This window comes from Porites lutea, chromosome 5, assembly GCF_958299795.1.
Source record: "Porites lutea chromosome 5, jaPorLute2.1, whole genome shotgun sequence".
NCBI lineage: Eukaryota > Metazoa > Cnidaria > Anthozoa > Scleractinia > Poritidae > Porites > Porites lutea.
The window spans coordinates 2,790,075-2,861,590 of NC_133205.1; the positions used below are offsets into that span (position 1 = coordinate 2,790,075).

The 71,516-nt window shown below is 38.5% G+C and overlaps 5 protein-coding genes across 5 annotated transcripts in view; 4 read left to right on the plus strand and 1 right to left on the minus strand.

Moving 5' to 3' along the window:
* The window catches only part of LOC140936828 (uncharacterized), a 9,125-nt gene extending 4,947 nt beyond the window's left edge, over positions 1-4,178 (plus strand). Inside the window, exons 7-13 of the mRNA XM_073386327.1 lie at positions 1-416; positions 868-960; positions 1,487-1,579; positions 1,788-1,961; positions 2,302-2,399; positions 2,765-2,892; positions 3,852-4,178. The exon at positions 1-416 is cut by the window's left edge and continues 188 nt beyond it. Of these exons, the coding sequence (XP_073242428.1) occupies positions 1-416; positions 868-960; positions 1,487-1,579; positions 1,788-1,961; positions 2,302-2,399; positions 2,765-2,892; positions 3,852-3,946 (1,097 nt within the window). The 3' untranslated portion in view covers positions 3,947-4,178. The remainder of the gene's footprint in view (positions 417-867; positions 961-1,486; positions 1,580-1,787; positions 1,962-2,301; positions 2,400-2,764; positions 2,893-3,851) is intronic.
* An 11,660-nt stretch (positions 4,179-15,838) lies between these two features.
* LOC140936829 (uncharacterized) lies at positions 15,839-29,525 on the plus strand. Its single transcript, XM_073386328.1, has 14 exons — positions 15,839-15,934; positions 19,863-20,358; positions 20,664-20,772; positions 21,672-21,779; positions 22,177-22,240; positions 22,438-22,695; positions 23,227-23,419; positions 24,293-24,869; positions 25,346-25,438; positions 26,017-26,109; positions 26,428-26,601; positions 27,257-27,354; positions 28,101-28,225; positions 29,446-29,525. Exons 2-14 carry the CDS (start codon positions 19,865-19,867, stop codon positions 29,523-29,525), a joined length of 2,466 nt encoding a protein of 821 aa, XP_073242429.1. The 5' UTR covers positions 15,839-15,934; positions 19,863-19,864.
* A 7,496-nt stretch (positions 29,526-37,021) lies between these two features.
* LOC140937575 (rab5 GDP/GTP exchange factor-like) lies at positions 37,022-49,709 on the plus strand. The gene is made up of 15 exons (XM_073387131.1): positions 37,022-37,205; positions 40,266-40,411; positions 40,986-41,070; positions 42,096-42,184; positions 42,517-42,607; positions 43,975-44,050; positions 44,467-44,579; positions 45,564-45,718; positions 46,002-46,079; positions 46,794-46,908; positions 47,059-47,128; positions 47,658-47,728; positions 47,853-47,943; positions 48,265-48,375; positions 48,771-49,709. Exons 1-15 carry the CDS (start codon positions 37,132-37,134, stop codon positions 48,870-48,872), a joined length of 1,467 nt encoding a protein of 488 aa, XP_073243232.1. The 5' UTR covers positions 37,022-37,131; the 3' UTR covers positions 48,873-49,709.
* Positions 49,710-64,474: 14,765 nt separating this feature from the next.
* On the minus strand, positions 64,475-65,772 carry LOC140936830 (uncharacterized). The gene is made up of 3 exons (XM_073386329.1): positions 65,474-65,772; positions 65,204-65,348; positions 64,475-64,795 (listed from the first exon to the last, which is right to left on the minus strand). Exons 1-3 carry the CDS (start codon positions 65,770-65,772, stop codon positions 64,475-64,477), a joined length of 765 nt encoding a protein of 254 aa, XP_073242430.1.
* A 3,082-nt stretch (positions 65,773-68,854) lies between these two features.
* LOC140936832 (microfibril-associated glycoprotein 4-like) overlaps positions 68,855-71,516 on the plus strand; it is an 11,453-nt gene continuing 8,791 nt past the window's right edge. Inside the window, exon 1 of the mRNA XM_073386330.1 lies at positions 68,855-69,152. Coding sequence (XP_073242431.1) covers positions 68,855-69,152 — 298 coding nt within the window. The remainder of the gene's footprint in view (positions 69,153-71,516) is intronic.

Sequence of the window (71,516 nt, forward strand, 5' to 3'; positions counted from 1 at the left end):
GAATACACAACCTTGGTTACCAAAAGGAAACCTGTTGGCTGGAGATGAGAACAATAAACGAAGCAGAGGCCATAGAGCCTGTCGGTGAAGGCGATGCAATTATCCATGGTTTCGAAAAACAAATGTCAGCTTTTACGGAAACAACAACACGCAAAAAAGTGAGTTTCTCTGTTCCGGAAAGGAAAGAAGTTCTTAATTTAGGAGTTTATCAAATTGATTCCGAGATGACAGCATTTTCAGACAAGGAGACGAAAAGAAAACTGAGCATATCTGAGCTGGAAGAGAACGGATCTGAGAAAAAAGAGACGGGAGATGAATCCAATGATAAATCGTGTAAATCTGCGATTACTGGAGGATCTTATAAAAGGAAACCAAAGACGATGAGGGATTGGTTGAAGACTCCTGGTGTTTACAAGGTTGGCATCTCTTAATGTGACCTACGGCATTTTTGTTTTTTAATTTTCACTTTAAGTCTTACCGGTATATCCCCTTATCTAATGACTTGCCTTTAAAGCAGCTGCAAGATTGACGTTTGGGGATCACATCATTTGTAAATTTACCGAGTCAATTATACCGAAAGGCTAACCTTTGTTAACACCTTAAGGTACCGATAGTGTGCAGTTTAACAATATTGGGTAAGTCTCTCGTCAGTTTAGAACCTGATGCACTTCACGCAAACAGGTAAACAACAAATAACATTTTTCTGTCAAAAATGCAACCACATTACATTAATTAAAGCGCAGGGCTCGAATTTCCTAACTCTGGACCCCAAAAAGACTGCAAGGTACTAGCCCTGTTTAAAACAAAATCGTGCTAAAAAATAAAGTCATTGACAAATTAATTTACCGAGTTCATTTCATTAATTAGGTTGCCGTTATCTTCACGTGTTCTCGCCTTGTGCAGGATGCGGTTTATGCGTATTTGCCGTTGTACTTGACAGAAAGACTGGGCTTTGGGAAGGTAAGACAAATAATTTTGCACCCTTGGTGCCAATGTGTTAAGGAGTATCTTCCATAAATGGCTCTACGATCATCACACCGTTCGCTATTATGCACCCCAGCCTTAAAATCTAAACTAATATACGGAGGATGGCGTTCTCCACCACAGTTATGGAAAACTGTCCCAGAATTGTATGACAAAATTGATGTAGAAAACGTTGCTGCATTTAAAGCAAAACTTAAAACATTTTTATTTAGCAAATATTTTCATCAGCCTTTATTCTTAACATTATTTTTCAAAGTATTTTAACTGTGTTATATACAAAACTGCCTGTTATATCACTGTCAGCAAGGACTAGAGATCTTTTTACCATTCAATTTCTATTCATGTAATGCCTATTGAACTCAGAAATGTGCTTAAAGACAACGGTACCTCTAATCATACAAACATTTCAATGTGATAGCATCCACAACGCTTATATATAAAGGGGTTATTAATTTTCTTCTCATTTCATTTTACTTTGAGCTTTCTGTCGATTCTTTTGCAGCAATCCATTGCCTACTTTCCCCTTGTTCTTCTTGTTAGCGGAGCAATGGGCAGCACTATTTCAAATAAACTTAACTCGAAACTGGGAAACATGGTAAGCGGCTTCTCCCTCATTTCAATTCCTCTATACATGTAACAAGTTGAATAATTTAACTAGTAATAAATTTAAAATAAGTGATAAAAAAAATGCAACTTGCACTGCTAAGGGAGACGATCTCCTTCCCGGTTTTTATCGGGGCTCCCGCTGAGCGAACCCAGCCGCTCGCTCCTGACTTTGATCTGTATTTGACATCTTTCCTCAGGCAACTTACCTCATTGGTTCACTCCTCGTGACTGGTGCATCTGTATACTATTATTTCCAAACCACTGAGTTGAAACTGTCCACATATGCACCCGTAATCCTAACAGGCAGCGGCATGTCCATCATGTACGTCATGGCTCTGACGTTCGCCGCAGAACTCGTCAAAGCAGACAAGGTGCGCCTACTCAAACATTGTATGGAAACAGAGTAATGACCGCAATTTTATTTTAGTCCTTCTAGCTATAGTCACCCTGTTAAATAGATTTCCGGTTAACCGGAATACACATGAAACACCGTGAAAATGGACACGTCTCCACTTCAACTTAGACTTTATATTAGAGTGCCACAATTAACTGATAAAGAGTCCACTATGATTGAACTATCAGATCAAGAGATCAGGCGCGGCTATTTATAAACACAGCCAACTCCTAAACTTTCAACATATAAAGCTACCAGCAGGTTAAACGTATCCACGTTTTTTAAAGTATCTGACACAGCTGTGCTGTCTTTTACAGGAAACTAGTGGTTCGGCATTCGCCATCATTATTTTTGTAGCAAGAATATCCAGTGGTGGTTTGGTGATGGCCATACAAGAGTTTTACCCAGAAAACGGGTGAGATTATAAGTGGATCTCCTACCTTAATTTGGAAAATCCATATTTTTGTGATTGGGTGAAAAATTTAATCTAATAAAGTGCCAATTTCTAGGAACGTTTGTTAGCGGCAAGATCTTTACTGTCTTCTCTGTTTTGATGCAAGGAAAGGCTGCAGATTACCATGGTTGGCTAGAATGCATGATTCGGGTGATTAAAATGTCCCGCTACCTCGATGCGTTTTGTCAATCTGAGGCATACACTAAAAGGCCCAAAAGCTGCCCCTTTTTATTCTTAGTTCGTCAAGCGAAACGCGCGCAAGAAAAAACGCCTGGAAGGGCGATTTTTAGTTATTTATTTTTATTTTATTTTATTTTTTTATATAGCTCTACGTCCAGTTTGAGTGAAAGCGACTACGTGCATCATGTATTTTCTATAGTTCCCGCTCTATTGGCGCTTGCTGGCTCGCTGATGGTTTTATTCTTCCGTCCACCGTCATGTCGTACAAAAAGTGGTTGGTACCGTTTCAAGCTTTCCATGCAATTATGTCTTATCATAAGCTAAGTTGTTTAAGATATAGCTTCTGTACAATAATTTTAATAAACACAATCAATATGGCAAAACTCATCTCTGGACACTAATTATGTCATGCAGTTTGTAAATGAAACTATGATCGAATTTCATCTCCTTTGCTAGACCGCCTTGAATGGATTGTTTTACATCAGCCATTCGTAAACTAATGCTGTCGTTTGCTTGTGCTATAGATAGTGTTAAGAGGCCGTTTCTTTCACACTGAATTAACTAGCCTGCCAAAACAGCCGTTTCTCCTCGCTCCACCCCGCTTTGAACGTTTCGCTAGAAGAGACTCTCCTGGAGAAACGGCCCAAGCGGCGAGGATTGGTTGTTTTCGCAGGCTAAAATAAATTAACAGGCATCAATTTCAGTTACTCTTGCATTTCTTTTGCCCAAATATTCATTATGGTTGTATCTAGAGGGGGCCGAAGGGGAGACACGCCCTTCACCCTTTTTTTTCTAAAATTCCTTGTTCTATAGAATTTTCAGTTGAATTATTTTAAAAATCTTCATTCATCAGTATGCACTCAGCGTTTTCTTTAACGTTTCTGGATCCTACATCCCTGGCATTGATCGTGTACGGAAACGGAACAAGAGGAGCAGTGAGCAGTTCATCGGGGCTTTCTAATTATGTCTCCATGAAACCACCTCTTTAATATCAGGCTTAATTGATCTATAATGCCTCCTAGCTAGACTAGATTTTTAGCTATTTTCCAGGTGGCTTGTACCTAGTAGTGTCTGTTTTTTAAATGTCTTCTTTTTCGGTGTGTAGTGTAAATAAAATTCTTGTATTGTCTTGTCTAACAAACGCGTTGTTCATTTTAGGAACATCTAATTATCTATTCATTGTAAACGGCACACTGCTTGTTTTATTTGTTTGTTTGTTTGTTTTTCTTGTAGAATATTCACTTGATGAAAACGCTCAAGTTCGTGATCAATCAGAAGCAAGTCACGTTCAATCATTCAACGTTGTCGTAGAACCTGAGAGAGATTAGAAGGACGCCGAGTTCCCTTTGGAATATCTGGACAAAACTGAAGAGAATCCTATCCAGCTACCATTGGCACACTGAAAATAACAGCCATTCAATTTTGGTTTCTTCGCTGGACGACAAGTTCGTTTTTATACCTCACCAAGGTTCAGTAGAGGACGCGGCTGACTCGATCGTCTTACTAATTTTTCTTAAAACAATGAACTGACTCGGAACCAATCGCAAGGAAGCTCGATCGAAAATAGTCTGGGAGCAAATGTGGTCCCGTGTGAAGTTCGTGCTGAAAGCAAGCACCTAGTGTAAAAGTGTTCATTAGGACCTACTAAACATGAAAAGTTTTGGTGCCAGCTTTGCAACTTGCTCAGACGGCTTTTAAGGGGGGTTAAATTCTGACCCATGGAATCCAGCATGGAAACGAGGCTAAAACACATAATTCCTCATTACTTTGTTAATAACAGACGAAAATACACCAAACTTGCTCACATGATTGGACATGATCCTCCCTGTTGATTTTTGCTAATTTACATAGGTCACGTGACCTTACGCATGAAAGCGAGGCTGAACACATAATTTTCCATAAATTTGTCAAAAAAAATCCTTATCATGCCAAACTTGCTCACCTTAGTCAGTTAGACATCTTGCATCGATTGGTACCACTTAGTAGTGTCACGTGACCCCATACATGGAAACGAGGCTGGATATATCTGGTAGCATCGTGTAGGATGGCATTTGTCTTGCCAAATGTATTAACAACTACTAGGCAGATACAAATCTGGTTATCCGAGTTCAGATATAAAAACTTCAACATATCATTGTCCTATGGCCCATAGCACAGGGACAAGACGGATAAAGCCAATACTGCGGAGGCTCCATTTGAGAATCTATCTTGTACACATAATCAATAATTTTGCCAACTTATGATACTGGTTCCATGTACTCATTTTCGCATGTATATTGGAACAAGGGCAGAAAATGAAAATAGCGACTACTGCTATTTTATATAAATAGTCATGAAAGTCTTACTGAATATCTATATACATTGTTCTGTTGTCCATTCCTATGGAATTTCCTGTTCGACTTCGTCTTCATCATACTCATCATCACTCTCAGCATACTCGTTCTGGCAATCTTCAGAGCACAGACACAGATCAGTACAGACAAGTCCGGCTTTTTGACACTGACAACGGTTGTTAGAGCAACGGGACTTGGCGCACTTGCATCGGACAAGCTGTATAGTTGCCTCTGGAGCTGGTGGAAGATTTGTCATGACTAGTACCCACTTTCCATCTTCATCTTGCTATCCATAGCCTTCTGGTGAGGGCAACACCGGGTTTGCTACATGATCGTTGTTCCAAACAAGAAGCTGGTAGTGTGCTCTCAGTATGGCTTGATGGAGAGCAGCTTGTGTGGGCGGCAACCTCTCAGACTCAGCTTGATTTTTCTTAAAGAGGGACCATCTGAGGGCTTTGACAGTTTTGATGTCTATCTTTGGTTGGTACATCCGACAAACCAGCTGTTCCACTCCACTTCTTGTGCCGTCATCTGGCTGTTCCCCACAACCGAGGTTAGCAAGAGCTTGCAAGATAGGAGTGCTGGCGTTATCAAACTCATCCCAACAAGTGGCTTTTCCCTTTCCAGAGAAACTCCCAGTAACATCAGCTCCGGTCAACGCATGAAATACTGGCAGCGCAGCCGTCTTAGTGGGCCCAAGGGCGTCTGCGATTGACTTCAAGTTGATAACTCTCAACTACTACCGGTCCCAGTAACAAAGCAAGAGTTCGAGCACAAATCTGGCTACCGTCGGAGAGCCAAAACAAGAACACCAGTGTCCGGAGAATATATAGAGAGTTGGGTAGCACCTTGAGCAGAGGCATCCGGAGCATGTAAAATAATAAAAAGCAAAATATACGTGCCGTCCTTTCACGATATCCGGAGGGAGAAACATGCCACCTTCACTCTCTATGCGCTTCAGAGCAGTTTTCTCAATTTTTGACTCCACCCTCAACAAGCGATTGTACTCTACAACCATGCCAAATCCATGGAGGAGATTAACCAGCTCTTTGCTTCGTACTGCTTGGTGTATTGCTAGGTTAACTGCAAGGTGTTGGAGCATTTCTCTAGTGCAGTAGACCGCTTTTGATCTCTTATTGTCAACTTGCCTGTCCGTTAGACACAAAGCTATTTTATTCTGTGCTAATTGCATTGCTCTTTTGTGTACCTCATGGCACTTTTTATCAGATAGTGTCTTATTGGGACCTTGGATTATCCACCTAAAGAAGCAGGTAAGCTCTTCGGGGCAGTAATCATGTGTCATTGTATCCAGAGAGCCAGAGAAGACCCATTTCTCGCTTCGATTAATAGCCTTTCTCAATACTGAAAAGGCATCGAAGAGAGTTTTCATAGATTCATCACTGTCAGCTGTGGATTCTACGATATGGATAGCGGCATCTCTACACTGCTTAACGCTGACTCTCTCGGGCTCATTAGCTCTAGTGGGCTTAGGGAACTCAACTCCCTTTATCTCTTTCTGGATAAGCTCTTTAACTGAACGTCGACTTAGAGTCTTTGGACTATTGTTCTCGTTTGAAATGGAATCAAAAGCCTGTTCCAACTGTGCCATGTTGAGTATTTCTCCGCTATTGAGGGCAGCTTGGGTAAGGTTCAAAAACTCCAGCTTAGCCGCTGTCTCACTTCTTGACCTTTCTTCGTCATCTTTGATAGTTTTACGCAGGACCCCAGTCACATGCTACGCCCAGCAGCTTTTATGATATTTAATATCAATGGCATGAGCGTCAGTACTGTCTAGAGCCGTCGAGAGCTTCACGAGCAGTTTAGGATCCTCTGATTGCTTTACTGCATTATCAAGAGAGCTACCAGCAGATGATGTTGACACCAAATGCAGAGGGTCCTGGTACTTCGCTTTCTCTTCACAAAAGAAGCACAGATTGCTGTCATAAGAGACAGTTTTCGACCTTGTAAGAATGTCAAGGATGTCATTAACTTTTCAGCAATTCCAAGATGAAAAACACAATGAAATAAAAAGTTAAAGTTATAAGCCATTACACCTAGCAATTACCTGAAGCGATTCACTTGTCTTTCTTCGAGCTTCATTTGGCCCTCTAACCTCTCTCTGAAACCTCTTTTTTACCCTCTTGATCTTTCCTGAGTGGGTGGTTTCTTGGTAGCACGACCTACGCCAGGTTGTTTTTTCTTTAAGCTCTTCTAGTGGTAGATCTTTAAGCACAAGCCACAATGTTTTCGAGTTGATATCCTCGTACTTTGAACGTTCTTCGATGGCTTCTAAAAGCTTTTGATGGGAAGTTGGATTTTCAGCAATATTGGCTGTACTTTTTTCTTGGCAGATTACACATAGCTTAAAATCTAAAGGGGCATTAGACCGGCCAAAATCCGTCATACTACAAGCACTGTGATGGCTGTAAGTACAACATGGCGGACCTCATTTCCATGTATGGGTCACGTGACACTACAAAGTGGCACCAATCGACAGCCTGAATCGATGCAAGATGTCTAACTGGCTAAGGTGAGCAAGTTTGGCATAATAAGGATTTTTTTGGACAAATTTATAGTAAATTATGTGTTTCAGCCTCGCTTTCATGTGTAAGGTCACGTGACCTATGTAAATTAGCATAAATCAACAGGGAGGATCATGCCCAATCATGTGAGCAAGTTTGGTGTATTTTCGTCTGTTATTAACAAAGTTATGAGCAATAATGTGTTTTAGCCTCGTTTTCACGCTGGATTTCATGGGTCAGAATTTAACCCCCCCTTAAAAGCCGTCTGAGCAAGTGGCAAAGCTGGCACCAAAACTTTTCATGTTTAGTAGGACCTAATGAACACTTTTACACTAGGTGCTTGCTTTCAGCACAAACTTCACACGGGACCTTATTTTATGACATTTGCTCCCAGACTAAAAAGGAAATCGTTATATGATCATACTACTGTTTAATGACGCAGCAATTAGCGTAGCATAGTTCATAATAGCTTGAAATTTAATAAATTTGTGAAACAACCAGGTTTATAAAGCCTCGTTCATCTTTTGAACAATGCCCTCGCAAGGGGAATTATACTAAAGATGTTAGAACAGCCCTAGAACCGAACCTTGAGGAACACCAAATAGTGTCAGGCAAACCGGCCAATGAACTCATAGCCTGCGAACCGCAGACGTATTCCCGGTCGTCTTTTCTCTCCCTCCGAAACTAGATCCGAACAACCCGGATGCTCTCGCAGGCTAATGAACTCAGTGTCTCTCAAAGTACTCAAGCTGGCAAAAGACAGTCTCAGGGATTACTTTTGAAGTGAAAGTCAGAATTTTACATTTGCCAGTGTCCTTCCACTTAAAGTCCTCATGATCAAGTTTGATTTTTATTTTTTAAAAAAGGATCGGAGTATGACGGAACAATCTTAGCAATTACAAATCCAGTGACAAATGGGCTGGAAGCCGAATCACTAGCCGGCAGGATTCGCTCGGCTGTACAAAGTTCATCAATTGATTCATTAAATACTACATTACTGTTATGTATTGACCCATTATAATAGGCACAGTACAAATTCTCCAAACTGATGTCCATAAATTTCCTTAAAAGATTAGTAAGAAAATTTGAGAAAAGATCAGAGCATTTCCTTTTAGGCGATCATTTTTCTAATTCTCATAACCATTTCCCTTAATTATGTATTGATTTTGTTGGGAGAAAATTGATGTTGGTCAATTTTGGGACTTGAAACCTTAGGCACAGCTTTGTAAATTCTCTTTCTCACCTGCCGTCATTAAGGCGTCCTTTATGTGAACTCTATTTTTCACACGTCACTAGCTATGAAAATATCTAAAGATTCCTTTGCATCAAAGAAATCTTACAAGGGTCGTCGTCTTTATTACAAGGCTCGATCGCCAGCCTCTGTTGGAGAAAATATAGCCGTACTCAGTCATCGCGGAAATTGAGGCCACCTTACTGTAAGAATTTAATGATCATAACCGAGTGCTAGTTTTCCAGTTTGAGTTTCACGTTCATTAAGTTAGTTGGTGTGTCATAAGTTGAAGCGACTTGGTATAAGTTAAAGGGAAACAATTAAAACCCGATAATTATATAATTATATGGTTGCTAAATTCCGAGTCGGCCGTTAGTCGGAGGTAGTATTTAATTTTTATCATTAATATCATGATATCATGCAATATTTCAAATTAACTTTATATTCGCATATGTAAACAGTGCTGTTAAGGCGTTGTTCATTTGTTTATGTTTAGGACCTTTAAGTTAAATTTAGGTTTTATTTATTCATATTTCAGGGGCACCCAATTAGAATATAGTTCAAAACCACTTAAACATAGCATTATTAAACGTATTTTAGTATTTGAACGGTAGATATAGGCATATTTTTATCCCCTAAAAATTTTTCATATGTTCGGATTTCCTAGCTGAAAGACTAGTGATCCGAAACCTTAGCTTTCCGAAAATTTCAGCCAGAAAAAAGGCTTCCGAAATTCTAGGTGAACTTTTTAGGGTAAAAATCCGTGAAAGATGGGCAATTATACCTTTTTTAAGACGTTCGAAAATCCTAGGAGAGGCAGGCAAGCAAGCAAGAAATTTTACAACAAATGTTCCGAAAATTCTAGATCTCAAATCGTCTTCCGAACAGGTATTTTCCGAAAATTGACGTTGGGTGTCCTTGATATTTTGGTGCTCACGGCATTCTTTGTCTGACGTCAACCCGGGATGCATGATCAATAGAGGCTTCCGAGCCTCAAACACGTATTCATTCAACGTACTGGTCACAGCCTCAAAAGCACGACCGCTGAGTAACAAACAAAAATTCCACGTGAGTTCAAATCAGATCATAGACTATTAAAGCCTCTTATTAATAATATTACTATTCTTTGTACTGCCAACCGTAACTGCATGGATTGCGAAATGATGGTTTCTCAATAGCTCTGTAGGGAAATTAAACACACAAAGTGACTGTCTGGTGCTCACATCAGAAGATTTTATACTAAGAAAACGTGATCTGCAATTACTCTTGCAGAACGTCCACTAACTTCCACCAGACCTTGACTTCAAATTGAGACAAATACATTTCCGAAACTATAATTGCATCTGCAAGAATAAACTCCTGGAATGTTGATTAATCTCAAGAGAGGGACGTGTAAAACGCGACGAATGATTGCGGACTAAACTAAACCACGATTGATACTCAACGTTGATGTTGATTTATAATAGGCCATTTGCACGATGTCGTCATGTTACTGCTACTACCAGAATCCTTATCGATTTTCCTTTCATATCAAAATTTGGTAATCCCAGCCATTAGGTTTGAATGAGAAAAGCCCTAATTTGCACGAGAAAGCGAACCCTCAGTGAAGAATTCTGATAGTAGTAAAAGTGACCTCCTAGTTCGTACAAATAGTCTATTGATAATTAAAAAAAACACGTCAGAAATAACACAAATCTTAATCTTAATCTCTTTTTAAAAGCTTAAGTAACTAGTAATACGCTGGGAAATTAGAAAAGGATGTCTTTTACCATCTCATATGTATGAGAAAACAGTTAGATTAAAGTAAAGTTAACCAACCTTTGACTCCAAATTCAAGCACCATGCATGTCTTTCATGAGACCACACAAAAGACAAAATAAAGTCTATAAATAAAAATTGAAAATAAGAATTAAAAAAACGCAAAAAAGCGTTCTCGTTTCGACTTTATTCAAAAGACTAACCTACCAGCAGTGTGAGCCAGTCGGTTTTCATAGTTTACCTGAAGAAACTGATTTATTGCTGAGTTATGACTGTTTGATTATATGAATTACCTTAAAAATTATGTTCAAAACTTTTAAAAAATATATATATTAACAAATATGAGGAGCATGTAAACGTTGGAATTTCTGTTTATTAATGTCCACCTCCCCCTTAAACGTTTGTCTCTTTAAAAATCAGTCAATTTCCTATGTCTTTAGCCTCGTGTGTAGCTGTCATTTCTTAGACGTTCAGCTGGCAGTTTTAAAACGAGTACCATGCAGATGTCTGTTGAATGTTAACTTTATTACAAGCGAGACCAGCCTTAATTGAGAAGGGCCGCGGTAAACTCGATTAGCCGGCCTAGTATGATTGACCAACCTCCCACTCTCACTTCTTTGTCTGACGTCAACACGGGATGCATGATCAATAGAGGCTTCCGAGCCTCAGTGAAGTGTTCATTCAGCTATACGGCCTCAAAAGCATGACATTGAGTAACAAAAAAAATTCCACGCGAGTTCAAATCAGATGATAGACTGTTTAAGCCGCTTACATCACTATCCTTTTCACTGGAAACGAAGCTTTGGGACCTGTGAGGGTAAATTAATTGCCGTTAACCAAAGGCCTTTCGACCACGATTACTATAGCCTGTGTACAGACGTCCCCCCTCCCTCAGAAAAAAATCGGGAGAAGAAACGTCTCTTCTCCCGATTTTTTTTCTGAGGCTTTGGGGCCTGTAAGGGTAGGCTAATTGGTTAACCAAAGGCCTTTCGACCGCGATTACTAAAGAACAAAAAAAGTCACGTGAAACACGTGAAAATTTCATTTAGCACTTCCTATCTTTTCATAAAATGACCTGCCTTTGTCATCACAGTTCGACCTTTCCACCACTTGAAGGTGTGTCTATAAATAAAGACGTTTTCTGATTGGCTTCAGAGGGTTAAAATTCAAAGGGCCACTCAGTTATTTAAACTAAGTTTAGGCAGTGTTTAACAAAACCGCGTTCTAAGCCATTCTCAGTTTGCCGAACGCTTTAATGTAAGCACCATCTATCGTGAACAATTTCATAAAAGCATACGGCTTAGACTAGAAAAGCGATTGTCTTCTTAAAATAACCCACTAAGGAAGAGGTCTGGACGTCCAGGGATTTCCTAAACCGCGGTCTAAGTTAGACTTCGTTTAAATAACCGACCTTAAGTGGTTAGCTATAACCTTCCGTTTAGACTCGGGTTTCGTTGAAAAAAAAGGCCTCTCAAGACTTCTCAAAGGTGAGTCAGGTAGCCATTTTTTTGGCTATGAATATTTCTTGTTTAAATGACCAACACAAAATGCTAAGTTTGCAATATTATTATTCCTTAAAGATCAGAGTGGGTAGAAATACTGGACTTAACTAATACCCCCCTCAAAGATATTTGACGCGAGGTGTGATTATCAGTACTCTCTAACACCATTTGAATCCTCACAAATCACTAACAGCTTACTTCAACAGCTTGTGGGGCGTTTTCATTCTTAAAAAGAAGAATTTCGAGTTCATAATGCAGTCAGCAAGCACATTTATTTGCCCTGAGCACTAACAAGAACAAGCAGGAGACTTATGCTAATGCTTTAAAACTGACGGCATTTTTAGCTTTTTTAAAAAAAAACTTGATATATCAATTATTTAGTATCTTAGTACTTTAGTATTTGATTATTTTAGTATTTTAGTAATAAATTATTGTATTTGCGTTTCATAGGGCCATAAGGACACAACAGTCTAACTTTAATTAATATGCAATAAAGCGACATTCATTCATGCTCATGCTTATGTTTAAGCGCGAAATATGCTATCAAAGGAAAGGTGATACAAATATAAGTCACTGTAAAGATAATTTTAAAATAACTTTGTAAAAATAATCAACGTTCACAAATTAAAATGAGCGCTACGTTGTAAGCCATTTTTCCCCAGCGAATTAGACTCTACTCAGCCGAACCACTTCCACGGAGCACGAATCAAAGGAGACAGCAATAAAAAAGTTCTTTACGACTATGTTATTCAGATAAAAGCCAATAGTGTCCCCAAAGAACTTTGAACTTTCTTTAACTAATATGTCGTAATGTGTTTAACAAGGTGAAAGTGCCATAAATTTGGGGCCTGTAAGGGTAAGTTAATTGGTTAACCAAAGGCCTTTCGACCGCTATTATACTAATGAAAAAAAAAGTCACGTGAAACACGTGAAAATTTCATTTAGCACTTTTCATAAAATGACCTGCCCTTCAAACATTACAGTTCGATCTCTCCACGACTTGAAGGTGTCTATAAATAAAGACGTTTTCTGATTGGCTTGAAGGGCCACGCGGTTAATTAAACGAAGTTTAGCCAGTGTTTAAATTCCGAGTCGGCCTTTAGTCGGAGGTAGTATTTAATTTTTATCATTAATATCATGATATCATGCAATATTTCAAATTAACTTTATATTCGCAGATGTAAACAGTGCTGTTAAGGCGTTGTTCATTTGTTTATGTTTAGGACCTTTAAGTTAAATTTAGGTTTTATTTATTCATATTTCAGGGGCACCCAATTAGAATATAGTTCAAAACCACTTAAACATAGCATTATTAAACGTATTTTAGTATTTGAACGGTAGATATAGGCATATTTTTATCCCCTAAAAATTTTTCATATGTTCGGATTTCCTAGCTGAAAGACTAGTGATCCGAAACCTTAGCTTTCCGAAAATTTCAGCCAGAAAAAAGGCTTCCGAAAATTCTAGGTGAACTTTTTAGGGTAAAAATCCGTGAAAGATGGGCAATTATACCTTTTTTAAGAAGTTCGAAAATCCTAGGAGAGGCAGGCAAGCAAGCAAGAAATTTTACAACAAATGTTCCGAAAATTCTAGATCTCAAATCGTCTTCCGAACAGGTATTTTCCGAAAATTGACGTTGGGTGTCCTTGATATTTTGGTGCTCACGGCATTCTTTGTCTGACGTCAACCCGGGATGCATGATCAATAGAGGCTTCCGAGCCTCAGTCACGTATTCATTCAACGTACTGGTCACAGCCTCAAAAGCACGACCGCTGAGTAACAAACAAAAATTCCACGTGAGTTCAAATCAGATCATAGACTGTTAAAGCCTCTTATTAATAATATTACTATTCTTTGTACTGCCAACCGTAACTGCATGGATTGCGAAATGATGGTTTCTCAATAGCTCTGTAGGGAAATTAAACACACAAAGTGACTGTCTGGTGCTCACATCAGAAGATTTTATACTAAGAAAACGTGATCTGCAATTACTCTTGCAGAACGTCCACTAACTTCCACCAGACCTTGACTTCAAATTGAGACAAATACATTTCCGAAACTATAATTGCATCTGCAAGAATAAACTCCTGGAATGTTGATTAATCTCAAGAGAGGGACGTGTAAAACGCGACGAATGATTGCGGACTAAACTAAACCACGATTGATACTCAACGTTGATGTTGATTTATAATAGGCCATTTGCACGATGTCGTCATGTTACTGCTACTACCAGAATCCTTATCGATTTTCCTTTCATATCAAAATTTGGTAATCCCAGCCATTAGGTTTGAATGAGAAAAGCCCTAATTTGCACGAGAAAGCGAACCCTCAGTGAAGAATTCTGATAGTAGTAAAAGTGACCTCCTAGTTCGTACAAATAGTCTATTGATAATTAAAAAAAACACGTCAGAAATAACACAAATCTTAATCTTAATCTCTTTTTAAAAGCTTAAGTAACTAGTAATACGCTGGGAAATTAGAAAAGGATGTCTTTTACCATCTCATATGTATGAGAAAACAGTTAGATTAAAGTAAAGTTAACCAACCTTTGACTCCAAATTCAAGCACCATGCATGTCTTTCATGAGACCACACAAAAGACAAAATAAAGTCTATAAATAAAAATTGAAAATAAGAATTAAAAAAACGCAAAAAAGCGTTCTCGTTTCGACTTTATTCAAAAGACTAACCTACCAGCAGTGTGAGCCAGTCGGTTTTCATAGTTTACCTGAAGAAACTGATTTATTGCTGAGTTATGACTGTTTGATTATATGAATTACCTTAAAAATTATGTTCAAAACTTTTAAAAAATATATATATTAACAAATATGAGGAGCATGTAAACGTTGGAATTTCTGTTTATTAATGTCCACCTCCCCCTTAAACGTTTGTCTCTTTAAAAATCAGTCAATTTCCTATGTCTTTAGCCTCGTGTGTAGCTGTCATTTCTTAGACGTTCAGCTGGCAGTTTTAAAACGAGTACCATGCAGATGTCTGTTGAATGTTAACTTTATTACAAGCGAGACCAGCCTTAATTGAGAAGGGCCGCGGTAAACTCGATTAGCCGGCCTAGTATGATTGACCAACCTCCCACTCTCACTTCTTTGTCTGACGTCAACACGGGATGCATGATCAATAGAGGCTTCCGAGCCTCAGTGAAGTGTTCATTCAGCTATACGGCCTCAAAAGCATGACATTGAGTAACAAAAAAAATTCCACGCGAGTTCAAATCAGATGATAGACTGTTTAAGCCGCTTACATCACTATCCTTTTCACTGGAAACGAAGCTTTGGGACCTGTGAGGGTAAATTAATTGCCGTTAACCAAAGGCCTTTCGACCACGATTACTATAGCCTGTGTACAGACGTCCCCCCTCCCTCAGAAAAAAATCGGGAGAAGAAACGTCTCTTCTCCCGATTTTTTTTCTGAGGCTTTGGGGCCTGTAAGGGTAGGCTAATTGGTTAACCAAAGGCCTTTCGACCGCGATTACTAAAGAACAAAAAAAGTCACGTGAAACACGTGAAAATTTCATTTAGCACTTCCTATCTTTTCATAAAATGACCTGCCTTTGTCATCACAGTTCGACCTTTCCACCACTTGAAGATGTGTCTATAAATAAAGACGTTTTCTGATTGGCTTCAGAGGGTTAAAATTCAAAGGGCCACTCAGTTATTTAAACGAAGTTTAGGCAGTGTCTAACAAAACCGCGTTCTAAGCCATTCTCAGTTTGCCGAACGCTTAATGTAAGCACCATCTATCGTGAACAATTTCATAAAAGTATACGGCTTAGACTAGAAAAGCGTTTGTCTTCTTAAAATAACCCACTAAGGAAGAGATCTGGACGTCCAGGGATATCCTAAACTGCGGTCTACGTTAGACTTCGTTTAAATAAGCGACCTAAAGTGTTAGCTATAACTTTCGGTTTAGACTCGGGTTTCGTTGAAAAACAGGCCTCTCAAGACTTCTCAAAGGTGAGTCAGGTAGCCATTTTTTTGGCTATGAATATTTCTTGTTTAAATGACCAACACAAAATGCTAAGTTTGCAATATTATTATTCCTTAAAGATCAGAGTGGGTAGAAATACTGGACTTAACTAATACCCCCCTCAAAGATATTTGACGCGAGGTGTGATTATCAGTACTCTCTAACACCATTTGAATCCTCACAAATCACTAACAGCTTACTTCAACAGCTTGTGGGGCGTTTTCATTCTTAAAAAGAAGAATTTCGAGTTCATAATGCAGTCAGCAAGCACATTTATTTGCCCTGAGCACTAACAAGAACAAGCAGGAGACTTATGCTAATGCTTTAAAATTGACGGCATTTTTAGCTTTTTAAAAAAAAAAAAACTTGATATATCAATTATTTATTATCTTAGTACTTTAGTATTTGATTATTTTAGTATTTTAGTAATGAATTGTTGTATTTACGTTTCATAGGGCCATAAGGACACAACAGTCTGACTTTAATTAATATGCAATAAAGCGACATTCTTTCATGCTCATGCTTATGTTTAATAAGCGCGAAATATGCTATCAAAGGAAAGATGATTTAAATATAAGTCACTGTAAAGTTAATTTTAAAACAACTTTGTAAATTAAATCAATGTTCACAAATTAAAATGAGCGCTACGTTGAAAGCCATTTTTCCCCAGCGAATTAGACTCCACTTAGCCGAACCACTTCCACGGAGCACGAATCAAAGGAGACAGCAATAAAAAACTTCTTTACGGCTATGTTATTCAGATAAAAGCCAATAGTTTCCCAAAAAACTTTGAATTTTTTTTAACTAATATGTCGTAATGTGTTTTACAAGGTGAAAGTGCCATAAATTTGGGGCCTGTAAGGGTAAGTTAATTGGTTAACCAAAGGCGTTTCGACGGCGATTACTAATGAAAAAAAAGTCACGTGAAACACGTGAAAAGTTCATTTAGCACTTCCTATCCTTCATAAAATGACCTGCCTTTGTCATAACAGTTCGACCTCTCCACGACTTGAAGGTGTCTTAAAAAAAAAACACGTTTTTTGATTGTCTTGAAGGGCCACGCGGTTATTTAAACGAAGTTTACCTAGTGTTTAACAAAACCGCGTTCTAAGCCATTTTCAGTTTGCCGAACGCTTTAATGTAAGCACCATCTATCGTGAACAATTTCATGAAAGCATACAGCTTAGACTAGAAAAGCTTTTGTCTATAACCCACTAAGGAAGAGATCTGGACGTCCAGAGATTTCCTAAACGTTAGACTTCGTTTAAATAACCGACCTTAAGTGTTTAGCTATAACCTTCAGTTTAGACTGGGTTTCGTTGAAAAACTATATTTTTAGTTAATACAAATTAATTGCAGTCTTGTCCCTTTGTAACCCACGTTTTCATCATAGTCAAGCTAGGTCATGCGTACCCACCAATATTCCGTTAATGAATCTGTTAGTCGGTGCCTAGCCTCCCACGCTGGCGTTTTTAGGGAAGCACGTTTTTCATCCCTCCCCAAGGAGGGGAGGGATGAAAAACGCCTGCGTGGGAGGCTAGTCGTTGCCCCAATAAGTATCAAATTCAAAACTGCATTTATTTACTGCATACATGCCGAACAGTGATTTTTTTACAATAAGCTCTCTGTATTCCATCAGATTGAAAGATTTTTGAATGGATAAAATTGCTTCGAAGACACTTTCGTCAAATTCAAGGACACTGAGCTGGTAGAAATTTCATATAGTAACTACCTCATTTGTGAATTCACTGCTCATTAAAGAACTAATTAAAGAGGCAAACTCAGTTCTCTACAACTTTATTTGGAATGGGAAGGACAAAGTGAAGCGTCTTGCATTGATATCTGATATAGAAATGGGTGGACTCAAAATGTTGGACATTCAATCTATGATTTGCGCTAAACGAATAACATGTTTAAAGAAATTATTGGAGGATTACTCAAGTCCTTGGAAAGTAATCCTAGACAAACTTCTGTTACCAGTCGGAGGACGTTTTGTATTGCATTGCAACTTTCAAACTTCTAAATTGAAAATCAGTCTACCAGCATATTATAAGGAATGCTTCGATGCGTGGTCGGAGGTTAATGGGAAGACTCCAAGTTGTTACGAGGAAATCATTAACGAAATTATCTGGAACAACAAATTTCTTTGTTATGACAAAAAATCGATGTACAGAAGTGATATAGTAAATTTAGGCTTCGTGAAGATTAAGGATTTAATTTCTGCGCACAACTCCTTCTTGTGCGACTTCTCTTCACTTACAAACCCTGAACAACGATTTTTTCTTACGAGTATTATCAATTCGATTCCCGCAGAATGGCGCTCACTTATTAAAGTACCTACAAACGTCATATCAGCCAATCCCATACCGATTATCCCAACTATTAAGTTGCCAAGTGGTAATGTAGTGCCAATCCTTGATATCTCTCCTAAACAGATCTATCAAATCTTTCTGCAGCAAAAGCAAATTGCGCCCACCGCAAAACAGAAATTGTCAAACAATTGCGCAAATGTAGATATTGATTGGGAAAAGGCTTACACTTTGGCCTTTCATTGCACTTTGGACACAAAGATAAGGGAATTTCATTACAAAATTTTAAATTGTATAATCTTTACAAACGTGAAACTTAATTTAATTGGTGTGGTGGAATCGCCAAACTGCACTTTCTGTCAAGAAGCAGCGGAATCCGTCGAGCATTTACTCTTCTCCTGCAGGATATCTTCTGAGTTTTGGAAGCATGTCTTGTCCTGGCTAAGAGATAATTATGTTCATGTTGAGACAATTAATGAGTCTGATGTGATATTTGGAAAATTTGATATTGTAGAAGACTATATTCTAATTAATCATATTTTGTTATTAGCTAAATATTATATCTACTGTAGGAAATGTCATAATAGCGTACCTTCAATTAGAGGTTTTATTGCTAGGGCAAGACGTGTCTTCAATATTGAGCTCCATATCGCCAGGGAAAAAAATAAACTTCTTTTTCATTTTCAAAAGTGGGAGAAGCTAACTAATGCACTTTGTAGTAGTTGATACCCATAGGTTCGTTAAAATTAGCAGGCATCTTTATTAATATCGTCGTTGTTGTAATACATACATACATTTTTCGTTGTTGTTATCCTTTTTCCTCTTTGAGTAGAATTGTACTTAATGTTTATTCTTAAGTAAAATTGTAAAACTTGTCTTTAATTCAATAAAAACTGTTAAAAAAAAAAATATTCACTGCTCATTAAACATGCAGGAATGCAGAGATGGCTTGACTGTAATAATCGAAGCTTTCACACAGGCTTCTAATGATAACGATTATGTTTTGTTATCCATACTCATCAGAGAGATTTGAGTCAAGTTCACGTGAATTTGTACGACGTGACCAAGTTTTCTCTTTAGCTGTCGTTTACTGTTCGTTATAACAACACGGAAATCAGAGGATTCACGCCAGTTTTATTCATAAGAAATGATCTTAGCAGTTTCTATCTGCCCATTAAGCGTGGTTCAAAATCTCTCCATTATCTATTGCCTAAGGGATGTTGGTAGCGAGCCGTCGTTTAAAATACACCACAAAAAAACCATTGCCAATTTACTTTTAACGAATCCTTTTGCGTTGTTTTGAGGAGGAAGTAAGTAAATCAGTGGCCACAAAATATTGACATTTTCAATGGCAAGAAGTACAAAATTAATCGTTTATTGTCGTGAAAAACAAACGACATTTCCCTGAACAAAAAACAGAAAAGTTTTATGAACAAAGACATGCTTTTGTCTCTTTTTATCCAAACTTGGTATAGTTTCAAAGGTAGTATGCTAGCTGGTTTCCACGTAAAGAATTTAAGACTGCGCGTTATCGGTTTCACTAAAAAGCGAAATAGGCACTAATTAAACGTTTTTGCTATATTTTATGTCTGTTCTTTTCTAACAGCAATGGAGAGAAAGCAAAAGCGGAAGTTAAACATCAAGCAGCGCTTTTCGTGTGGGGTTGGAAGTGTGCTCAATGAGATATTCCGCCAGATGTTTATCTCCTTTACAATAATATTCTTTATGCAAGTGATTCGTTTGCCTGCTTCACAAGCTGGATTGGCTTTGCTTATTGGCCAAGTATCAGACGCCATTCTTTCTCCAGTAACAGGCTACTTGGGAGACAGTGTTCAGATTCCAGTGGTGTCCAAGAAGATAGGGCGCAGAAAGTCATGGCACTTAGTAGGAACGATTATGATGGCTTGTGGGACCCCTCTTCTGTTCAATCGTTGTCTGGTGTGCACAGATTTCCCGGACATCAGTTGGTTACCAGCTGTTTACTATATCTGTATAGTGGTTGTTGTATGCATGTCATATAACATAGTAGAGATCAACCATTTGTCTATCACATATAGTGCGGCTGACACAATACAAGAAGGAACGGCCCTGAACGCTATAAGGTAAAACAGAGGTAACAATCATTACTGGTTACCATTACTAGTATGGCCCTTTTTAGACACAGTAATAAAAATTCGGGAAGGTGGATTCAGTTTTAGACTTTCTGATAATGTTTGGCGCGAAGTCAGAGAGCGAAAAAAAAATATATCCTCGTGTCATATGACGGTATATGTGCAACAAACCTAGATGTTCCAGGGTTATACATTTCAATTACAACTAAGAAGAGAAAATTAAACTAAACAAATAAACAAACCAGGGCTTAAATTAACCAGACGAAGAATTATTCAACTTTGGTCTTTTGACATAGGACGGTCTTCAGTTTCTTGAGTGGCTTGTATGTATATGTAGTCGCTTGGGGACTTCTTGGCCAGGATGGTGCTGAACATTTGGGACCTGAAAATGTCACACAGTTTGCGGTAAGTACCAAAGTGAAACTTTGTATTCCTGAGAAATAAATCTTCGAATCAAGTGACGAAGGGGGCAATTACATACGAGTGACAATCACCGTAAGGCTAACAGCAAAGAGAGCGCCCCGGAGAGCTTGCTCGCAGGCTACAAAGACGGGGGGTATAAAAATTATATAATTTTAAATGCTTAATTCCGCAAACTAATTAGGACCTCCGGATATAGCCAAAATCTCCCAGCCTCCCGCGCGGGTCAGCAAATGGATAAAAATTGTCTATGAGCTCTTTTATGCTATTATTAAGTTTCCCTAAAATTTTAAAAACTCATTAATAATTCATAAACAAAAATAACTGTCTTTATATCTGATAAAGACACGGCTAAACTTTACGTTCAATATTTTAGACTAAAACTACCCTAAATCTAAATATTAGTGCAAGAATGAGTTGATCTGTATCTCAGAGATTTTGAAGCCGTTCAAAAAACTGGTAGTCATGTATTATCAGGTTTGAAAACTCTCGGCTTCGCCCCCAGTTTTTAAATTAAACCTGATAACGCACTCCGACCTGCTCGTTTTTTAAACAGTACATAAACATACGTTTGATCTTAAGGTGACGTGATGGTTGATGCTCTTTATTTCACGTAAGACTACTTATTATATTCTGTTATATGCCAAGCCACACCCACGTTATCCTTTGGACAGGGATCAATTTGTTTGTATTGAGGGCAGGGTTGCATCTGATCTTCAGAGGTAAATGATATTTTAACCAATTTACTCAAGCGGTATAATTTCTTTTAGATTTAGCAAAGAATGAGTCACAATCAACTAGAACTCATAAACGTCCCAAACAAAACAGAGCTTTTTCTTTAAGATTAATTTTCTCAAACATTTTTTTTTTCTCCACACGCACAGCATCTCGCTGGGATTACTACAGGCACTGGAGTTTTCTTTCAAATTATTTTCTACATTGGCACAAAGGAAGCGGCTTTACGCCCACTAAGTTCACTTATGGATCCTGCAGTAAGTCAAAACACTGGAATTTAACCCTAGTTAGTTATTCTGTGTCTGGAGGTCTAACAATTAAGCCTGACGTCGAAACATTCTAATATAAGCAATTTCTTCAGGCAGCGCTCGATTACTCCTTTGTGCTTACAAAAGTATTTTCAATTTTGTGTTGTAACTCGCTTAAAGAAGTCGTTTCAAGCCAACAATATATTTTTTAATCTATAAACTCTACGTTCGAAAGAGTCTAAAAAGGTACAGTGTAAATGCCCTTTAATGCATCTCTGAGCGGATCGAAGTTAAAAACGACCTCGCTCGTTAGAAACTTAAAACGGACATTGAGGTTCAGTCGGAATAAATGGATATTTAGCATCCTTAACCGCAACAAAATTAACCCGATTTTATCCATGTCTAGGGCGTCGGTGGACTATTCGAGGCTGGCAAGACTATTTATTCGGCTGTTTTCGAAACTGCTGAAGGTGGGTTTAGTCTATTATTCTTTTCGAGGTGATACGATAGGTGCTCAACACAAGTAAATCATTGTTTCAACATTTAGTATTGTTTAATCTTGTTTTAAAATATATTCAGTCGTTTAAGAAGTAAACAGTCAAAACTTGTTCGTAGCTTGTTTTAATGTTTTAACCCTTTCTGTTTATTTTTTCTTTTCTACCGAAAGATGTCAGGAGGAAAACTTCTGCCATAGCTCTTTCGTTTGTTGACATTCTTATGTCTTCGATGAGAAGTGAAGAAGACGACATCGAAAAAGCCACGGGTGAAGTAAGAGATCTCGAAGATGAGATAATGAGAAAGACGAGTTTGCTTCAACGATTTACCCAAGCTCTCTTTGCGTTTAATACTCCTGACAGTTCGACAGAAGAAGAGCCTCACGTTTCTGAAGTCAAAGATGAAAAACCAATTGTAAAACCTGGAAGTGGTAAGTTGAATCATTCTTTCTTTTCTGATTTATCTGGTCCCCTGATCACACACATTTTCATACTTACAAATTAACAAAGGTAGTGAGATCTATGTAGCAAAATATCTGAGTAAAGGGTTTTGAGGGGAGCTGCTGGAGGGGGACGGGGGCGCATCCCTACGTACGGGCATACAACAGTCAGATTTCTTGCAACAAATGCTGCACGCGGCCACAAGCCTACAATGTGAGGTAATCAGAAAACATGCACTAGTTCACCTAACATGCACAACTATAAAATAGGCCATTTCCTAGTTCTAAAAACTCTCACTTTGAAAACGAGACTTTAACCCAGTTCAAACGTCGATCTTTTCATGTACTGAACTTAATACCTATCTATTTAGGTCGACCCAAATCGTAATACAAGTTCGACGGTTGATTCAGACGTCGAACTTTATTAGTCGGACTCAATTCATTTTCGAGATGCTCAATGGTCTAAAATGCTACAAGAGAAATTAAATTTTGTAATTTATGTTGTTTTCATTCTTTTTAAAGACCTGATTGAACATGTGAAAAGGCTCGACAGCGATCGAAAACAGAGTCTCGTCTTACGTGTGATAAACGGGCTCATTCATAAGACACAAGATGAAAGCCAACTCCAAGAGTCTGTAGTTTCCACAAACGGAGGACACACTGAACTCGACAATTCAAGCACGGAAAGTTTTGAAACTGATAATTTCAGCGACAGGTAAGCTTAAGAAAACACTTTTCACTGTTAGTAGTACAGTGACGCTCAGAGCGGTGACGCTGTAACATATAAATGCAGCCAATGGAAAGAGTGCATATCTCACCGTAAAACGTGAATGTCGAACTTTTCATCAGTGAGTTAAGTTCATGAAAAATTCGACATCTGGCTCAGTTAAGTTCGTCTGAACGAGTTTGGATCGTCCACCACGCGGCCGTCTGCTTCAGACGGATAGAACGTCTGAAGATGGTCTCCGAGACAATCGTCGATCTTCTCATGCGACGAACCAAAGTAATAAATTAAAAATTGTCTGATAATGTCTATGTTGTGGTTCAATTTTATCCTTGGTTTAAATTTTACTTCCCTTTGTTTTAAACTCATTATCATACATTATTATACCCGAAAACAAAGGGAAATAGACTGTAACCAAGGATAAAATTGAACACCAATATATATTTAACATCGTTCGGGAGAGAATTTAATATTAAAATTCCTATTTTGGTCTAATTCAGTTGATTGGTTCGATGCGTCCTAAGTTCGACGTTTGACCCAACAGACGATCGTAACTTAATTTAGATCGACCCAAATTAGAGTTTGGTTCATCTCATGAAAAGTTCGACGTCTGTTGGCTTAGATCTAACTGCGATGATCTTCTTTCACTCCGCAGTTCCTATATATGATTTTCATGATATACTCATCATATTCGGCTTAATCAATATCAGTATGATAAACGACTTATTGTATGACGAAAACCTTTTTATCCCTTCTGGCAAAAAGCTGGGGAGGTTTAGCGGGAAAATAGGCCCATCTCCCCATCTCAGCCAGCCTAAAACAGCACATTATAGTCCGTCTTTTTTTGCCGGTTTAATTTTGCAGCCAACTCGACAGCAGTGAAACCGGGGAAACGGAAATAATGGAAGAACACGAAGCTGACTCGGAAGTTTCAGGAAATGATGAGTTACATGGAGCTACCACAAAGAAGGAACGACGGCGGAAAAAAGGCATTTCGATGTTTTATGGAGGTTTTAATACGCATGGAATATACAACTCTGGATACCAAGACGATCAAACCTACGGAATTGAGAGGGGAGTGGCATCCGAGAAAGAAGCCACTGACGCTCTTAATAGGTCCGAGATAATTTCCGACCATTTTAATGAAGAAATGAAAACGATTGCGCAGTCAGATACAATTCCTGACCCTGTGTACAAGGAAAATTACTCCATTAAAGGTTGTGACCAAGTGCTTGAATTTCCTGAAATGGGAGTTGTGTCATTAGCGAAGACAGAAAGTGAGAAGAAAGTAGTTTTTGTTGACGACGAGCACGGATCTGAGAAGGAGACAGCAGAGGATGGTTCCAACGATATAACTGATAAACCAACGCCAGCTACGAGTTCCACGAAAAGAAAACAAAAGACTATAAAAGACTGGTTAAAGAATCCTCGCGTTTACAAGGTAATCTAACAAAACAAACAATTCTATTTTAGCATTTCCGAACGGATCTGTGACCAGAATGGGTACCGATCAAAATCACTAGAAGTTGTCATCTACCATTTTTCTCAAAAATGTGCCCATGTAATAAATTTGAATGTCTAACCTGATTTTTAGGTATCCATTCCAGTCAGTACCCTCTTTAACTCCCCATTTTCACTCTAGTTCTCAGACCTTACGTTTGACGCCCACTACGCATGCTCCGCACAATCGCGACCATCAACAACGCAGAAACAGCTGTTTCAGGTCATATAGTCCATGCCTATTTACATCATATGTTGTTCAAATCCCAGTAGGAGACGTTGTTTAGGAATTTTATTTTGCTTTTTTTTCTGTATATTCTGGCCTTAGAAAGGAAAGGCGAAGTTGCTATACGCGGAGTATTCCTAGTTGTTCTGGGTAAATAACTGAATGAGACTTTGATATCAATTCATTGACAGGTCGCTATTGTCGTCACGTGTTCTCGCCTTGTGCAGGATGCAGTTTATGCATATTTGCCTTTGTACTTGACAGAAAGACTGGGCTTTGGAAAGGTAAAGTAATTCAAAAATTCATTGTTGAACCTCCTCTTGTCTTTGTGGGAACGTTTTCCAGGCCTTTACGGTCCTGTATTTCCTTGGTTTATCTTGATGTGACTGGACCGGAAACGAATTTGTCGCGTATTAAAATGATGGGCTCCTTGCTGAAGATAATTACCTTTAAGAAGAAAAAAACCAAGACTGTTATCAGGCAGCAAGCAGACCACAATTGTAACCGTACAAACTGAGGCTTATAGTTCACTCACTAATTGCTACTTGATGATATCATTTTTTCAATTAAATTTAATGAGACTTTTTTAGCCGGGCAGGGATCCTGAGATCCTTGCCTGGCTATGGCAATTTTCGTAAAGCATGTCGATGACGTATCTGGGACGAACCACTTGACTTGCAAACAAATGACCGTGTGATAAAATTATTTTTACAGCTGATAACATTATTTTCAAATTATATTTCTTTTATTTAGTCAGCCTTTTTTCTGTCTTTATTCTTTTTGCAGTAATCCATTGTTTATCTCCCTATAATTTTAAATTGTATTTTAATCAGCTTTTTCTGCGTTTGCTCTTTATTTCCAGCAATCCATTGCCTACTTTCCCCTTGTCCTTCTTGTCAGTGCAGCTGTTGGAAGCACTATTTCAGACAAACTTAACACCAAACTGGGAAGCAAGGTAAAGCAGAAAAATAAGTGATCAATCGGCTTTATCCTTTGTTAAACTTTTCTTCTCGAACTATAAAATTAAATTTCCTTTATTACCTTTAATAATACTTTTACAGATCAGTTGATGTCCAGCATTCAAAAACGAAGAAATAATTTAAATTAAGTTGGAAAAGGTCACAAAAAATCCCGTATCGTTTAATGACGGAGGAACTCAGAAAAAAAGAGAAAACTTTACTAAGTAATTACCCCGTTTTAAGGTCAATCCAAAAATGCAGCATGATTGCCTTAAATTTATCCTTCATTATTTTTCATTGTTTTTCCTTTATAGTGGACGTATCTAATTGCATCCCTCTCAGTGATTGGTCCATCAGTTTACTGTTATTTCCAAACCCCGGATCTGAAAGAAGCCACATATGCGCCCGTTATTTTGATAGGCTGCGGCATGTCTATCATGTACGTCATAGCTTTAACTTTATGTACAGAAGTCATCGGAGATGATAAGGTATGACTTCCCATACAAGCTTTACAAGAAAATCTACTGAATATGATTTGCGTTGTAAAAGGTTTGAACCCAGGAGTCATTAATTTCATAAGTAAGTTGAACATGATCGTCCGGATGACCGTAGTCCTGAAAGGAATGTTTTTGACAGTGACTGTTTCGACAACCCGTGCAGTAATCACAGCAGCCATCTTGACAATTGCACAGATGGCTAGCGCACAGGTTGTCGAAACGTCAGTCACTGTCAACAAAAGTCCTGTTCAGGAATACATCAGAGTTCATCCAGACAATCATGCTCAACCTGCTTATGATATGTTATGTGTTTAGTTAATGGCCATTTTTGCTTGAGATCAAACTGACAACGCTTTTTATCTGCATCATATTTTATCAAAGAAATTTGTTGGGAATCCAACTTTTACTTCAGCGTTTAAGAGAAGAGATAAGTCATGATATACAAGGAAACGAAAAATTAAAAACTGAGTACTTTAAAAATCACGATATTTGAAAAGCTGCAGAATATGAAAACGTTCTACAACATTAAAACTTAAGGTAAAATGAAAAAAAAAAAATAAACGAAAAAAAAAAGAATTTTCACATATTCCTAGAATTCACGAAGCATTGTTATTTTACTATTGATTACTTTATATTTCATTTGCAGGAAACCAGTGGATCGGTATTCGCCATTGTCGTTTTTATAGGAAGACTGTCTAGCGGGGCATTGTTCATGACTATCCAAGAATTTTATCCAGAAGACGGGTATGGTAAATATTGATCAATTAATATACAAGGCCTTTGTTTATTAGCACAGTCAGCCTCTATGGATAGAGCTATTTCAACCCTTCGCCCCGCTGGTTAATATTCACGAAAGCCAGAAGAATATTTATACTACAAGTATGCATCAGGAGCCGTTTCGCGCGCGCTCGAATGCGGTCGGTCTACGTAGAGAACTGTACGTAACTTTTTGAAGTTACCTTCAAAATCTGCTTTCAAAAAAGGCGCGTTTTGAATTTGCTGGACCTAGAGAGACCCACTGGTAACGCTTTCACCATAAAATACGCTAAATGGTTTTGGGAAAACTTTGTTACATAGGAGAATTAAAAAGCAACTGAGTGATATTAGATTTATATTGTTATACTTAAAGTTTCGCTTGGTGGGCCTTCCATTAATGATGAACTTTATGTCAAGGAATAATAGTCAAAGTGGTAACAAAACAAGGAGATTGTCCGTGCAAGACTACAGTTGAACCTCTTTACAACGGCTACCTTGGCCGTTGTAAAGAGGTGCCGTCGTAGAGAGGTTTTAAACAAGAGTCAGTGTATGGCTTTTTTGCTCGCCGGGAGAAAATAAGGGGGTCGATAGGGAAGGTTCGACGGTATCATAAATCATGCCGTAAGAAATTAACCATTCCTAAATCAGTATTGTCATGTGTTTATCTTGTGAGGAAAAACGGCCCATTTTTTCATGTGTTAATTTTTTAAAAATTTATTTCTTAATGCTTGCAGCTCTGTCTCCAGTGCGAGTGATTACGTGCGTCATGTATTTTCCATCGTTCCTGCTATACTCGCTCTCGCTGGTTCGCTAATGGTTTTGGTTTTACAGTCCTCGTCATTATGTTGTTCCAAAGAAGGTTGGTGTATTTTGAAACCATTTTTATTCTTACAAAAAAATACTAGACCGAACACTTTAAGGTTTAAATGGCTTGAGTGATTTGTAACTGATGTGGCACTTGTCGACTCCCCATATGAAACAGTGAAATAGTCTGGAGTGTCAACGACGCCCCCTTCCGCCCTCCCCCCGTCGCTCCTCAATGGGCTGCCCGTTTGGGGGCATGAGTGTGGAGCGAAAGTGACGGGGATGCTTATAGTCTCGATTGCAGATTTACTATACACTATACCGGATAACTTTCGCGCTGCCACGAAAATCATACGGACCGGATAAAGTTTCTGTTCACACGTAAGAACAGTGGTTTCGATCAGCGCCATTTCTGTGACGGATCGAAAAGATGCACCACGCCGATCTTGAAAGCCGGAGCGTCACTTATCGGATAGGTTTTGTGCCACCCTTTGGTGAATAAGCAGGAGCAAGGACTGAAATGTGCCGCATCGGACCGTTGTTGCTCATACTACAGCGGATAAATTTTCATGTCAGCACGTGATCCGGTAGGGTGTGAGCTTAGCCCTAGGTCTCAAGCGGACACTGGGTCTCGTGTAGGGTCTTAGGGTCTCACGGCTCTCTTGATCTCTGGTCTCTGGTCTCAAGTAGGGCACTCAGGATGGAAAGCCAATATCTTTACCGTCACACACAAGTATAGCTTAGGGTAGAAAAGAAACCAACTACTGTCATATTGGGGACTTAAAGTCCAACGACGCGGAAGGCAACGACAACGTCAAAAAAAACAATAGCCTTTAAAAGCAAAACAAAAGCTTTGCACGTGCGTCACCCTTTTTTGTCATTTCTTTGCCCGTTTTTGCTCGACTACGACGTGAAAGTGCCCAATTTCGAGGAGGACGTAGGCAAGCAACGACGAAATTTTATTTCTCTTTCTGTACTTGGATATGGTCCCAAGAATTTCAACACCAGGAGGGTTCGCCTACATTTGACAAAGTAAGTGGGTAGGAATAATTGCGATTACGACTGAAAGAACGCAGATTCACTTTTTAAGCGACGTTCTCTCATTGCCGTCCCTTCGTTGGACCTTAAAGTCCGTATTGTCTTCTACACAGGGTCAAACAAAGCCTGAGCCACGCGTTTCTTAGCAAAGGCCGAGCTGCATTGTTGGTGTTTTAGTTCATCTGCACGCTTTTGCTGAAAGCTAATCAACTAATACTATGCTGGCCTTTCTCCTAGGGTTTTCAGCGAATCAAGATACCGCGGATGAAGTTTCTGAAGCAAGTACTACTTCATTTGACGTAGTTGTAGTCCCCTGAAAGAAGGCAAGCTATGTCTCCCTTGACGGCGTAAATGGAGATCACTGAACTGGTTCCATGTACAGCCATGTACAGTCATGTCAAAGACATTGCCAATCACATGATTTCTAAAATGAAAAATCACTTGAGGAAGAAGAAAATATCATTTAATACCAGTAGTTTAAGGAACAGATTTGTTTTATACGTCTAAAGAAAGATAATATCCTCACCCTCCCATAGTTAAAATTGATTTAGAGAATGGCAAGAAAATCAAGGGACCGTGATTAACAATCGCATTATTTAATTTATTTTATGCGCAATATTAGAGTAGCTCGGTCAGAAACTGAAACTGATTTATGATCCAAAATAAATGCACTATTTTTACATGGTTATAAAATTAAACTAGTCTTACTCTATAATCAGTTCGTTGTTCAACAAAACATTCCGCATGTTTCTGTTTTTCTTTGTACATTGTTATTGTTTTTAATTCTCGGTTTTTCTGAGACATTACTTGATATAAGGGGCCTCTTCGGCTTTTTAACTGGAGCGCCTTTAAACAGTAAGGCAACTCAGACTATAATGAAGGATTAAACATTTTATATATTCAAACTGATATTATGCATTTTATATACATCAGTCACTGATCAGTACACCAAACACAGGTTTCCATTCTGCGTTATCATCGTAATGAATATTACAAATGCTTACTTCAAACTTGCGGTTATATCTTAAGGTGATGTTACACGAGACGATTCGCAACGACGATTTTTAGCGCAACACAGCGTTGCAACATTGTTTCGAATGGTTCCAACATTGTTCCAACATTGCAACGCTGTGTTGCGCTAAAAATCGTCGTTGCGAATCGTCCCGTGTAAAATTACCTTTAAACACGGCGCTTATTTATAAGAAAACCAGTCACGCCGATGTGGTCAGCTCATACCGTGTTGTGGTTTATTCTTCTTGGTTTCCTTTTCATTTTGCTTCTAACTCCGCTACAAAAGAGTATATCATTGATATTTTTTCCAACCATTTCGAAGGTTTGCAGCCAACCGCTACAAGACCACAACGCTTGAGTAAACTTGATCACTGATATTACTCCATATACAACACACTTGTCGTTAGCACACGTAGCTATTAAAGACAATATTAAAAAAACCTTGAAATGGCAACCTTCTGAACACTTCAAAAAACATACACTGATAAAATTGAAGACTTGAACTTTCAAACTACGCTATTTTGTTTTGGACTCTTAAGTGTTGGAACTGATTGTCAGAGTTAAAATCAAGTTTGTTAACAAACTTGTCCTTCTTAACTTTATGCGCAAGACTTTTTCCAATCGACGTCTTAACAACCGATTATTCAAACAAGTTAGGGTCGGTCTCGGAAGGTGTTGTTAAACTAAAGGTTAAACGGAGCTTTGGTGATATTGCTCAGTTCCTGGTGGGTCAATGGCTCAGCGATATACGCTATTTCTGTACGTGAAATTAACATGCGTGCAGTGCGTAATAATAAGGAGGCAGTAGGTTTAGTTTTGCAAGTTCGGTAGTTACGGTCAGTTTATATTTTAGTATCAATTGACGCTAAACTGCGTCATTAGGGTGGGAATATGTTCGGTCGCGTTTCTGATGCTTCTTAAGGGAAAGTGACCATTTCTTTCCTGAGAAATGAACAAAGACTCAGGGAATTTAATTAATAATGCAGAAGGAGAGAGAAATGCAACTAATAAAACTAACATTAAATATTCCTGTAATTCAGACACCAGTTTGACAAAGCTTTCGATCATAGCACGCATTTTTAATTTGGTTATCGATAATATAAGCGGCTTTATATTACCATAGCGCTTGAGTGACTAACTTAATTGCAGGGCGTAATAAGAAAAAGCTAGGGTAGCTTATTACCCCCTTCTTAATTGTTACTATTGGCGCCCGTTCAGTCTACGTCAAAGGAACTTAATGAATGCTACTAACCGGGCCCACGGATAGTCTGACTATCATAAATGACGATTTTTGTCTGCAAAACTCGAAAACACTTGTAACTTCGTGTCCTTTGCTAATATTATAAGGTTGCATTGGCTAGAATCAATTCAAGAAAATGTCATCTATCAACAGTGTTTTAAGATGTATCCATCGTCTATTTGGAATTTCCAGGCTCGTTTTCGCAAACGTTTGTCGCTTTACCCAGACGATAATCTGTCGCCTAACTATGCCAGCGAATGAAAATAAGAGGCTACCAGTTGAAAGTCACTGTGTTTGCTGCGACGAAGGTATGATTAGCTATTTCAGTAAACGTTTCAAGATAAAAGGACTGTGTAATGAAAGGTACAAAATTAACGCACAAATTGATTATCCTAAAAAAAAATTGATAATTTTTTTAATCCTGGACGAGTCCATGAGTCACTGTAGACATGAATTAACAGAGCACCTTAACTTTACCTGCTGAAAAAGCTGAACATAGTTTTCCTGATTAGTTACTGCTATAATTTTAGGGGGTCTCTTTTAGCCTTAAGTGTTTTGGGTGTTTTTCTTTGAGTGTGTGTTTTGTGTTTGTCTTATTTTTTCGGTAATTAAGATCAACGACCCAACTTGGCATAAAACGAGTTCATCTGTCAAATCTACGTCATTCAGTGAACAAATGTTTTGTTTGTTTTTCCAGCAATCCTTCCAATTCAGTGCAGTGACGCAAACTGGTCCGAAAAACACGACTAGATGCAGACGTGGCGCTTACCGTGGTTGAATGATCATTTTAGAAGAGTGCCAATTCAAGCACCGGCCGTATTCGATTTTATCCCCTGAATTCCCAGAATATGCCTACATCACAAACTAACCAAATTTTGTTTGGATGTGATTTTTTTCTTTCTAACTCGCTATGGTCGGCTATAGTCCGGGCAATGGCTATCACGGTTGGCCTGGGACGCTTTTATTTTCATTCTTCCAACTGAAAGAGAGCCTCGGCTGAACATGCTAGCTTCTTTCTGAGACGTGCTTACTTCTTGTTCACAATGAACATCATAGCCTTAGTGGAGGAATTTTACCTCATACAAACTGCCCTTACGGATCAGTCCTTCGGTTTCAACAACCCCGCTCCAAGGTTTCTTGAATGCATCACTACGCATCAACACTACGCTTTGGATCAGTATCATCATGGGTCTCATGGCCAGTACTTCCATTATAAAAGTAGCAGAAGTACAAACAAAGAGCGGGGGGGAGCGGCGAATTCAACAATAAAATCATTCAATGAGCTTTTTGTCTTTCTTTTAAAAAAAAAAAGTTGCATTCCGATAGTACAAATTTTTATAGTAGTCCCTAGTCGCGAACAAATATTGCTCATTTTTGCACGCGACATTGTTTTTATTTCCCGCTCTCTAAGTTTTTTACCTGTGCGTCTCAAACGATGTCAGGATAATGAAGGACGCCTAATAACGGATTATTGTAAGACGAAATTGCTGATTTGCCATGCCTCATGAACTCAAACTCCAGAAAGGCAGTTTATCATAATACATTTTATGAAATAAAAGAGTCTGTTTAAGTATATCCTGATCGTAGTGTTTGCTGAAGACCCCTTGTTCAGTACTCTCGCAGACTATAATGCCTTATCTCGATCCTCACATAAGCGCCCAGTTGCTCATTGAAATTTCTGCCAAAAGGGGTGAGGGAGTTTTTAAAGAAGGCTTAATGGAGGGGCGCGGGGTGGTGCGCCCGTTAAGATTTTTTATGACACGAACTGAAACTTCACTTTCACCATATCTTCAATCTGCCAGTAAATGACGATTGAAATAATTGAAGTGCAACCGAGATCTTCTCCTTTATATTCAAAAGTCAGAAACGACTGTTCAAACATTTTGAACGCGGAGAACTAATAATAAAGGGGCGTAGCGTGAGGTTTTGAAGGTGTACACACGGAAAGAAAGATTACACCTCAAAAGGTACTGCAAACTAGGGGGTGTGGGGGCATGCTCCCCCGAAAATTTTTGTTCATATTTTTTTCCAAATTTAGGGGCTCAGAATTACCATTTCCTGCGTTTTCCGCACGACATTTTCAGTAAATAAATACGAGGGAAAATGCAATAGTTATAGTTGTTTAATTTACATCATCAGGCTGGGAATATGTTTGTTTCTGCTTCTGATGCTTCAGTAAAATTTTCCTGTTATTTTTCTTACTGAAAAGTTACCGTTTCTTTCAAAAGAAATGAAAGACTCCGAGGATTAAATAATGCAGAGGGAAAGAGCAGGGCAATTCAAAATAGTAAAGTTTTATAAAATGATCTTCCCCTGAATAATTCCATTTAAACAGACACCAGTTTAGCCAAAACTTACGAACTTGCCACGCAGTTTTAATTAATTTTTATTTGTCACGAATAATCATACACTCAGATACTCAGTTTAATTTAGGGATAACTTTTCTTTGTTCACACAATAATAAGCCGTGTGGCCGCAGCTTAATTTACGACCATAACGCTTGAGTGAACTCTGTAACTGAGAGTTACAGAGTTGACGAGTCAGCTTGACGTCATCGAAATAATAAATATACCAAGAAGTATACGCGTGACAGCTAGCATTAAAACTTCTAGTCGTCGGTCAAAACTCGAAAACACTTAAAACTTCGTGTCCTTTGCTAATACAGCATTATATATAAGGTTGCATTGGCTAGAATCAATTCAAGAAAATGTCATTTATCAACAGTGTTTTAAGATGTATTCAGAGTCTTTTTGAAACTTCCAGGCTCGTTTTTGCAAAAGTCTGTCGCTTTACCCAGATGATTAGAAGAATCTTCTGTCGCGTAACAATGCCACTGGATGGAAACAAGAGGCTAGCAGTTGAAAATCGCTGTGTTTGCTGCGACGAAGGTATGATTAACTTTTTAAACGTTTCAAGGTAAAAGGACAATGAAAGGTACAATAAAATTTAGGCGCAAATTGGTTATCCTACAGAAGAAATTGATAATTTTTTTTAATCCTGGACGAGTCCGTAAGTCACAGTAGACATCAGAGGAACACCTTAACTTTACCTGCTGAACAAAAGCTGAACATCATTTTAGTGATTCGTTACTGCTATAATTTTAGGAGGCCTCTTTTAGCCTCAAGTGTTTAGCTGTGTTTTGTGTTTTTCTCTTTGTGAGTGTGTGTATGTTTTGTGTTTGTCTATTTTTTCGGTAAATAAAATCAATGACCCAACTCAGACATAAAACGAGTTCATTAGTATCAAATCTACGTCATTCAGTAAAGACATGTTTTGTTTATTTTTCCAGCAATCCTTCCAATTCAGTGCAGTGACGCAAACTGGTCCGAACAACACGGCTAGATGCAGACTCGGATGAGGGGCCGACTGTGGCTGAATGATCATTTAGAAGGGTGCCAATTCAAGCAACAATTCTGGCTTTAACCCAATATGCGTAGATCACAAACTGACGAAGTTGTATTTAGATGTACTTTTTCCTTCTAACTCGGAACGAAAGTCACGAGGCTATAGTCCGGGGCTATGCGGTTGACCTGGGACGCTTATATTTTAAATCTTCCGACTGACAGAGAGCCTGAACATGCTAGCCTCTTTAATTATGAGACGTGCTTACTCCTTGTTCACAACGAACATGATATGCCTTAGTAGAGGATTTTCCTTCAATGAAAACTGTCGCCCTACAAACTGCCTTACGGATCAGTCCTTCGTTTCAACAACACTGCTCCAAGGTTTCTTGAATGCATCACTACGCATCAACACTCAGTAAAATTTGGATCAGCATTATCATGGGTGTCATGGCCAGTACTGCCATTATAATTTTAGCAGAAGTACAAACAAGGGGGGAAAGCCATGCAATTCAACAATAAACTCATTCATAGAACTTTTTGTCTTTCTTCTAAAAAAAAGGTTGCATTTCGATAGTACAAGTTTTCATAGTAGTTCCTAGTCTGTGGGCAAAATATATTGCTCATTTTTGCACGCGACCATTGTTTGTATTTCCTGCTTTTTAAATTTTCTACTCCGTGCGTTTCATACGATGTCAGGATAAGGAAGGACGCTTACTAATGGATTATTTTAAGACGAAATTGCTGATTTGCCATGCATGAACTTAACACGTATCAGAAGTACTAAAGGCTTTATCATAATACAAAAAAAGGGAAAAAGCAAGGACATTTGTATATGTAATGTTACTTTAATTTTTACTTGAAATAAAAGAGTCTGTTAAAGTATATCCCGATCGTATAGTTTTTGCTGAAGACCCCTTGTTGAATGCTCTCACGGGCTATCAATGCCTTATCTCCTCAAATAAGCGCCCAGTTACTCATTTTTTTCTGCCAAAGGTGGTGAGGAGTTTTTAAAACGTGGGGGCTTAATAGAGGGGCGGTGCACGCTTGCGCGTAAAGATTTTTTATAACACGAAATGAAAATTTCGCCACATCTTCAATCTGCCAATAAATGGCGATTGAAGTAGTTGGAGTGTAACCGAGATCGCGCAGAAGGCAATCTTCTGCTATATAAGCAATTTGAACGCGGAGAACTATTGTATGTCTGAGTCGCACAGAATGTTCAAAATCTATCAGCCGACACTTCATGTTGTGGAAGCTCTCTACGGATGCAAGTCTGCGCATCAACGTCGCTACGATTTGTAAATAAACTGTTGCAAAGAACACCTTAGTTGTTCTAGACGAAACATTGGTCTGATTGAAGGTTCCCCGGCTTTTGTCCAAGTATTTTAGTTTGTGTAAGAAAAGAAGTGGAGGCGAGGGGTAGGATAAAGTAACAAGTAAAAATACTTTGTGAATAAAAAGGGAAACGACATTGGGCTATGACCATTTTCAGATTTTGCTGTTAACATAAATGATATTTTGTGGCATCTCATGACGTAAATTTAGATTTTGAGCTATTCAAATATTAAAAGGGGAAAATACTAAAATATAAGCAGCTACGTGGGAGGATCTGATCGGCTGGAGATTTGTAATGAAGCGGAAAAGACAAACGCAACAACAACAATAATAATGATAATAATAGCAATAATGATAACTATCATGATGATGATGATGATGATAGTTTTTCAGCAAATAATGAAATGTGGGAGGAGATAGTTAATAATAAAGATTCAAGATAAACTGGGCACTAAAGATTATTGAAAAAACTGGCTTGATCGCTATAAAGTCATGGTCTTCAACGTTTAGGACCCACGTTCAACATTTTCAATGGAAGACAAAAGTGTTGTGTCTTTCCTCATTAGTAACACTAGCGACCTCCTCCCCTCCCAAATCAAACGATCTTGGACGGAGTAAGGTCCTTTCGGCTCAAAATTGGTGAGGGGGATTCGGAAGGATGGAAGGATGAACCAAAAGCCAATCCAAAAAAATATGATTAGGAGCTGAGTTGTAACTAATAAACAATATAAAGATTTTATCACCTCAAATAATTGTCTAGTCATTGTCAGTCAATTATTGATCTGACCTTATCTGACATGTGACTAAACTAGTTACCAGTACTTGTTCACCAGCCGTATCAATAGTTACCAGTTCTTCTCGATTTCGTTCAATCGGCACAAACATCCCAAACAAAATGGCGAGGTAATCGATTCTGTCGATGGGACGTTATTGCGTGTAGATAAATGTCTTTGGTCAGATCCTTTTCTAACGAGGTCTGATAGCCACGAGGCTATGGCGGATCGTGGTAAAACACGGTCGAAAATTTACGAGAGGTTAAACAACCCTGAACTTCGCTGTAAAACCGGGTGAGTCATTTCCCTTGTTGGTTTCGAAATCTTCGATTGTTTGGCAGTTTAACCTGCCAGTAGTCTTATTGTCTTCGCGGTCTTTAGCTATCTTCACGGAACCTAATGCAAACGAAAACTATGTCTTACTTTTTGTTATTGTAAAAAGCTGCTTACCTCCAGTCGTTCTTTATTCTGAGATTTTGAACGCAGCGCTTTAAGCTCAGCTGTGAGGCTGAACGATGGATGTTGAAACAACTGCAAGGTAGATTGCAGCTTTCCATCCCTGCATTTTAAGCTCCATTCTTGTAAAAAGGTCTTTATTAGGCCAGCTGTTCGTGAGGAAATATGAATCATAACCTTTGGTGAGTGTTTGAATAGATCGTGGCAAAGGTGCATGAAATGATAAACTGCCTATCGGCTGCTACACATCGTTCCCGCTTCGCCGGAAATGAAGGACCATCATGTGATTTCCGTCGTGCAGTTGTGTAACTTGCTTCTTCTTGGCGTTTTTTTAAAGCAAACCATAGCTTAACACGTAACTGCATCAACGCAGATTAAGATAGATCTTTATTTTTTAAAAACACCTTTTCAATTGCTTTTTACTGATGCTGTTGTAAGGTTTCACTTGGCATGAACAAATTGCTGGTTAAAATAAATTATTGTGATCTCCTCAGATAACAGTCAAACCCCTCCACAATGACCACCTTGGGGACAGAAGAAAGTGGCCGTTGTGGAGAGGTGGGCGTTATGGTAGGGGTGTGCTATGGCAAATTTTTTTAGGAAATACAACATGTTTATTGTGCTAAGTTGATACTTACTGTATACTTCCCATACTGGTAATCTAATCATATCAGAAACTCATCAGTGGTTGAGACATGTAACTCTCATATGTTTGCTTTGTCCAATGCTCGTGATTATTCATTTTCGAAAGTATCATATTTGGAACGAGAAGAAGAGATAACTGACCAATCAAACTTCGTAAACAAAATTTTACTTCAGGTTCCCACGCCCGTTTAAAGAAATGGCCGACAAACGGGGGTAAAACTGCCGAAAGCCGAGAAAGCTTTCAAAGCTTGAGACCAGGAATCTTACCGAAACACTGAGCAGGATATTATTGCCTTACCACCAGGGCCAAACGTAACATTATGAAACCCATGACGTCCTCGCAACTTCTTGAAGTTGTCACTTCAAAAAACAATGCCCCGTTGACCCTCTGCACAGTAAACTTATGCTGCACATAGGCTTTTAAAATTCTTATATTAAAAGTCTAGAATAAACAGTAAAAAATATTTTCGAATAAAATTCATTAGCTGCATATCGAAAAGTGTCCAAAACCTGAACCTGATATCTTCGCAAAAAGTGATGCGTGTAATCGATCGTGTTTTGAGCTAATTTTTATATGAATGAACGAACTCAAAATAATAGACAGATAAGCCGTTTCTTGAAAATTTTTATTCAAAGTCCAAAAAGTCAATCCTTTAAGGCAATTCGGAAAACACTATCTGGATCGTGGATCCGTTCACGCAAGTTAAATCGGCTGAGCACATGGCAAATGTCAACACAAAATGCATCTCAAATCGGGGCACATTTTGTAATTTTTCTCTATCGCCGAAGAGAACAATTTATAAAACGTCTATGAAACATTTAAAAATACATAAATTCCCTTTCAAAAACGTAATTGTCTTCGCCACAGAGTGCAAAAAGTACCTGAAAAACTTCACTGCCTTGGTTGCATTTCAAAACAGACCATGTGCTCCGATGTGAAAACAAGGTTGAATTCCTTGAAGGACGATTTCTTGATGAAAATCTTCCCTTCCTCCACAAAAAGAAAGCTAGGCATTCTTTGGATCTTTCTCTTTCCATTTTTTGTCTTTTAAAGGTGTATTTTAAACCTTGAAATGCAGAACTCTTGTCTTAAAACATCTGCATGGTGATCGCGCAGCAGCCATTTTGTTGAAAACGGATATCTGTTACTAAGGTTTCCAAATATGGTAAAAGTGAATATTCACGAGCATTGAACGCGAGTTACACATTTCAACTCCTTATGAGTTTCTGATCATATATAATAGATAGCAATGAAATTCACAAAAAAGCACGAATCATGTTTTGAATCAAAGTGTTAACGTGACAAAACGAGCAAGGTTCGCAATACCCCTTGAAGTATCTTAGACAATTTACGTGTACTGCAGCAGTATAGATGGAACACAATCAAAATATTATTGCATGCGGCGATTAATCATCAAGGTGCCTTACGGATCAAATTTCATGACTGTTCTTGACATTCATTAGTCACTGATGAAACAACTGGCTGTTGTCAAGAGGCTTTTTTGGCTGTTGGGGACACGATTTAGTGTCCATAGCCGTTGTAGAGAGGTTTAAACAAGAGTCAATGTATGGACTGTCCGCTAGGACTAAAAAAAGTGGAGCTGTTACAGTGAGGGGCCCATTAGTGGAGGTTCGACTGTATTAAATTTCAACAGACTGGATTAGAACTAGAACAATGCTTTCGGGTGTGGGATGGGGAGGGTGTTAAAAATGTAGTGTTTGTGTTTCTTTAGGACCATGGCCACCAAGTGGCATGAAATTTTTGCATCAGTTTAAGTTTTCAGATCAGCTATTATTTGTATTTTTGTGGGAACTAATTGATATAATTGTTTAAGACTGGTTTTTCTTGCTGGAAATTTATATTTGCAATTTTCAGAGAGAAAAGTTTAGTTTAGCAATAAGAGAAAAAACCAAAATTCATTATGCGTACATGTACCTTATCAGTGTCTGATTAACTCATAGATTCCATCTGTCACCAGGAACTATTTTAAAAACTATATTATTAGATTTGGTGTTTGTGATATCCAGAATAATCAAAGTGGAGGTAATTAAAAACTTCATTGAGTTCACAACCTACAGATTAGTCACTAACCTTCTAGCAGATAACTAACTAATCTGTAGGTTGCACTGATTTCCAAAATTATCTGTAGGCTCTTGGCCAATGAGAAGACAGATAGTGAGTAGAATGTATAATAATTCAAAATATAGGAAATTATGAATGAGGTGTTAACGAGTATGGTTAAAACTTTACAGTTGTGGTTTCTATGGCAACCCAGCATGGAAAGGTTACTGTTCAGTGTGTTATCGTGAAGTGTATCTAAAACAGCAAAGAGCACGTGCTGCATCACAGAGCAGGGAAGTTGCCCTTGCAGGAGGCTCTCAAAACTTACGTGCCGAAGGTAAAAATAGTTTTTTCAATGTATATTGAGCAAGTAGTAAGAATATGATACTCGACTAGAAACAATGACTAGTTATTAACAATTGCAAAGCCATGTGAACAACATGTTTTGCTTGTGAAATTTCTCCCAATTCAATGGAAGTTGCTTACGTTGCTGCCTTCATGATGACAATAATCATTCTTTTTAGTCATTAAATGTTTTGTACATAATATCCACCTTTCACATAAAATGATCTGAAGTCAAGAGTAAACATGTACATTGTAAATTTACTCCTGTTTCTTGTTTTTAAATTGATCCCATACTTTTGACTCATCATAGACAAACAAAAAAATAACCTTGGACCTTGGATAAAAATGAACCACAACATATTTTTTGAACAGTTTTCCCTAGAATAGTCTTTAGTGTTTGATCAAAAGTCTAGGGTCCAGTCCAGGGTTCATTCTTAGTGATATATACTCAAGCGTCTTGATTAAGCATGCTTGAAGAGCTTGGGTTTCTGGTGATTACATGTGCTCTTACATTAGAATGACATTATCATCAGATCTGGCTCAGAGCAGTATTTTTTCATTTTTAGTTGCGCGAGAGGAGCCTGAAGAAACTGGAAAGCTAAAGTTTAATAAGTTTGAAGAAAAGAAGAAATTTCAGTTGGAGTCAAAAAAGTAAGTGAGACTGAAGTAAATTTTTACATAAAAAAGAACATAAATGCAGACCATTAGATAAATAATAATATTCAAACAGAGGCTGCCAAAATTTTGTTAAGTCCTTTTTCACTTTGCTTATAAATTTTATATTACAGGTCAAATTTGATTTCAGGTTAATTTGATTTAACTGAGGCTGATTGACTCCAAGTCCTACAAGACAAAGGAAATTGAGAATCAACCTAGGTAAAGAACTGTTAGCCTGAAATCAAATTTGACCTGTAATATTATCTCTTTGAAACCACCATAAATCATGTTATATCATTATGTACAATGATTTTAATCAAGGAAACAAAATTAACATGTATCGATCAACAGGGCCTTTTAATCAGGGCAAGGAACCTGGGAATTTTCCCTCCCTACAATCAGCATGACCCTGAGCTACTTTCCAAGAAAACAAAAAGGAAAATGTAACCAAAAGAACTTCCCAGCTATTCAACACCCTGCCTACCAATTGGCTTATATACCGAGTAACTTGGAATCTTAGTGACAGCCTTGAAATTATCCTATGTACAGTGTATAGCTATTATTGATAGGAAGGCATGTGGATCTTGAAACCCTAATATCAGCATGCATATTCTCTTCACTTTTTTCCCTACATTTCCTGTGTTACTGTTGGGGACAATTAAATGTTAAACAAGGCAATCAGGACTGAATTTTCACTTCTTGGACATTTCCTTTTTCCAGTGACCTCTGTGTTTGGTTTAGCAGTGTTTGCTGTGTCACATGTAGCATAAGGATAAACTAAATGTTTAGTATTCAAACTTCAAAACACGGAGCAACAATTTAAAACAAAATTTAATATTTTGTTTCATTTGAATCGCTTGAACTTCATCTGTGATCTAAACTGTCAGCTTATGTACATTGTAACAGAAAGGTTATATTACGTGTTCCCAGTTGAGGATTGTAATGGCCAGGAGGTCCAAATGACCAAGTCACTTTTAGGAGCTAAGAAACTAAAGGGTTTAATTTTTTTATTCAAACAGGCAGAGTGTAAAGAACTTATTCAAAAAGAGTCCTGGTAGAAACGTTTTACCAGATGGTTCCCCAACTGCTAACTTTACTCCATCACCAGGTAAACATGGCAGAATATTATTCTATGCTGCTCTGATGATAGTAAGAGGGCCATTTACTTGGGGATATTGATAAGATGCATCTTGAACAAGACACAAACTTTACCTTTAATTTACAGAGCATACACCGTATACGTTGTAAAAGTGCATCTACCTAAGTTATCTCTCCTAGGCAAAATGCATTAGTTTTTGTTATATGAGTATGAGAAACACTTCTCAAGGTTTGCTCTTAGACATTACTTTGTCCAGTTTGATCTTAACACTGTCAATTTTCAGACATTATTTTGACAGTTATTTATATTATTATTAACTCAGACTTTTTTGTACATTCTAGTGGAGGTTCCCAAGGCTGCTGCTGGTTTCCGTGAGTTTCTGAAGACCCTCAAGAAGCCGGCTGCTCAAGATGTCAATGACAAGTGCAAAGTGTGAGTTTCAAACTCATATTTTTATAAATTTTCTTTTTATTTTCTTCTCTCTGTCCTGTAGGTAGTTATTTCTTGTTATGATCAATTATTTTTAATGATATTTTAGCATAAAATAAAAGTTAATTAGTTGGCTGGCAATAACCTGTGAGCCTGCAGATCACTGCAGTTTTACCCCACAAGGCATCTCCTTATTTGGCACACTGCCTTCTATATTATGCTAAATGCCCTCTCAGTTGGCACTTTCTTTGATCGCTGTAAGTTCAAGGACTTGTATGTGCTGTTACTGCATTAAGAGAATATCTCCTCCAAACAAGTACACATCCAGTTGCTCAGCCTCTGCTCCAGTTCTCAGATGGCCAGTACCTTCCCCACTCGCATCGCACAGCTTTTGCATCAGAGCTGCTACCACTGCGGGAGCTGAGGGCCTCTCAGACTAGCTGATTAAAGTGCTTGGTCAATGGAAACCTTTATGCATACCAGACATAAATCAGGACACCTAGAGACACTTAATACTCTGCATACATTACTGACACCTCATGGAAAGTTTTGTATTCCTCTTACATGTATTTTTGTAAATTTTTTATTGTTATTACCATTTTGTTACTGTTTGAGTTTGCAAGCCCACTACCTAGCTCCCCGAAAAGAGTAAGACAAGATGATTCCGAGAATCTTGGTATAAGGAATGTTTTTATATATAATATTATCAGCCAAAGTTAGTCCACCAAGCACAGCTAACAACAGCAATTTTTCTTTTTTTTACATGTTTATTCAAACAAAAACATGGATTCTAAGTCCATTTTGGTCCTCCAAAATCAAGGAAAACACACTTGCAAAAGTCTAAATTCAAAATTTTCTGGTGGAGCATGCCCCTGGACCCCCCTAGAGGGAATGCAACCAAGGCATGTTCAAATGGGCCTCTGGCCTATGTTACCCGCACATCAAATGCCATTTCCTTTGTGTTATAAATTTAAGCTACATCCCTGTTATTTGTCTTGGTGTTCAATTAATACATGTAGATTTAGGGCAGGGAATCACTGCCAGTGGCATCCCTTCAGCCTCGTACTGAAGCCCCATCAGGGAGGAGGCATTACACTCTGTAATACTCTGTCATGTAAAGACTAAAAATAGTTTTGTCATGTTGTTTTTATTTTGGGACCCAGTAATAGTTTTGTTTTTTGACATGTGTATTATTAAAATGAATCCAAGCTTCAAAGAATATTTATTTGTTTTGTGCTTGGACATTTTAAGTGTGGATTTTGTAAGTTGTTCTGTTCATTAAATCATGTTGTAAGACGTGGAGTACAAACCTGCTGATAATTTTCCCTTTTTGTGTAATAATTGTTTTTATTGTGTTTGTTGTTTTTCAGATTTGTCCAAAGAATGTTAAACAATCCTACACTCAGTGTGGATGAGCAGAGTGAAATGGTACATGATTTTTACGGGGTGAGTAAAGTAACTTTTTTACGTTATAAAATTCACTTAAATCACCACCAAACTGTAAAGATCAGGCCCTGGTTGTTCAAACATTGGATAGTGCTATACACCTGACAAATTCTATTCAGCGGTGAACCAATTTATCCTGTGGATAGACGGGTTAATCCAATGGATAATGTTGTCCACCTTTCGAACAATGGGGTCTAGTTTCATTACACGTAACTCATGGTAAATGAAAGTTGATTAATATGCATGAAGTTGTCATCTTCAAACTGTCATCAACTGTTATGATCTTTTGACTGACATTTCTGGCACTGCGCTTCAATCTAATAAAATTTCTAAGAGATACTGTACTGTAGTTGTATCCTAGTTTTCAATTGTGACTTTCACTTTTACTGACCATGTACAAATCATAAACTTTTTAGGCGATGTCTGAACATCTTCAATCTCACCCTCTGTTCCAAAACCAGCCTCCAGAGGTGATTGATAGAACATTGGATGGTGTAGAAAAGCACATCATGACCAAGCTGTACAGAGCGTAAGTTTATTATTGAGCAGCTTGAACAATAGTAACTGTCAAGTGATTTGTTGTAAGCAAGTAGTGTTTGCATTAAAATTAACTTAATATGCAAATGGGCCAATTGACAAGAAGCAGGTTGGGCACTAAAAAGAAATAATAACCAACAATCTTCTTGTCCACTTTCATTTTTGGGGGGGGGGGGGAGGGTGGGGGTGGGTGCTCATTCAATGTTGGGCAGTTATTAACTTCCTTCCCTACAGGATGGGTGCTTATTTGAGGTTGGTTTCTCAAAATACAATTAATACATTTGGTATTAAACTTAAGAGGGAATGCTTTATCTCATATCTTGAGAAGCAAGTAGGAAAAAGTAGGTACAACTATACAGCCAAGTTTTTTGAACCTGATATTTGAGTTGCCCAGGTATCAGTTGAAACGCTGTCGTTAGTTTTTATAATATAGCTTTTTTAGTTTTGTTAAAGTCTGTGTATTGTTAGGATCCCATCTCCTGGGTGTTTCAGATCATTATGCGTTTCTGGGAAACTGCCCACCTACCCCTCCCCTAAGCCAACATTTTGCCCTGAGTGAGAAGTAAGTGTTATATATAATGTTGACTTAAGGGAGGGGTAGGAGGGCAGTTTCCAAGAAATGTATTATAATGATCCGGTGTTTCTTGGTGTTATTGGAGTTTATTATTGTTTGAGAACAAAAATTATTGCAATGTAGTGTGGGTCATGTTCAGTATCTTTTCAAGCTCTTTTTTAAAATGTCCATTTGGTGATTGCACCTTCCAAAAGGGTACAAATATCGGCAATGTTAAGTATTAGACTGCAATTTAACAGTCCCGTTATATAAGAATTAGTTTTGCAAGGTGCTAATCACCAGAGTGAAATTCTTGCAGTTTTGACATCAAGATCTTTTATCTGAATTCTTGCATTCTTGACTAACACAAAAATTTGGACTGGTTTTCAGTCTAATTAAGTATTCACAATTTCCTATTTTCAGTGTTTTCTGTCCACCCTCTACTGATGATGAAGCAAGAGACTTGGCAAATCAAAAGAGAATTCGAAGTTTTAACTGGATATCTCCTCAACATCTTGATGCTGCCATTAATCCTGACAATGCGAAGGTTCAGCAGTTGATTGAAGATTCACAGCAAGGTTAATGCTTATCTCAAGCTTTGTTTTCATCATTACCTTTAAATATATTTTTGTAATCTCCAAAATCTGAGATATTATTCGGAAACAGTTAAAGAATTGCCAAATTGTGTGGGTTTGGATTGTTTCCTTCAGGCTCAAGACAGTATTATTATTATGATCATTTGATTTTAATTCCATCATTTATATTTCTGAAACAATTTGAAGACTGCACTTTTGTGTTTATTTTAAATACTGGTAACCAAATAGTAATAATAATTCATATTTGCTGAATTTTTATTAAAAGATCTTGTTGAGATAAACACTAAAAGAGCTCCTCAAGACAAGCTGGCTTGTGTTGTTCGATGTTGCAAGAAAATATTTAGTATCCTTTTTAAAATTAATTAACAATAATAAATAAAGTTATTGTTACTTTCTTCCTGTTACCACAGGGCTGTGCTCTGGCTGCCTCTGGAGGCTCCTGGCACCTTACGTTTGCTCTTGAGCAACTAGGAAATCTTCATTTTTTCAGAGAAATCCTATGTTGAGCACCCTGAATTTCACTGGTTGATAGCACTGGGCTCCCTTGCAGTTTTTTTAGAGCTCAGCATTATACTGTGCATGTGTTATGCATGAGGCTTTTTTTTTTACCACTAAAGGCTTTAAAATGGGAAGATAATTAGCGCATGCCTTGTCCATCTTTAATTTCATGATCAGTCAGCAGAGAGCTTTAGATTCTGAGATGAGGATGACTACGAGAATGAGATTCTCCGAATGCTGAGTAGCACGAGGGTGCAAAGCAATGTCATTTTGGGGGGAAAATGTGATAGCCATCATCATTCTACTACAAGTGTTAGCGAGAATGTTGTAGTGGCGAAAACAAGTTATCAAATGTTAGGCATTTTATCATTTAGTGATTAGGAGAGGGCTTTACCTCCTTCAAGGAAAATAAATGAACTAAAATTAATTTTGTGGTGAAAAAAAGTATGATGCTTTCTGAGGTAAAATAATGTCATCCTCGTAATCGTACTCATCCTCCAATCTAAAGCTCTCTAGCATCTATTTTAAAACATGTATTAGCAACCTTAACAGTTGTTAGAAATTATTCATTTGTCAACACCTGTAGGGGGAGCAGTAAGCGCCGATGATTTTCTGCCTTGTCTTATTTATGTTGTGTTAAAAGCAAATCCTACAATGTTACATTCTAATGTACAGTAAGTATCATAATCATTGAGTCTCATTTTTTAACATTCAAACTCACACCATATTATTTTCCACGTCAATATTAATCAATTTTCATTGCTTCCAGTGCCTATTGCCAATCACAGATTGGCTGACACTACTGCATGGTTTATTTTCTACAGGTATATTTCCAGATTTTGTAATCCAAATAAATTAATGATGGGAGAAGCTGGATATTACTTTACAAACCTGGTAGGTACATATTGTGACCCTGTACATAAAGGCTATGTGCGTTATGATTTTATTCAATCTGTTATGGTTTGCGTGCATTATGCTGTCATCGCTAATGATGAATACATTAGATTAAAATTTCTCACCTTGCATTTGTTTAGGCATTTTAGAAACCTGTAGCATAAGTTTTTAAGTGGAAGTACAAGCACATACACTGTACATTGTAACTAAATCTATGTTACATGAAATGTACATGGTGAAGTTTACGTTTTTCATTAAAGGACATTTCACTGGATGGAATAGAATAATGTTAAGAGAAATTATAGTTGGATTCATTCTCTTTCCAGCCCTTACCATTAATGAATTAAACATGTTAGCCATTACTAGCAAAAAAGTCTAGACAATGAAACAATTGTCCAGAAAGAGGCAGACAGTTAAATTTTGTCGTGCTTTTTTTTTTACCTTTTTCATAGTACAATGTACATGTATTACTTCTAAAAATCGTTTCCTTACAGAACAGTGTAAAAGTTGTATTATTTTTTCTTGACAGTGTTGTGCTGTATCATTTATTGAGAAGCTTGATGCTCAAGCATTATCCATAACTCAGGAAGAGTTTAACAGGTTCGAATACCATTTTTGTTTTCAACCATTGACTGGTAAAAGCAGATAGAACATGGTACACAATAATATTATTATCAATGACTGATTACCTAATAGAATGCTTCAATTTTCTGTGATATTTTAGAAACATGTACGGCGATGAAACAGATAGCTCAGAACAGAGTAAAGCTAAAGCTGAACCACCAGTGACATGTAAAGGACTAGAACTTATGAAGGTAAATCACAATCTGCCTTAAATACAACTATTATTGAATGTGTATAAGATTCCTGTTCCCAAAACAGCCTTTTTCCCACCACAACATCTACCCACGTGAAATTTCCTCTGAAATTTTAAGAGGTATTTTACATCTGAAGAGGAGTGATGGGGTTTGAGGGAGCTATGTATAAAGCTCGATGATGTTTGTTGGGAAGTCAGTGATGTTTTTGTTATTCATTCGTTTCTGCAGATTTTGTTTTAGTTGCAGTCAGTAACTACTGTATATTTTTATCACTTTTGACATAATGATGTTCTCATTATTGTTATCTTGTTTTTGCAGTCCAATCTTGAAATGCTTGGAACACTACGAGAAAGACAGATAAAACTTAGAGAGGATGCACTTGTGTTACAAGAACAGATGACAGAATTTAGGAACAATGTTGTGAAAGAGGTACTTGCAATTTTCCCAAAGGGGGAAAGTGTGTTCTAAGATATTGTCATTGTGCATGATGTTTATCAAATAAATAGTGTAGGTTAGTGGCCTTAGTTCTTATGAGCTGAGTCTTCTGTTGCTCAGTTGTAGAACATTTGGGCTAGTAACCTGGCTCCCATTATTCAAAAGGTGGGTAACGTTTTCCACCGGATGAATCTCTATCCACTGGATAGCGCAATAATATTGGTTTCCCAAATCCTTATCTGCTGGATAGTGATGGTTCTTTTGAACAACCTGGGCCAGGAGGTCATAGGTTTGATTCCTGTTGGGAGGGCTCAGATTTTTATTCCAAGCTGCCTGTGTCGCTGACTGAAATAACGTCATTTTCGTTAATTTTGTTGTTTAAAATTTAGGTTGATGCTATCTTAGCTGGTACAAGTAAAGGTAATATGTACTTCAAACCAACACTATCATCAACTGATCAACAACCTTCAACATCAGTTGTGGCAAGCTGACAAAGTGGATAAAAATGGATGAAAGAAAATTGAGGATGTGAAGGTTAAGGGAGTTTTACTTTAAGACACAGATTATGATAATCTAACGATACAACACATGTTTGGATATCAACTGCTTGGATGCTTTTTGTACAGTAAGCTGATCATCAATATTGAAAGATGACATCAAAGGCAGGGAAGCTCTGCTAGAAGATGCTGATTTGGCTAATTAAAGTGATAGTGCAAACATTGGGATAATTGTACAGAGTAATATTGCAACTACAAGAAAGCCAAGTGAAGAACACTCAGGCAAACAAGTTTTGCTCCAATGTGATTAAAGCAAACTTAGGCAATGCAGAAATACAGTACTTAGCACCATGGGCAAATCTTGTAAGGGTAACTGGAGAAATCGAAGACAGCACTGGAAAAAGGAGATGACCAATCAACGTCAGTCATTATTTGCAAATTTTATATTTATTGTCCATACTGCTTTTAAAACAGGTTTTCTATTAAAATACAGATGTGAAAATATGAAATAATTTATATTCATGTTACTATTTTGATTGGGATGATAAAGTGATAGAATATAAGAAAACAATGTTTTTGGTTCTTACCTGAATGGAGTCGGACCAGTTTTGTGAGAAATCTTGATCTGTTAAGAGTTTTCTCGCCCTTTTTTGTTTTTTTGTTCTTCTAAATAATTATTCATTACCTCCTAGCCTTCCAGCACATTATAGGTAACTCTCTGACCGTTAAGGAATTTTTTTTTTTATGATTTTTGTAAGTGTTTTGTCAGTTAAGGGAGAGGGGGCTAACAGATGAGGGAAAGAAACAGCTAATTAAAATATATATTAAATATTCAAGTGTGGTGTCTTTTCTATATCAAGGTAGTTCTACAGCTTTAAATGAGCTAATCAAATTTATCCAATATTACGTTTCAGAATCAACCCCAAATTTTGTGAAGATATATGTTTCACTGATTCTTAATTTTTAAATCACCCTGGCCTTGTAAAGGTACATCTGAGCTTGACTTGAAAATCGGTGTTTGTTTTGTTGAAAATGGGAGTTTGAAATCGAAAATGGGAGTTTGCTTTCGGAAATGGGAGTTCGAAAATCGGAGTTTGTTTTAAACTTCGTTCCAGGCTTGGTGGTTTCTTCAGCCACGTTGGGTTGACCTCAGCCAAGGCGAGGAGTTTAGAGGATTCATGTAAAGAGGTAGGCTCTTGTAAACACAATACTTTGATTCCTTTACAAAGGAGTACTCGAAGTAATTCTTTGGATATAAAATCAGCTACGTGAAAGAATAATCACTCTTTAGATCGAGTACTTTATTTTATAGGAACCAAAGCATCTCGACAAGAGCTTACCTCTTTACACGAATCCTTACAGTTGCCATTTTGTCGACCGCTCCGCAGAGTCTAGGACCATTGCTCAACAGCGACCGTTGTTGACAAACGCCACATACTGTCAATCTCTATCTCCCATTTTCGAAAACAAACTCCCATTTTCACAAAGAGAAACACCGATTTTCAAATCAATCTCAGATGTTCCTTTAAAGCTTCCGTACGTCAGTACACAGCTGTCCTAAATAATATGTACGAAACGATCTTTGCTTTTAAATTGGGAGAAATTTTAGTAATTCCTAAATAGAAAATAGAAAGATGATATGGATGATAACAACAACAGCAGCAAAAATGCGACTGAAAGTATGTCAAGTAGTTGGTTAAGAAGACTGCTTTGCTTCAAATTTTTTGGGGAATTTTTTTTTTTTTTCATTTGGGAATATTATTCTAAAGTTTTTTATCTGAAGACGAAATTATGGCTCCCTTTTTCCTTACCCTTTTAAACGTTCACGTAGCTCGCAGGCTACACTGTCTTACAAATAACTACCTTAGTCAACCCTAATGTTTCTCTTTTGTTGTTGTTTTGGCTGTTGCTGTTGTGTTTGTTGTGCTAGCGATTATGAAAGTACGTCGTATAATTTGCGTTCATGGCAATTCAGACTTTCTATCCTCGGATCCTGTGGCTGTTAACCTTGAAAAATCATCTGGTATTTACTCTAATCATCACGTCACGACGAAAGAAGCGGACCACATAACAATGTAACCACATTACATAATGACAAAACCACACAACATGATAAAGTATCCTGATTACATGATGATAAAACCACACCACAATAATAATACACATCACATATCCGGTTAAACTTCGTTAGGACGAGCTCACACGACGTAATAGCAACCCTCATCAAATATATTAAGGAAATAAATGTAACCACAACATGACGAGAGGACGTGACGTCACTATGAAACCTCAACACTAAACCGACCAAAGACCCCATAAGAAAGTTATAAGCGAAGCTCTTCTGCACAATGTTATGCGAGGCCCTTGGTTTACGTGACCTTAACTCGACAAAAGAAGGGGGTTTGGCTTGTCGAGCCCCTTTTAGGTCACGTTTTGGTTCTCTAAATAATACTTTGTCAATAGAAATAGGTAAATGTTGCAATATTTTTAGGATTTAAGCTCAATTTTTGTTGTTTTAGTACATTTAGGCGGTCAGAAATCACCAGCAAATGGCGTTCAACGTTCATGTATTCAATAATGTTTCCGCTAGTTGTAAGCGTGCACTGGAGTTTTTCAAAGCCTGTGTAGCTCATTGTTTTTTTCAGTTTATCTTTCGGATTATTGGGAGCGCAGTTCGTGCGTGTATTTTGTACACGGAGGATAGGAACGTGCAGTCACAGCAAAATTATGGATTAAATTTCCGGTGTAAAAGGAAAAGGCCGGGAGAAAATGAATTTTGTAATAATTGAAGATGAACCCTGCGAGTAGAGGCTACCGTGCGTATACCATCTTAGTCATCTTGGACAGAATCAGAAGACGAAGACCCTCCCCCAACCCCTCCCCCAGAAAATGAAGCCGCAAAAAGACCAAAGCGAGCCATTCTCCCATGCTTGAACAAGGCTGTTGTCGGTTTCCGGTTGTATTAATAAAGGAAAGATGGGTCTCTGGTCGAAGGAGTACTGAAAATGTCACTTGCATAACGATTTAACGGGAAGTTTGCTTGCCTTGTGTCCTTTTTCCTCGCGTGCTGCAAGTCACGCTAGCTTTTCTCCGCACGTGAGGCAGAAAGGAGGTTCTAAAAAGTAGAGTGGTATGGTGACGAGCTTTGTGATTGGCTTTCGCTATAAATTCTATTGTTTGCCGTGCAACGCCATTGGTCAATTATTGAGAAATAACTTCATAATGGCGTCAGCTGTTGGGATGTGAAGTAGGTAGATGATGTGAGTGGGAGGTTGAGATGAGGTGAATGTCCTCGAAGGAGCAAGAATTTCTGGTCGCTGAAGGACGGTTGTTGCAACAAAGTACGATTGAAGTTTCGCGTATTTAACCTCTGGGAAGTAACGAAGATTTCTGTGTCGAAAAAAGTAGCGGGAATGGCCGGTCTGCGGCATTCGCCGTCTTGCGAGGAGTCGCCATTGCCTTGCGCTCCCCCGCCAAGCCCTACCATGGGTTATCGAAGACATTTTGGTATGGCGGTGCTTTCATCGTCTCCGGAATTTCACGACACTCAAGAATTTGCTGAAATGAGTGATTCGCTAGTGGTTGCGCTTTCAAGAATGAGAGTTGAACAGTCATCTTTAAAGAGGAAAAAACATTCGGAGCATGAACTTCCCCCGGGCCTCGAAAACCACGACAGAGCTCATCGTGAACTGAAAAGAGCGAAAAATATTCAAAGACAGTCGGAAAATACGCCGCGTAAAAGGCAAAGTGACTTCGCAGGACTCGTTCCAGCTGGTGCTGTGAACAGTGCATTTCCTGTACCAAGTACTTAGTTTACAAGAGGAAGGATTTTTAAAGGTGACCAGTATGGACGAATGCAGTACATGTTCGTGTCTCGGTATAAATTATTTGTTAAAATTCCTGATGCAAATCAGTTGCGCAAATTCTCCCGAAATTAACAAATCACGCTATCATCTTACGGGCGTTTTTCAGTCTCAGATAGCTTTCATGCTTGTCGTCCTTTCAAAGAAACTTACCCTGTACAGGGTTTCCTTCGAAATAAGTCATTAGCCTATATTGGAACCGCTATAAACAGTTAAGACTAAAAAGCTTTAATATTTTGTTGGATGGTCTGACAACATTTTACGAGGACCTCGAGTTGAAATTAATATATATCACTATAAATACAGGTTTAACTGCTATTTGAAGAACTTAAGAAACAATATAGGGTTAATTTTGCTTGTGAGATTGAAATGCGAAAGAAAAATGTCTAACCTAGTTTTTTTATTATATTTTCATATAATTAAAGAACAATAATTGAATGCAAATTGGCTTTCGCTTAACCATTATGTAGCTTGTTCCTTTCTTGTCTCTGCAGAGTTCCTTTTGTCTGGTATTCAAGAAAGGTGAAAGAAAAGAGCTATTATTGAATTGTAAAAAACAGTTATTTTAATATGAAAGCCACTGAAGTAATGAATGTGAATTTGCAACAAGGAAAAGATGTATTTTATGTTTTATGAAACAGAAAAGCTCCTTTAGGGCAAAATAAAATTTGTCATAATAACAAGACGTTTCTTTTAATCTTAGTGACTAGATGCCAAGGCCTGCATTGAACTTTATCTCTGAGGGGAGAGCAAAGATCAAAATACAAGGAACTTCCCAGATTTTATTCCCTAAAATACCACAGAAAACGCACTGAGCAATGTGAATATTTGATTCTAATGATCTAAGTAGGCCACAGTTGTTCAAACGTTAGATGAAGGTATCCACCGGATAAATCACTCTCTGGTGGATGAATATCATGGAAACCAATCATTTTAATGATACAACTATCCCCTAAATGGAAGGTGAATAGTAATGGGGATATGCTGAGACACGAAGCGTGGAGGTGAGGTATATATCTAGTGCTGTTCATCTACCCTGAGGGGGATACTTGTTTTAGTATTTACCAAATCAGGTGGATAAAAACAAAAAAAGTAACTTTTTATAAATTAAAAACACGAAGCGTCATGGTGAGGTATGCATCTAGTGCTGTTCACGGACCCTGAGGAGGATACTTGTTTTAGTATTTACCAAATCAGTTGGATAAAAACAAGAAAAGTAACTTTTTATAAATTAAAAACGCCACTTAGTAGGAACTTTGTTACAATTTACAAACATTTCGGGGATTTTGCCAAGTGCATTTTTACGATTTTTTTGCAAATTCAGCCTGAAAATAACTTTTTACCTACCAGTAAACACTGACAAGCCAAAATTTGTCGCTTTCTTGGTATTTGTTTGTACAGCTGCTTCATTTATTGCTCAAATTTCGTCTTTCGAAAATGCTTGAAATGAGATGCCATCTTAGTTTTGGTCGCAAAAAAGTGAATAGCCAAGGATATTCCGAGTTACTGGAGCCAATCAAAACACACGAAAATTGCTACTCACTGATTTGGTTAGTACTAAATTGTATTATCCACTGAGTAGAGATTTATCCAATGGATAGTGCTTTCCTCTTTTTGATCACCTGGGACCAGGCCCCAATTGTTGACTGGATAAATCTCTATCCAGTGGATAATGCAATATTGGTTTCCCCGATACTTATTTGCTTGATCGTGATTTATCCAGTGGATAGCACTATCATGTTTGAACGACCAGGGCCAGAAGGTTTCTGACAGACTTGAAATGTATCAAGAATGTTGTGCATATATATCTCAAAGAAAAGTGCATTATTTGCTTTTATTAGGGGTAACATCACACAATTTTTTGCACACAGTGAGGAAGCATCAGACCTGCAATCCACCAAAGCCAAGTTTGAGTCTCACTTGGACCACTAGCTGAATTTACTCTTGATTGTCCTGAGTTCAAATTCTCAGCCACACTTGTAAATGGCCAACTGGTTGCCTCCTGCCAGTTGGGGTTATTAATCTTGTGATGTTCTATTTGGATATTTATTTGTTTCTAATTATTTGAGTGAAGTGCCTGAAAACTCACTGGATAAGCTAAGTTTACTTTCCACTATAAACAAACCTTGAACCTTTTTCTATCCTCATTTTTACTTCTTAAGGTTGCAAAATGATACATCCACCCACCCTTGCTACCTGCATTGTCTCTATTTCTGCAGGAAATTCCATAGTCCCAACCTACTTGCAGTCCTCTTGTCTCTTAAAATCCATTGAGTAACATATAATCCCAACAAGACTAGCCTGGTCTGCACGGCTGGGGGAAAATCCAAGGGGAAAAAAAAAATTGGCAAGAGAAGCGAGCCAAGAGGTAGTCTATACAATGGTCATGTGTAGACGTGTATGGTTATGTACAGGGTTTTATGGTGTTGCATACAGGTGTGTGGTGGTGTTTAGTGCTGTGTGGTTGAGATAATTTATAATAATAATTTCAATATATAAGGTTTGTTTAGGTTTAGTTACATAGTACTAATCATATGAAGTACCTATCATTTTTTTTCCAATTTTTAAAACAAATTTTTCTGTACTGAAACTTTTATTTTTGTACTGAAATTTTTATTTCTGTACTGGGATAAATATTGTTGTATGGTTGTATACAGTCATGTATTTTAATGTACTGAAGAATGTAGTCGCACAACCAATGAATATGTTTGTTCTGGAGTTTATGTTTTTGTACTGAGAGATTGATAATTTTTTGTACTGGATCTGTTATTTGTGTTCTGTACTGGAGTTTATATTTTTGAACTTAAATTAACATTTCTGTACTGGGATACATATTGTTGTACTAGGCCGAGTTGTTTAAAGCTGGGTTAAGATAACCCAGGGCTAGTGCGAGATTTGAATTCAGATTTGAAAGCTTAAAAAGCATTTCAGTTTATATTCTTTTTGTCTACTAGTTGATGATTGGAAGCTCAAAAAATAAAAGCCAAAATTACCCCAGGGGGGGACTCTGCATATGAAAGGGGTGGGGATGCTCGTCGTCTTGCTTAGGGGTGTAAATTTCGGATTTTGGTCTCGCTTAGGGTGTTCTGGGCAAAACGCCATCATATTTAGCCGTGAAGGTCTCGTTTAGGGTAGTCTGCTACACAGCCGTTTTTAGTGGAGAGGAGCATTGCATGACGACTCTAAAAACGGCTGTGTAGCAGACTACGTTTAGGGTTGCACGCGAAAAAATATAAAAATATATATATTGTCTGTGTCTCAACATGGTATCTTTTAGGGGTCAAAAAAAGCTTGGGCTATGCCTAGATTGGTCTCCTTTTGGGGTTTAATTCAAAATTTCCGACGAGCATCCCCACCCCTTTCATATGCGGAGTCTCCCCCCGGGAAAATTACCCAAAAAAAAAAAATGCTTTTGAACACAAGACAAAGAAACCAGGGTTAATTCCTCTCCTCCCCCGCTGGGTATAATTTTAACCCCGGGTAGTTATTCGCTTAGTTATTCAGATCCAGAAGGCACTTTGGAGAAAATTGGAACCCTTATTCAGCCGTAATAAAAAAGCTTTACGCTTCAATAGATGTCAAAGAAATTGCGCTTGCATCAGATGGCAAATCCTGCCGACCAGGAAACAATAACTACAGTCAATCGATATGTATGTCATGACCTCTCAGTGTGAAACATGCGGCTTAAATAACATTTGCTCAGTATAAATGCAGACCAGAGCATAATTAGCCTGAGTATCAGGCCTTCCTAAGGGGATAGGGGAGACGAGAAGGGTAGGGGATAGGGGATAGGGAGGAAGGGAAAAAGGGGAGGGGGATTGGATTCCTTTTCCCTTTCTCCCTCCCCTTTTTGCGCCTGCCACGCAGGCTAGACACAGAGTGGCTATGAACTAAAGGTAAGGGAGCTTTTTGAATCAATATTTCGCGTGATCATGATTTTTTTTTCTTAGCGTTGTAGATTCGAATACATAAAATTCGAACGTTAAGGGCCCGAATCACATGTAATAATGCAGGAAATATCGACCTTCGTTATCTTCAAGGCTACTAGTACAGATAGACAAACAACAAGACTTCATATCTTTAAGATTTTTGCGTTTATTTAGCATCAGATAATACACTAATGATTCTAGTATATTCCGGCCAAATGACCTCTGAAGCCCGAACCCACACATAGTGTGCTTGGGCTGCCTGTCGTTATACGTTTTCATTGTCTTTTTTTTTTCACAGGCGGCCCAGACGTTCCCAGACGTAGTATGTGTCACTGAATGAATATATTAATATTCACATGGACAAATTAATGCGATGAGTCGTCGAAACTCCCATGGACTAAAATAGTCCAAAAGTCAAAATATAACAAAACAAAGCTAAAATACCTTCAACTGAACGTATCCTTGTCTTTCCTGGCCGGTTTAAGTGGCATTTTGTTGAGTTTTGCAATTGTAGGTACTATCCACTAAAGAAGAATTAAAGGCTGGCTACAATTTACAAAACAAACGGATCATCTCCACGCGCCTTCACACGAAGAGCTATAAATTCAGAATAATCGACGAATCCGCTCCAAATTGCCATCGGCTAATCTGCAGGTAACGTGTGCTCCTGCTTCTGGCTCGCTGGCTCCACAAAACCCATCGCAACTGCACAATAATTGCTCACTCATCAACAACCACTGTTGACCTTTACGCTTCGATATGACCGCAAACTACCAGGTTTAATACGCGACGTGAATATTCAAGCTTAGCGACCGCGTTCGCGCAACAATGCAGCACTTGCTATGGGAGGGATGGTACTATTGCTTCTAGGTCAATCGACACTGACCGAAGGTTCGCTGCGTTAGTTTTGACCAGAAAACAAAAGGCGATCGCGGGACCGTCCGTAAGTTTTCAACAGGGCGGCTCTGGTTTTCAAGTTCGAATTCTTCTAACGTTCGCTGTCCCAGCTGCTGTCACATTGTTCGTCCAGCCGCTTGCATAGGTTCTTGACTCTACCAGACTTATTTCCTTAGATTAACAACGTCTTACTCCATAATATGTTGTCCAAACTGGTGAAGGAGGACGAAAATTTTCCGCCCAGGAAAAAGGCAAAATCTGGCCCCGGCTATGCAGCTGAATAGAAGATACAGCTGAAGATATCGTAAAGTAAAATTTATGTGCGCGATATCTTTTATTATCATTATTATTCTCAAAACTCAGGGGCACCCAACGATGATTTCCCCCTTAATGCATTGAAAACACATTTAAGGCTGTCCAGAGTACTTTTGATCTAAAAATGCATTCTAAACAGCGCTTACATAAATTTAGTCAGGAGGGCTAAAAGCGAAGCTAATGATTTATAGTTTGCTCATACTAAATATAAAATATATCGTGTAATGCTAAGCGGAGAAGGCAGCGAGACAGGGGCACCCAACGACTGTTTCCTCAAATACTTTGAAAACACTTTTGTAGCTATTCAGCAGCCGTTGATCAAGTCTTTTCCATGTTTAAGGATTTTCTTGAGAAAAAGTTAGAAGATAAAGGAAAGCAAATCGAACAAAGGAGTAAGCTAGATAAAGAAGTTGTACAGCTAAAGTTCAAAGGTAACCAGAAACAATTTGAGCTTAATGCCGAATTAGATGCCATTTTTGAAAGCATTGAAACTGAAAGTGAAAGCATCGAGCCAAATTTGTCGCAGATCAAGAAACTTTCCCAAGAAGGCAGGCAACGTATTCGAAAGCGACAGAAGCTGATAAAAATCGCTGATAAAAGTAGGGACGGCTGGCAGGTTGTAGCCGAGTACGAGTCGGACGAGCTTACATCCGGCTCCGAAGATGAAAAGCTTCTTAAGAAGGCAAGAGAAGCGGCGAGCCGAAAGAGAGAGACGTCAAAAGGAACAACTCTCCAGTGATCGTGGAAAGAAACCAAGAGTTGCTTTGGGCGCTGATAATCAGCTTTTTGTGGTAAGAAAAAGAGCCTCCTCTTTACTTCGTATTTGTTCATATGTGTTTTGGATCTGCTTGCGCATCCTACCATATTTCTCGTGTGATTTTTTTGTATTACGGGAATTTAAGGGTAAAATGATTTACGTTCGTTTGAGCGAAGCGAATTAGAACGTAAATGTATTTTCCCAGAAACTCCAAGTAATTAGTCGCACTTGTTTTCGTCTCAAACCTGCCGCACCCACTATTGAGCATTCTGTTTTGCATGGATGTCTTGATTGGCCAGTTATTAGTATTTGTACTCTCCGTTGTCTCTCGAGTACCATTCACGCTCGCGGTTCCATACAGTTTATTCATCTTTCTGGTTTACGCCCCCACCCTCCCCCTCCCGTTTACTACAGGTTTCGTCATTGCTTTTATCTTTCAGGCCGTAGAGACGCTTCTGACGATTTCTTTCGCGGTTTCAAATGCGGCAAATTTGGACACTGGACCAAGGACTGTAGATCCATGTTCTGGCCGAGAAGTTACCAGTCCCCTAGCTACAATTCTTGCCCTGGAATCTCCTACAACAAGCCAACCGCAGGCCAATCAACTCAACCAAAGCAATGAAGATGACTTGGCGCAGGTAGATCAAATTACACAGAATTACGAACTTGAAAGCGGACATTCATTAGGTGTTAAGGGTAATTTGAAGAATAATTTAGGTTTCTGGAGATCTATAGGTGCTCCGGATTTTATTTTGTCTATTATTGAAAACGGCTACAGGCAGCCGTTCATCAGTTTTCCATTGGCCGTAAAGCTAAGAAATAATAAATCAGCTCGACTTCATGCTGATTTTGAGGACCAAGCCGTTCTTGAGCTTGTTTTTCTGGTCGGGTGCGTATGGTTAATGAGCAGCCCTTTGTTGTAAATCCCTTGCCAGTTTCTATACAGCCATGCGGTAAAAAGAAGTTAATTCTTGATTTGCGCCATGTCAATAAGTCATTTATTAAGCAAAGCGTTAAGTACGAGGACAGGAAAATTGCTATGGCTTATTTTGCGAAAGACGCTTACATGTTTTCCTTTGATTTATAAAGCGGTTATCACCATATCGACATTGCGCAAGAGCACCAAACGTTTCTGGGGTTTTCATGGCGGGCGTCTGATTCCATTAATGAAGTATTTTATGTTTTCACTGTGCTCCCGTTCGGTCTTTCCTCTGCCCGTTATGTTTTCACAAAGGTTTTGAAGCCTTTAGAAAAGTATTGGAGAATACAGGGTCTTTGTATAGCCATCTTCTTGGACGACGGTTGGGCGATTGTTCAGGATGGAGAAAGTTGTCGCATTAAGGCCCTAGCTGTAAGAGGGGATTTGTATAACGCGGGTTTTGTCGTTAACGAAGACAATCGGTATGGAAACCCACCCAGAGTATTGGACTGGCTGGGTATAACCTGGAATTCTGCACTGGGTACTTTAAAAATTGTAGAAAGAAGAATTCTTAAGATCATCAATACAATTGATCATATTACTGAAGCCGATTTCAAAGTGTCTGCGAGAGACGGTTGGCCTCCTTCACAGGTCAAATTATCTCTACCGGGCCTGTAGTTGGTAACATTGGCAGGATAATGACCAGACATTGTGTCTTGTCCACCTTGTGCAAAGATAACTGGGATTCTATATTCCGTCTCGACGATTACTGCAAGGAAGAACTGTATTTTTGGAAGGAAAATATGGTTAATATCAACTCTAGGTATTGCTTTGTAAGTAAAGATCCTAGTTATTTTGTATATTCGGATGCCAGTGCTACCGGAGGTGGAGCAATTATTGACTTTAACAATGATTTTGTGTGCCACAAAATGTGGTCGGAGAACGAGAGAGTTCAAAGTTCAACTTGGAGGGAGTTGTCTGTTATTTAGTTTTCATTGCAATCATTTGCCTCAGTGTTGGAAGGATCACACGTTAAGTGGTTTACTATGGTAGGCGGAATGGTGCAAAATTCAACGAATCAAAATCACTACCAACATCAACAACCAATCTGCAGTTCAACATTTTTTTTCTACATCAACAATAAAATCCGTCCAACTTCAACGATTAATATAATAATCAACCATCGAAATATGCCTAATTCAACAACTAGAAAAAATCAACATCAACAAAAATTCCTCTTTTCTTCAACGACGATTTGCCTCACAACCAACATCGGACATCAACTTCAACATCAAAACACGTTCAACAATTTGGGGACTAACGACTGGCTATGGTCGAGGGAGGTTGGGACCCAGGAATTCTAATCATGGGGCTTGCTGGGAAATAGATGCAACCAAATGCAAAGTATCGGGTGGAACTTCTTTTTTACAGATTTGGAACAGCTAGTCTTAGTTTATGAGCAATTGAAGCCTGGGGTATCAGGTGTTTCTGGAGGAAAGGAGGAAAGATGGAAGCGAAAAAGGGAGAAAGCTGAAGGAGCGAAACGCCTGACACAGATGCTTTTACTGGAGCCTTCCACCCCCACACAGCTTGATTCGATACCATCCAATCAAAATCTCTTCCGGTCATTGGGTTGTCAACTTCAAAAAGCTCACCTAAAATAAATCTCACCTTACTGTCCGGTCGACCTCCGGTGCTTGTGTTGCTACGATTTCCCTTTCTTCTGAAACCTGCAATGAGGAGTTTTCGAATACTTGCAATGGAAAACCTGCCGTTTTTGAGGAGTTATAACATGTTTTAGGAATTGTGCTAGTGTAAGATCGTCAACACTCTGTTTGTAAATAAATGTGTGCCCGGAAAATTGTAAATTGCTTTTGTTTACACAGTTTCAACAGGCGCTCATTCATAAGCAGGTTCCTGAGAGGCTGGCAGCTAAAAAGCTGATGTAGATCAGGCCGAGAATCGTCCGAGGGAAAATCTATTTTTAATACATAGCAACCTCGCTCTAATTTTATTTACAGTATAAACAACACCCGGCTTTTAACGGCAGGATGTTATAAACCAGATCTTAGACATCTGAAGCACTTATATCGTCTTCTTTGTCCCGGTGTTGTGAAATCAATACTCGTAGAAGCCGGGTATATGAGGCTTTTCCATACTCCGAGAACATCTTTCCTTTTAACTACGAGCTTTGAAAACACAATTCTTGCTCGGGTTTTATTTTTATTCCAGGAAAGAACTTGAGAGCACCCTCTACAGCCTTTTTGAATTCGTCTCTGCGTCTCTGTCTGAAAAGTACCACATGAAGCGGGCCAAGAATGTTTTGTCTTTTTACAGTCGGTCGAGATGACGACCCAAAAGAGCTCCTTTGTGCAGTTTGGCCCGCAAAAACATTATTTAATTCAGGTACAGAACTCGAAGCCGCCGAATGAATTAAATTTCTAGTCCTGGATACAAGATTTAGCTCTAACTCCTCTCGGACACATTGCCTGATTCTGTCCTCTTCATCGTGTCTCTATTTCCCAGCATGCCCTGTGATTAGAATTTCTGTGTACCAACCTCCCTCGACCATAGCCAGTCGTTCGTCCCCAAATTGTTGAACGTGTTTTGTTTTTGTTGTTGAAGTCGATGTCCGATGTTGGTTGTGAGGCAAATCTTCGTTGAAGAAAAGAGGAATTTTTGTTGATGTTGATTTTCTCTAGTTGTTGAATTAGGCATATTTCGATGGTTGATTATTATATTAATTGTTGAAGTTGGACGGATTTTATTGTTGATGTAGAAAAAAAATGTTGAACTGCAGATTGGTTGTTGATGTTGGTGGTGATTTTGATTCGTTGAATTTTGCACCATTCCGCCTACCATAGTTTACTGATAGCCAAGCAGCTGCTAAGATTGTTGAAGTGGGCAGCATGAAATTAGGTTTGCATAAGATGGCCCGAAGGTTTTTGATATTTGTATTCGATCGGGGATTCATTTAGAAGTGCAATGGATCCCTCGCACTTCGAATCAGCAAGCTGATTATATAAGTCGTTTAATTGATACTGATGATTGGCAAATTACTGAAGAATTTTTTCTTTTTCTTGATGGCCGGTGGGGCCCGCATAGTGTTGATTGTTTTGCCAATTATTATAATCACAAGCTCCCCAAATATTTTTCGAGGTTTTGGAACCCCAATACTTCGGGTGTTGATTTTTTCTTTCAGTCTCTTCGAGGAGAAAATTGCCTAGTAGTCCCTCCAGTTGGTATCGTCCCACGCGTATTGCATTATTGAAATCTCAGCGGGCCGTTGGTACGCTCGTTGTACCTCTTTGGCCTTCGGCTCATTTTTGGCCTTTAATTACACACAAGTATAGTAGTTATCTTGTGGCTCACAGTATTCATATCGGGAATGAGGTTCTAACCCGCGGAAGAAACCTTAATTCGCTCTTAGGGTCTGATCTTTTCACAGGAAATATTATTGCCTTTAGATTGAAATTTACTGAGTAATTTATTGGACGGTGTGTCCATTAGCCCAATGATTATTTACATTTGGTGGCGCTGGCCAAAGCAATATGTTGTTTATCTATGTGGCACTGGCCTAATTAATAGTCTGTCATTTCATGTGGCGCTGTCTTTAACAGCGTATAGTTGATTCATGTGGCGCTGGCCAAATCAATGGTTTTTGATTTACGGGGCACTGGTCCATTCAATAGTCTATCGTCTTTTGTGGCACTGGCCCCAACAATGATCGATTTTTATACGGCTCCTTTTTGTTATTTTATTATATATGTTTTGTTCTTGTCTTTCCAGGTAATCTTATCAAGTAATTTCTGGAAAGGCTTTCAACAATTTTCTTCAATCAACGTTTATGAGGTTTTAGAAGTTATGTTGAAGTCCAGGGCGGATACAACTACTAAAGCCTACGTTCGCGTTATTAGAAAGTTCTTGGAGTGGTCTAAAAGTAGACATTTCAACATGCAGTTACCTTTTCCCCTTAGTGTTGTTTCTCTATATTTATTTGAAGTTCAGCAGTCTTGCACCTCTAGTTCCTCAGTAATTTTAGCCCATGCTGCCCTTAAATGGTTACATTCTTTTGTCCCTAGTTTGGATCGTAATCCTTTGGATAGTGAATTTTGCAGGAATATTATCGAATCTGCTAAACGCCAGAAATCACAGCCAGTTATGAAAAAGAAGCTTATTACCACAGACATCATAAGAAGTATTTTAGATATTCATAACAAGAAAGATGCTAATTTAAAGAATCTTCGTATAGCTGCGTTATGCTCTTTAGCTTTTGCAGGATTTTTTCGTTACGACGAATTATGCAATATTGTTCCTAAGCATATTGAATTTCACAGCGATTATATAAGAATCTTTGTACCTCGTAGTAAGACAGATGTTTATAGGGAAGGGAAAAATCGTCTTTATTAGTGCATCCAGGTCTAAGTACTGTCCTGTTGATGTTTTACAACGGTATTTAGATTTATCTGGTATTGACTTATGTAGTTCACTCCCTTTATTTAGACAGCTTGTGTTCTAGCTATACCCTAAGAAGTGGAAAGTTTTCTTATACTACTTGTAGAGATATCTTAAGGGATTCCTTAAGTCAGCTGGGCCTCAACCCTAATGATTATAGTCTTCATAGTTTAAGATCCGGTGGTATTATATCTGCGGTACGTAATAGTAGTAACTCGATTCCAGAAAGACTTCTTAAAATACATGGTAGATGGAAATCTGATTCTGCCAAGGATATGTATGTTGAAGAAAGCCTTGAAAACAGGTTACAAGTAACTAAGTATTTAGGTTTGTAATGTATTATCGAGCGTATATTAATTTCTCCATACAGTAGTGTGTAAAAATTTGTAAAAAAAAAACAACAACAACAACTTTGTAATTTCTTTTTTCTGCAGTCCGCTCTGTATTACTAACTATCTATCTTATAATAAACTGTTTTGGATTTGCTTGCGCATCCTACAGAAACCTAAATTATTCTTCAAATTACCCTTAACACTTAATGAATGTCCGCTTTCAAGTTCGTAATTCTGTTTAATTTGATCTACCTGCGCCAAGTCATCTTCATTGCTTTGGTTGAGTTGATTGGCCTGCGGTTGGCTTGTTGTAGGAGATTCCAGGGCAAGAATTGTAGCTAGGGGACTGGTAACTTCCCGGCCAGAACATGGATCTACAGTCCTTGGTCCAGTGTCCAAATTTGCCGCATTTGAAACCGCGAAAGAAGTCGCCAGAAGCGTCTCTACTACCTGAAAGATAAAAGCAATGACGAAACCTGTAGTAAACGGGAGGGGGAGGGTGGGGGGCGTAAACCAGAAAGATGAATAAACTGTATGGAACCGCGAGCGTGAATGGTACTCTCAAGAGACAACGGAGAGTATAAATACTAATAACTGGCCAATCAGGACATCCATGCAAAACAGAATGCTCAATAGTGGGTGCGGCAGGTGTGAAACGAAAACAAGTGCGACTGATTACTTGGAATAACAGCGGAAAATACATTTACGTTCTAATTCGCTTCGCTCAAACGAACGTAAATCATTTTACCCTTAAATTCCCGTAATACAAACAAATCACACGAGAAATATGGTAGGATGCGCAAGCAGATCCAAAACACATATGAATATACAAAGTAAAGAGGAGGCTCTTTTTCTTGCCACCAAAAAGCTGATTATCAGCGCCCAAAGCAATTCTTGGTTTCTTTCCACGATCACTGGAGAGTTGTTCCTTTTGACGTCTCTTGCGGCTCGCCGCTTCTCTTGCCTTGTTAACACGCTTTTCATCTTCGGAGCCGGATGCAAGCTCGTCCGACTCGTACTCGGCTACAACCTGCCAGCCGTCCCTACTTTTATCAGCGATTTTTTATCAGCTTCTGTCGCTTTCGAATACGTTGCCTGCCTTCTTGGGAAAGTTTCTTGATCTGCGACAAATTTGGCTCGATGCTTTCACTTTCAGTTTCAATGCTTTCAAAAATGGCATCTAATTCGGCATTAAGCTCAAATTGTTTCTGGTTACCTTTGAACTTTAGCTGTACAACTTCTTTATCTAGCTTACTCCTTTGTTCGATTTGCTTTCCTTTATCTTCTAACTTTTTCTCAAGAAAATCCTTAAACATGGAAAAGACTTGATCAACGGCTGCTGAGTTGCCTCCACTATCATCTGAAGACGTTTGGCCTACTTCAGCCGGAACGGACGAACCTTCGCTCTCTTTTTGGTCGTTGGGCATCACACGAATAGCTATATGGTATAGTGTACACATACCTTAATACATTGAGTTCTTGAGCGCTTAGCAATCCTCCCGAGTGCATCGATAACTGGAATGAGATGAGTTTTGTCATCTGCGCGCGCTATGGCATGTGCAAATAATTTTTTGCGAAGTCTTTTCGTTTTCAGCGTGCAAAGAAAGTAGTGTCCGATCCCGGGGCTAGTGAATTCTGTTTTTAACTTGCCCGACGGGCAAATGATGAATTTGAGGAATTCGATTAACAGAAGAACTGTGAAATCAGTTCTGCTAGTCAAAACGTTTTTGGGGCTAGTTGAAATGACGTCTGGGCTAGTAAATGCTAGCTTCAGCTTGCCCGAATGGCAAGCTGTAAAAATGATTTTCTTTGCACCCTGGTTTTGGCAAAAAATCGCCCTATGTGAGGGGCGATTCAAGGACAGTCTTGAATTCTGGATTCTAGCCAGGTAATGGATTCCGGAATCCAATCGTTAGTGGGATTCCGAATTCCTTTAGTGTATTCCGGATTCCAAAGCCCAAGATCCTGGATTCCATTAGCCTGTGCCAGGCTCTCAGATAGTATGGTGGGGACGTATTAAAACGAGCAGAGCGAAAATAAGACGTGCGCGACTTGGGAAAGGGGCGGTGGCAGCGGGAAAAATGTCTCTCCCCAGCCCCCGCGCGTTTTTCGCATTTCTTTTTACGCCTTTTTACTGAACGACTTTTCGCCACTATCTTGGAGCCTGGAACGGGCTAGGATTCCATAAGCGAGTTCCTAGGACTCTGGATTCCGGATTCCCTTAAAGGGGCCAAAAAAAAATCCTTTCACTGAATTAATAGTTCATCCGTCTTAAAATGGAGCGTAAAACCCGTTATCTTAAACAAATTCTGTAAACTTTCTCCCAGTAATACGAGTAAAACCTTTGCAATCTATGAGGTAAAAACAATGCTCAAAACAAACAGTTTTACCTACGTTCGCGGCCAGTTGAGCAAATTTGTTGTAACTTTAGAATGCTAATGTTGCTACTTATTTTTTCTAGGTGCAAACTTCGTTCAAAAGTGAAAGCTTACTTCCCTGCGGGAGAGGCATATATGTGGAGTAATTATTAGGTTTACGCAGATTTTGCTTTACTTTTGCTTCTGGTATCCAATCTGGTTGTTTTCCATTTACATGCGTAAACCGGTCGGTGCACATACCATCCTTTGTTTAAAATTTCACAATATCAAGGGAGTTGATCACGTTTATGACCCTTTTGAATGTTCCCTCAGCCTGCGGCTTCCTTCTTTGCATCCTGTTTTTGAATTACTTGTTTTTCTTGCTACGGCTGATAATTAGTCTTTGGGGCTTGTTTTGAAAGGAATGTAAAGAAAAGAACTTGACCTCACTACGTATATAAATAACACAGCAAATACAAAAGGAGGCATGGATGGACAAACTTGAAGAAGATTAAAACGGATTGCAATTGTGGTTTTTGAAAACTTGTTAGCCTAACAGTTTTTCATCATTTTCCTTGTTTGCGACGTATGCTTGGAAGACGTACGGTAACTGAACCCGCGACTAAGAACCTGGATGTTTCCAAGTTAGCCTAAACAGGTTCTTATACAAATGGTAGTTAGCACAAATTGAGCCTATTTAGGTTCTTAAATAGGTTCTTCCTTTCTGAAGAAAAAAAATACAATTAAGCTAAGAGTATTCAGTGGTTCAGCTTATTCCTCATATAAAACCTGCAGACCGTTAGATTGCAGATGGAGTGATACGACACCTTTGTCTCCAAAGAGGATTCTGAATGCTGACATCTTTTATTTTCCCAAGAGTACTGAATTTTTTCATAGATTATAGAAAATAAGAAACTGTTTCAAATTTTAGGCTAAGCAGGTTCTTATATAGAGGGGGCTTAACTGGCAAATTTTAGCCTAACAGGTTCTTAAAATCCAGGTTCTTAGTCGCGGGGTTTTACTCTATTGATTGTTTGGCAAGAAGCTGTAATTGGGTCATTCACTAGTAATTGCTCAAGTTCCACACCGAAAAAGGTCACGTAATTGGCATCATAAACGAAATGAACAGCCAGCCGTGAAAAAAAAACAACCCCTTTGATAATAGTAGATAAAACCGCAAACATTTAAAACCGAACCTAACAACGATATTTGCTTATGAAACTGCATTCCAAAGCGCTCAGGCTTAGCTTGGTTTAGTTCTGGAATTTTTCTCATGCTCTTTGAATTATATTCACACGGTTATGAAAGGGGTTATTGCGTGAAAATACCAAACTAAAATCCGTGAATTACAGTCCTTTCACTTCGAAAATTTTTGTGAAACGCGAATACGGAAGTTTAATCACCGTGATGCCTAATATCTACTTTTTAATGTCCGTGAAACCTGCGTAAGCCCCCCTCCCCCGCCTTTAACCCCCTAGTTAAATCCGACGACCGAAAGATGGTAAACGTTGCAGTGCACTGTTAGACTTTTGTAAGAGAAGGACATGAATGGGGAAAAGTTAAAGTGAACCAGGGCTGTGTTGCTGTGCTGTGTTTTGTTTTCTTAATATTTTTGTCCAAAATGAACGGACAAATGCAGAGTAAGTTGGATAAATAGAATATATTTAATTTCAACGCCCATTTAGCAGAAATTAAAGTTGGTTGTATTAAAGCGCTGTGTTCGTCGTAGTTATCCGATTACTCATTTTCTTCCAACAATGCTTTGGGTAGGAACAACGTTTCAGTTAAGAGGTAGTTTGTTAGCTCTCCTCCGCTATTTGTGCGCTCCACGTTCACAAATGTGTTAGCCTATCATTTTAGCATTAAATTTGACCAACATTTTGTGGAGCGATTTCTACGGTCACGATTGCCTTCAAACTTGCAGACATAAAACTAGAGAGCTCTGAGGCTTATTTGCTGAAGTTAGGGAAAAATCTGTCGTGGGATTTCGAAGTTATTTTCATTTTTTCGTAAAAATGAGGTTTTAAATATATGCCGATATGTCAATTAGAAATTAGGACGGTCAATAGCTTCGTCAAGTGACGAAAATCATAAGTTCCGAGATCTGTGCGCAAGTCAAGTCGAAGTTTATATTGCGTCGGTGATATGAGGAATGGCAGCAACCAACAAGGCTTACAGAAGAGAATTCAACAATGACGAACTCGGTTATGGCAACAATTTAGATTTACAATTGTGCGTTATTCGTCGAGATGACAACAGACAACAGCCAGATGACAACAGACAGCAACAAGCGATGGAAAATATTGTCAACATTGCGACTGGTCGGCGTATGCTATTCGCTGTGATAGCTGTTTTTGCACTGTTCTTCTTGCTAACGGTTGCTACGCTGATTTTGACTATAACACGGATGTCTGTGAAAGATAGAACTGAGGGAGCCTGTAAAGTTAAAGGTGATTTTTAAATAGATCTTTTCTTATACTCTTTTGTCTTTCCCAGCTATATAGACTTTGACCAAACGTAACCACAACTTGTGAGCGCACGTAACCCGGAAGCGTTACGAACTGGTTTTCTGAGACCGCGGCCTCTATTTCTTCCTAGTTTTATAAAAATTTAGAAGAGCATTCTATTATCGAAATGCGGATAAAATTCTACAAATTGATGATCCGATTGATACTTATGAGCTAAAACCCAACCATTGTGGTGGAAGTTTTCAGACTTAGCTCGCTTTTGAAGTTCTTCCTTTGTTTCTGACATGAAGTCGCTCAGTACCCTCAAATAACAGAGCCAGCAGAAGGACTAGCCTGAAATTTATCCGATTGCTTCGAGTCGTTTTCTCCTCTCAACAACGTCTCAATCGACCGGCCGTTAAGGCCGTCTAGTGACGTCATTAGGGAACTTAAGATAGAGACGTTTTCGGGGCGACGGCAACTTCAACCGGACGTGACATCATCATTTGTTAGATATTGCGCATGCTCGTTCTCACCACCTTGCCGTCGTGGTCCCGTCGGCGACTTGAAACTGGTCTGTTTGGCGTTGTGGCGAAAACGTGAGTATTTAACTTTCATTTCAATCAGGTTTGTTGCGTTTAGCAACCAAAATTTTGCAGATTATCGTTCTTAAATTGTCCTTGTTTTCTTTGAGGGACATTTCAAGCTCGATTTCCAAGCTCTGTTATCTAAACTTACATCTTTGAATGTTTCTATGTTTTCATGCCACAGGGTCAAGATCCAACTTGGCAAACAGCCAACCGTAAGTGAGCTTGACATGGACAAAATTGTCCAACGAGCTAAAGAAAAGTATCCAGACAAAAAATATGAACTCCGATATTTTGTGTGTTTTTAGTTCGCTCTTTTCGTTAGAATATCGTATCAATGAAACGCATTGAAAATTATGTAGAATAGTAGGTAATACCCTGTACTAACGTGGGAATACAGCCTGTACTGAAATACTAGTAAAGTTGTTGCCGTTGTTGTTGTTCTTGCATGCAAGTATTTCTCGGGAATTATTTCAATACCAAACTAAGTATACGGTTCCTTGGTAGCATTTTAATGTTCCTATAATTTGCAAGGCTTCGGCAAGCCTGTGGAGATGGTTTTTTTTTTCAACACGAAATTCTGCCTTGCGCTCAGCTGCATCCCGTATGTTTTTTAGCGTGAACGGATCGTAACTGTCCCGAGCAGGGCGGATAAAGGTTGGGCGGTGAAACGAGCGCTCCGCTCTTCATTTAATGTGTGATGCGGAGTAGGACTGGCACGAGCGCTCTTTCCGCGCTTCCGGTGCGCTGAAGGCCGGCGAAATTTTCCTTTTTGCAAACCGGAAATCCTATTTTATTTCTGTAATTTCAGGCTACAATGTTAGACAGATAAATTCGTTTCATAACAATATCAATAAACAGTTTCATATGTTTGTGTCTGTACGTCTATAAGTCAAACTTGTTGGTCGTATAATGCCAAAATTTGAGTTTAATTTGAAAGTGTTGAATACCTCCTCCTTCCATTAAATATCACCTAATCGTCTTTCGCCGTTTCGTTTGCAAAAGCATAACACTTCTTAACCTCAATTTTTACATATGTTAAAGGGGGATAAATATTGTATAACATAACAAAAAATTAGATTGATATATATTGATATAGTGGCGTTATATGTCTTCAAACTTTGCTTCTCGGGTGCAACGCACCAAGGCGATTCGCGCAATGCGTTGCAAATCCGGCAACCGCATGTAAACAAAATTTATTGAGGTCAGTTGTAAGGTTTTTTCTCCGTTTTTCTCTCTAAAAGAAAACAAGGTAAACGGTAAAAACTGAGAAGAAACTAATTTTGAAGTTTCGAAGAAACAGAAAGACGTATGAGATGTTTTTTTTCAAAATTAAAAAGAGGGATGATGGTGATTGAAATTAGCATAATTTCACCTTGCACGAGCTGCACACATTTATAAAATACACGTCATCTAGTTATGAAACACGATCTGCTGTCTTTTAGTTTTGCCATGGATGACATGGATGAGATTTTCCTTCGTATTTTAGACAGTACTTAGTTGTTTTTGTTTCGGAATAACAACGACATTGGCGAGTAGCAGAACGAAAATATAATTCAGTGGTAGAGTCATGGAAGTAATAAAAGAAACCCTTTGAAAGAGATGTTTGTCTACTCCAACTAAACCTCCCGCAAAAAATAGCAACATTTGCCTCTCGGAGACAGCGTACCAGCACAAAGGAACGAGGAAGAAGTGCAAGAAAACAAATCAAGCCGCTAAATTCAGTGACAGCGGCAGTGTCTTATGTACAAACCACATCGCAAGCCCTGACCGAAGTCGA

Coding starts and splice junctions, on each gene's coding strand:
- LOC140936829 (XM_073386328.1), top strand. CDS start 19,865: ATGGAGAGAAAGCAAAAGCGGAAGTTAAACATCAAGCAGCGCTTTTCG. Junction 23,420..24,292: donor ACTGATAATTTCAGCGACAG/GTAAGCTTAAGA, acceptor TTAATTTTGCAG/CCAACTCGACAGCAGTGAAA. Junction 24,870..25,345: donor AGAATCCTCGCGTTTACAAG/GTAATCTAACAA, acceptor ATTCATTGACAG/GTCGCTATTGTCGTCACGTG.
- LOC140937575 (XM_073387131.1), top strand. CDS start 37,132: ATGGCGGATCGTGGTAAAACACGGTCGAAAATTTACGAGAGGTTAAAC. Junction 44,580..45,563: donor ATGACCAAGCTGTACAGAGC/GTAAGTTTATTA, acceptor TCCTATTTTCAG/TGTTTTCTGTCCACCCTCTA. Junction 46,080..46,793: donor ATGTTGCAAGAAAATATTTA/GTATCCTTTTTA, acceptor AACAGTTGTTAG/AAATTATTCATTTGTCAACA.
- LOC140936830 (XM_073386329.1), bottom strand. CDS start 65,772: ATGCCCAACGACCAAAAAGAGAGCGAAGGTTCGTCCGTTCCGGCTGAA. Junction 65,349..65,473: donor GAAAGCATCGAGCCAAATTT/GTCGCAGATCAA, acceptor GAGTCGGACGAG/CTTGCATCCGGCTCCGAAGA. Junction 64,796..65,203: donor TGATAATCAGCTTTTTGGTG/GCAAGAAAAAGA, acceptor TTTATCTTTCAG/GTAGTAGAGACGCTTCTGGC.